The sequence below is a fragment of the Phacochoerus africanus genome, chromosome 9 (assembly GCF_016906955.1).
Source record: "Phacochoerus africanus isolate WHEZ1 chromosome 9, ROS_Pafr_v1, whole genome shotgun sequence".
NCBI classification, from domain to species: Eukaryota; Metazoa; Chordata; class Mammalia; order Artiodactyla; family Suidae; genus Phacochoerus; species Phacochoerus africanus.
Genome location: NC_062552.1, coordinates 81,643,110 through 81,715,198, shown reverse-complemented (window position 1 = coordinate 81,715,198; position 72,089 = coordinate 81,643,110). Strand labels below are relative to the sequence as shown.

At 35.0% G+C, this 72,089-nt stretch overlaps 5 protein-coding genes across 5 annotated transcripts; 1 reads left to right on the top strand and 4 right to left on the bottom strand.

Moving 5' to 3' along the window:
- Positions 1-8,985: 8,985 nt before the first annotated feature.
- LOC125136850 (olfactory receptor 4F4-like) lies at positions 8,986-9,924 on the bottom strand. Its single transcript, XM_047797696.1, has one exon. The coding sequence runs from the start codon at positions 9,922-9,924 to the stop codon at positions 8,986-8,988; it is 939 nt and encodes a 312-aa protein (XP_047653652.1).
- A 20,330-nt stretch (positions 9,925-30,254) lies between these two features.
- LOC125136796 (olfactory receptor 4K3-like) lies at positions 30,255-31,193 on the bottom strand. The gene has a single exon (XM_047797574.1). The coding sequence runs from the start codon at positions 31,191-31,193 to the stop codon at positions 30,255-30,257; it is 939 nt and encodes a 312-aa protein (XP_047653530.1).
- Positions 31,194-36,150: 4,957 nt separating this feature from the next.
- Positions 36,151-53,539, bottom strand: LOC125136721 (olfactory receptor 4F3/4F16/4F29-like). Its single transcript, XM_047797518.1, is given in 4 exon segments — positions 36,151-36,251; positions 37,714-38,128; positions 38,130-38,628; positions 53,487-53,539. Coding segments are annotated over 4 exon segments (1,068 nt in total).
- Positions 53,540-59,111: 5,572 nt separating this feature from the next.
- LOC125136116 (olfactory receptor 4F6-like) lies at positions 59,112-60,044 on the top strand. Its single transcript, XM_047796782.1, has one exon. It carries the CDS (start codon positions 59,112-59,114, stop codon positions 60,033-60,035), a length of 924 nt encoding a protein of 307 aa, XP_047652738.1. The 3' UTR covers positions 60,036-60,044.
- A 3,291-nt stretch (positions 60,045-63,335) lies between these two features.
- LOC125136410 (olfactory receptor 4K15-like) lies at positions 63,336-64,241 on the bottom strand. The gene has a single exon (XM_047797199.1). It carries the CDS (start codon positions 64,239-64,241, stop codon positions 63,336-63,338), a length of 906 nt encoding a protein of 301 aa, XP_047653155.1.
- Positions 64,242-72,089: the final 7,848 nt, after the last annotated feature.

Here is a 72,089-nt window from a genome sequence, read left to right as displayed (position 1 = left end):
GCTAGCATACTTTTTCATGTTATATCACTATATATGAAAGAGTGAAGACATAGACATTTCTAATTTTATCTTCCTAAAGTTCAGAAAAAGGGGGACAGTAATTTAAAATACATATGACTTAAACGAAGATACTAGAGTTTTAAAGGATATTTTATGTTCATCTCATAACATAATACTGACTATGAGATGAAACCCAGATGATGTAAAATAATGAGCAAGAGTCATTCAAATAAAGTGAATTAACCAAGGATAAGGTTGACAGAAAGAGAATTAATTGTGGAGAGCCAAAAAGAAAGTGATAATTATGGAGCCAGATGCTGGAAAACAAAGTACTCCTTACCTGCAAAGACTCACCCTCAGCAGCTTCAAAGGATTGAAAAACACAGAGAGATTAACTCCTTTTTAGGTTTGTCATTATTGTTCAAGACACATAGTTATAAATAGTTCTTATCATCAGGATCAAAACCAATTAGCAGGACTGGGAATTCCTGACCAATATCTCTTCCATTAGAGGCTTTCTATAGAAAATAGGTCTTTCATGAACATGGGCTTTTCTCAAGGGTCAAATATCCTGAGGTGCAGAGCAGAATGATGAGGAAATTGGACAGTTGGTGTTACAAGTAGTCATGTGGTTCAGACAATATTTTTTTTCAAATTTCAGGTTATAGACATTCATCGGATTATTATTATTACTATTTTTGCCGTACCCCAGTCATGTGAAAGTTCCTGAGCCAGGGATCGAATCTGAGCCACAGATGCAAACGTCTCCACATTTGCAGCAACATCATATCCTTAACCCAATGTACCTGGCTGGGGATTGACCTGTGTCACCACAGAGACAATGCTACATCCTTAACCCACTGTGCCACAGTGGGAGCTCCTTATGTTCATCAAATTATTAACATCATCATTATAACTGATTATATATGTTCAGCATCTATATCTTGCTAAAGACCAATACCACAACACATCTTTGATTGCTGACCACTTAGAGAAGTAATGAATTGGTATTTGAACAACATGGGAGTTTCAAGGATGGTGGGACTATAAACTTAATAATTTCTCTTGGAGATTTAATACTGAAAATTATTCTATTTGGAATTTTAGAAAGACAGAAATGTTTGTTTTAGAAAGAAGGTAGCATGTGTTTATGAGTTGAATGTATGTTTAAGTGGTGTTTTTCAGAGTCTTCATAAACCACTTACTAACAGAATATCCTGTCTAGGGATTCATGGCAAGATTACTTTTGATTTCTATTGGCACAGCTGTTGCTTGGGATCCTTCTTGCAAGGAAATGTTTCAGTTCCTGTCTTAAGACAACAGAAACTACTTAATTAAGGTGAATCTATTTTCTAGGTGGATTAGCTCCAGGACAGCAGTCATTTATGGCCAAAACAGCACACAGAACTTTTTATGGCATACGCATATTGACCAATTTATGTAGAACTAGAATAATAGTGGATTACAAAATGATGAGAATGGAATGAGTCTGAGAACAGTGCGATTTCAGTGCAGTGTATGACATGTTAATTGTGTAGAAGTGGAAAAAATAAGACAAGAAAAGAGAGCAGGAACAGCTTAGCTGAGGACTTTTTTCTTTGCAAACTTGAATCCCTAAGTATTTTTTGTTTCTTGCCAGGTCTGATTATAGAGTGGAGAGGCCATAGGTTCAGTGTTAAGGAATTAAGGATACGGGCTCTATTGATTACTTGCTCTCCTCCTCACCTTAGGAGTACAGAGTACAAGGAAAGGTGAGCAATGTGAATATGCAGTTATATGATTTACTGTCTAAACTGACTTGACAAAGTCAAGAGTATTGATCAGTTTTCTATAGCCACTAGTGTAGAAGCATAAACATTTTGATTCATGTATTATTACTAAATAGAAAATCCCATTTACTTTTTGTTTCTAGCGTGATAGTATTATCATTCCGAGGAAAATGAATGACCCACACTTTCACTACGTTCTACCACAATAGCGTTTGTAATGGGGATTGGGGAGGTGATGTGGTGTCTGAGACGGATTTCTTTGCTGCTCGACCACTCAGTTTTGGGGGGGGGGTAATCCTTTAAACTCCAGTACTCTTGTGAAGCATATTGATCCCAGATAGGTTAGTGTTCAAAACCATGTTAGGGGTCAGTTCTGACACTGTGAAGGATCCAGCAAGACAGAATTGTAAGGTGTGTCTTAGGAACATATCCGTGAGGGGAAATATCCATGAAGGAAAGACTTTATGGTGTGGCTCCTGTGGAAGAAGGAGGGGGAAAGAGAGAGGATTGGGTGGAGTAGCCTCAGACTGTGATGCAGCTTGGAGAAAGTCTCAGCTGGGCTGATGAGGGGAGCTTCAGGTCAGGGTTTTCCATTACAGGATTGTCCCGGCTCTGGTACACCCACTCTTTTGATCACTGGCTGGGAGCAACCTGGGTAGAGTGGGCCCCTGAATGTTGTGGTAGAATGTGAAATTGCAATGGATAGAAGCTGTCAGCTAAGTACCTTCCTTGAAGCCAGGTTTTGCTTGAAAGGAGATATGAGTGATGTCCTGCTAAGAATGAGTACAGTGTTAGGTATTCTGTCCCTAGTGTACAGCAGATGCCACACCATTTGATGCTTTTGATCTTTTGTGGATCTGGTACTTTTGCTTTTCTTTTGAAAGTAGCCTATTTTTCTTTTCTAGTGACTGTTTGCTTCTAAAACACTATGAAATCTACTTTTATATTCATCTTTCTTCTCCAGCAGTGCCTCCTTGATGTGCTCATTGAGCTTAAATCTATTGAGGAAAACAAATGAAATAGGCAATATTGTGTATTAAGTGCTATTAGAAGTATGTATCCTCTCCTAGACTTGAGGGGTCTATAGAAGGGTTGAATAACTTTTAAATGAAATATTATCTGTGAAGAATAGCAGTTTATTCCTCTCTTTTTATAGATTTTATTTAGTTATCTTGATTTATTTAACTGAGCAGACTATCCATAGAATGCCAACCATCGATGTTGAGAGGATATATGTTATTCTCATTTACAATCTTAAGGCATGGGAAAGCTTCCAATATTTCATCATAAACCATAACTTGTGCTAGAGATGTGTTGAAATGGTATTTATCAGATTAGTAGTTTTCATTCTAAGCCTAAATCTAAGCATTTTATCTTGACAACTTAAGGGATCTTATCAAATGCTGTTTCTCTGCTTGACGACTCAGTTTGTATGATTTTTCTCTTTTTTCTTAAACTTGTGATTGATTTCTGATTGTTAAAAGCACCTTACACTTCTAGCACTAAAATTGATTTTTTGTAATATATTACTCTTACATATTGTTCCATTTCTTTGCCATTTTTTTTTTTTGGATTTAGCCTCTTTGTTCATAAGGGTGAATTTTCATGTCTTCATGTAGTTTTTGTATCAAATTTATGTTAGCTTCATAAATGAATTGGGAAAAAGAGTTAGCATCTGCTCTGAAGCCCATTCTTTGTATTTTGTGGATGTATTGGAGAATGAAAAAATATATAGAAGGAAAGATAGAAATGACCTGGCCAGCCCTCTTGCAAGGATGTTAATTGAGCTGCTTGATGATAAATACTAAGGGAAGGATAATGGGGAGTCTTCATCCTTTTAGCTCAACAAACTTGAATCTATCTATCTGATTAATGTTAAATCAGCCTAGGATTTATAACTTTTTTGCATAGAGTCATCTAAATAATGTTAGTTAGCTGTGTAATTATCATAGTAAAATCTGAAGCTGTTTCATCACCAAAGTAAACCTCTTTTTTAAATGGTACCACCTCACACAATTAGAATTGCCATCATTAACAAGTCAACAAATAGCAAATGCTGGACAGGATGTGGAAAAAAAGGAACCCGCCTTCACTGCTGGTAGGAATGTCAATTGGTACAATGCCCATGGAAAACAGTATAGAAATACCTCATAAAACTAAATGTAGAGCTACCATACGATCCAGCAATCCCGCTCCTGGGCATATATCCTGACAAGACTTTCAGTGAAACCAGTATGTTCATTGCAGCACCATTCACAATAGCCAAGACATAGAAACAACCTAAATGCCCATCGACAGACGAATGGATTAGGACAATATTGTACATATATAAAATGGGATACTATTCAGCCCTAAGAAGGACAAAATAATGCCATTTACAGCCCCTGGGTGGAACTAGAGATGCTCGTACTGAATGAAGTAAGTCAGAAAGAGAAAGGCAGATACCATATGATATAACTTATATGTTGAGTCTAAAATATGGCACATTATGATCTGTCTACAAAACAGAAAAGGTCATGGACAGGGAGGACAAACTTGTGTTTGCCAGGGGGAAGGGGGAGTAAGTGGGATGGATTGACAGTCTGGGGTCAGTAGATGAAAACTGTTGCATTTGGAGTGGATGGGCAATAAGATCCTGCAGTATAGCACAGGGAACTCTGTATGTAATCACTTGTGATGGAACACAATGGAGGATAACGTGAGAAAAAGAATGTATGTATATGTATAACGGGGTCATTTTGCTATACAGCAGAAATGGACAGAAGAGTGTAAGTCAATTATAATAAAAATTTTTTTAAAATAAAAGAAAGCCATCACCAAAAAAATAAAACTAAAAATAAAATGATGCTATACATGCATTATTAGGTTTGAGTTTTCATTTGTTATATCTGCTTCAGGCTGCAACCTATAAATACTATGAAAAATAGGGGACTTACATTGGTGCTCTCAGAATTCTTTGTGCTTGATATTTTCCTTGCAGCTGCCTTTATCCTTTCAATTATTAATAGTTTTGACAATGGATAATTTTGATAAACCAACTCTTATTTCTTCTCCCCTCCCCCCCAAAGTATGTTTCCACTTTTTTTCTTCTCAACAGAAATTTATATAAAAAATATTTCCTAAAAAAAAAAAAAGTTTCCTTTTCCTTTCTCAAAAGGTTTACAGTATTCACCAGGGAAGCCATTTAGTCCTGCACTTTTCTATGCGGGAGGCTGTATCAGTCGAGGATCAGTCAGAAAAGAGGAAACACATTATTTGAAAAGAGTTTACTATAAAATTACTCAAGCATAATGTTGTTAACAGGCTATCTGAGAGGGTAAAAAGAACACTATTATCAGAAAGGTGACACTGTAGGTAGCAGTTACCACCACCCTTAGGGGTGGAGGAACAAAGATAAGAAATTAGAATCCTTGAAATTTAGTGATTTAGAAGAGGGGTCCTGTGGAGTGAAAATCCCTCCTTGGAGGGCGTTTATCTTGACTCCTGCTTTTTCTCTGAACTCAGAAGAGAGGCCCCATAGACCTTGGGATTCAGATTTTGAAGATGCCAGCTTGAGGTGCCAGCTTGCTGGTGCTCTTACCTCTAAAGGAGCATGACGAGACTAGTTCTGCACCTGTTGGAAAACTGCACCCTGGGTTCAGCTCCTGCCAGAGGAAAGGGCAATTACTGTGGTAGCTGTGGTAATGCTCACACAGGCACAGGTGGCAGAGGGAAAGCCCAGTAAAGAAGAGGGATTCTCTCCCTCCTTCTGTAACATTCCAGTAGCAAGGCCTATCTTCAGAGCATAAAGTTTAGCCAGATGGGAAGAGAGATATGCTGTTTGCAGAGTCCCAGGAGCAGATAGCAGAGAGGAGATGCAGAAAGCAGAGTTGAGAGGCTATAATAAATGGGAGAGAAATGTTTTAATTGCAAGTTCAATTTGTGTAATATGTCTAGGATCATAAAGATGCTCTTGATTTAGTAGCTAGTTTTTTTTTTTTTTGAGGAAAATTCCCATTGCCTGTGAATTTTAGGATTTATTGGTATAAAGTTTTGCATAATAGAATTCTGTACTATTTTTAAAGGTTGTAGTTTCTATAGAAATATCTCCCTTACCATTTCTGGCATTGCTTACTGGTGCCTTTCCTCTTTTTCTTGATCAGTCTTATTAATGCATTGTCAATTTTGTTGCTCTTTTTACATATCCAACTTTGATTTTGTAGATTTTTTTGGATTTTTCACATTATGAAATTTCATTATTATTTGTGAAATTTCTTCCTTCTACTTTCTGTAGCTTAATTTTCTTGATGTGGATACTTGCATCATTGCCATATATCTTTTATTTTCCAAATGTATGTACATGTATAATAAAGTCCTTGCAAGCATGACTGTAACTGCATTCCATATGTTCTTTTGTAGTTATTATATTTTTATTAGTATTAGATTCAGAAAATCTAAAAAAACTTTCCATTGTGAGTATTTTGAAATGTGGATCACTTAGAGTAGACTTGTGTTGAATTGCACATGAATTGAAATTTATATGCTTTAAACCAAATGGACAGTAGGACCTCGTTTTGCAGTCCACCAGAATTAATTATGTAGTCTCTGAGGACTCAATCAGGACACAGTATTGTTATATTCCTTCCATAAAGAAGTGTGAAAGGAAGTTACAGGTAGGCTTCAAGTCACTTTTGAATCAATGGTGGCTTCTAAAACTAAGATTAACATTAATGAGCACAACTAAGATGATATCATTTAAGAAAAATTCAGGAAGCCATTATGTTCCCATGCATGTCTATATACAGATCTGAGTGATGCTTTCATGATCATCTGCTTTGAGGAAATGTAAATTTCTATGAACATGTTCTAATATAGGTCACATTTATTTTTTTATATTTTAGGAATCATAACTATCTGTAATTATTTTTATATATAAAGATTTATATATAAAGATTGATATGTTATGGTTAACTTTTTAGGTATTGGTATAGAAATTTGACCCAAGAAATTCCAACTTTCTACTTCTGTTCACAGGACTAAAATAGAAATTAATATATTCTAAAGGCTTGTCAATACAATTTTATTCAGCAAATGACAAACATCATCCAGGGTTATGAAACATGCCCTATTACACAGATAATTGCATATAAAAAGATCTTAAGATTCTGACATAACAGGTCTTGCCCACTATATCTGTTCTTAAAATAACACCATAGTGCATGCATTTCCATTCTGTGTATGTTGTACTATCTGGGTATGTTATATTATTTGGGTGTGTATGTACATACATACTTTTGAAAGAGAAGCTAATTAGGTACAAAGCCCAGTACCACATTGCCCATCTGAAAGCTGCAGTGAATGAATGAGCAGTTTTATTGCATTGTAGTTTGTTTCTTTTTTTGTTTTGTAGAGGCCAAAAAAATTCTTTCATTTGTTTTTTTTTTCCCCAAAAATATGCATTATAGACTATTTGTTTTTGATTTTTTTTTCTTTAGGGCCACACCTGTGGCATCTGAAGGTTCCCAGGCTAGGGGTCAAATTGAAGCCATAGCTGCCGCCCTATGCCATAGCCACAGCAAGGCAACTTCCTTAACCTACTAAGCGAGGCTAGGGATCGAACCTGCAACCTCATGGTTACTAGTTGGGTTCGTTTCTACTGCGCCAGAACAGTAACTCCTGCATTTTATACTATTTGAAGTGTAGCAAGCAAAATAAATAAGTTTAGAAGAAAAATGCACAAATGAACAATGGTGAGATGTTAAATAGAACATTATCAATACCATTTGAGTTGTCTGGTCTTCTGAAGTCCATTCGTTTCTTGGCTGGAGCACCGGCTCTGCTCCTCTCAAATTGTGGCTTCCATTACTGACTGCAAAGCATCTGCGAAAGGTGTTCTCTATCCACTGAGACAGGGAAAGGATCTGGAGCTGATGACCTTAAAATGATGACTTGAAAGGAACACACATCATTTCTCATATTCTGCCAGAACGTAGTCATTTAGCCAAAATTGCCCACGGAGTTTAGGAAATCTACCCTGTAGGTCAGAGGCGATGTGTCCAGCTAAAATTTGTGGGCTGTTCTTTTGGTAATGGGAAGAATAGGCATATGGACACAGGTGAATGCAGGCAGCCAAGTATTGAGATATAGTTTATTCACATGTTCAGCTTTAAACTCCAAACTGTTTCTCAGTGTAGTTAAAACAATTTATGCCTTCCAGCAGTGCATACAATTTCCATGAATACACATATTCAACAACAATTATTGTAGTTTGATTTCTTTTTAGAAAACCTATTTAAAAGGTGTTAAATACGTTTCACTACAACTTAAGTTGCATTTCTCTGCTTACTCATGAGATCAAATATCTAGTGTCTGTTAGTATTTCTCATCAGTGAAATAAATGCCTGTTTATATCTTTTGCCCATTTCCCCTCCATTGGGTTATTTATCTTTTTTATTCCTTTGTAGGAAGTTTCCATATTTTTGTATAAAAGTATTTTTTCTTTAGTAATGGTTCCTTTGGCTTTTTCCTCATCACTCTAAATTTATTTTGCTTTAAAGCAATGCATTCTTATTATTTCTTTAAGGTAAGGTAAAATAATTATTGTAAAAATTATTAATATAAGAAAAAATGTTTCAAGCAATTGGAAACACTTTTCTGTATATTTAAGGAAAAAGGAAATGTCATTGGAAACATTACCTTTAAATCAATAATTAAGACTTGAAAACTTGAATCACAGAGATTACACTGTGGAGTACAAGTTTTGCAGTTTGATCCATTTATATTTTGTTTTCTAAGTGGATTCAGACCACTTAAGTTGAATAATAAGAATAAATTCCTTATTTTCAAGCTAATTTAAAGTTAGACTGGATAAATCATGTATTTTTAATAATGAGAGTAATGATAATTAAATCAAAATAATTCATTAAGTAATATATAAATCAGGTAAATGATTACCCTGGTGTTGAAAATATTGGTAATAAGTAATAAATGGTAGCAATTATTATTTTTTCACCTAGTAATTTTAGATCATAAAGGAGTTTTTCGCAAATTTTTATTTTTTACAAGGGTTAAAAATCTATTGGATTTTTGGAAATAGTTTCTTAATGGAGTAAACATGAACCATATACCTGAGAATACACATAGCTTATAGATTTGAATATATTTTCAGTTCAGCTAACAGGTCAAAATGTATCCAAATTATGGAGAACTCAGCAAAATTGCTGATTATGTGAAAGATCTAAAAATTACTCTTTGAATGCACATGCTGACTTATCTGTCTCTTCAGGGCATTCTTAATCTCTTTATTTCTCAGTGTATAAATGGCTGGATTCAAGAGAGGCGTGATGACTGTGTAAAACACAGCAAGAAACTTGTCCACCCAACTGATGCTGGGTGGCCACAGATAGATGAAGATGCAGGGTCCAAAGAACAGCACCACCACAGTGATGTGGGACGTACAGGTCGAGAGTGCCTTGGAGGCCCCATCCTTGGAGTGAAGGCAGACAGTTACTAGAAGATAGGTGTAGGAGATCAGCAAGAGAATGAAGCAAGTGGTAGCCAAGACCCCACTGTCAGCATTTATCACTATTCCTAGAGTATGAGTGTCCATACAGGCTAGTTTGATCACCAGAGGGATATCACAGAAAAAGCTGTCCACGACTCTGGGTCCACAGAAAGGAAGATCTAAAATCATAGCTAGTTGGCTCATGGCGTGCAGAAAGCCAATAATCCACGATGTCAAAACTAGCCAGATGCACTTGTGTCTGTCCATGATGTGGGAGTAATGGAGTGGCTTGCAGATGGCCACATAACGGTCATAGGCCATTGTTACAAGCAGTACCATCTCACCACCCCCAAAGAAATGCACACAGAGAATCTGGGTCATACAGCCTCCAAAGGAGATGGTCTTACTGTCCTTTAGGAAGTCCGTGGTCAGTTTAGGGGTGGTTACTGAGGAAAGGCAGAAGTCAACAAACGAGAGATTGGCTAAGAGGAAGTACATGGGGGAATGGAGATGAGAGTCAGCGATGATTAAGAGCACGACAAGAAGGTTTCCCACCACAGTCATCAGGTAGAGAGTGGAAAATGGCAGGAAGAGGAAGGTCTGGAGCTGTCTTGAATTACAAAGTCCATGGAAAATAAACTCAGACACCACAGAGTGGTTTGCATCCTCCATTTAGAACAATGTTAATGTATCCAGGAGTTGAACCAAGATCTTCTAGACGGAAAGAAGAGCTTAATATCCAGGTGACAGCAGGAAAATTCTTCTCATGTGCGTAACTGTGGTTGTCTCTTTGTATTAAGTTCAAAATGAGAAGTTATTTTTTGTATTTACTTGTGGGCATAGTCCTGTGGCAAAGGATTTAAGTAGGTGTAGAAGGGCAGTCAAAAACTTTACCCATTCAGAAGTATAGTTCTATGGTTATTAAAGATGATTTTTCTGATAAAAATATTAGTAGTGATGTATTCCATAGCAGTTTCTCAAATGCTTGAATCTACCCTTTCTACAGGGCAATAATCTAATGCTACATTTCTGCTATAAAACATGCTTCTGGGAAACAAATCTGATACTAAGTGGATATTTTTGAGAAGGCTGAATAATATCAAAGTCATTTACAAACTCTGGGAAAAAGTGTTCATCAAATTACTTGAGAAGAGCTCTTTGTTTTCCAAAAGGCCCCACATGCTGACTCTGTATTTCTATTGAAAAATATTGCCATGCATTTTGAATCTCCCCATAAGAGGAAATCTCCATAATATTATATATTCCTTAGCCTGGACAACTCTGCTTATTGACATACATGGACTGGTCCTTTGCTCTCACTGGTGACAGAGATTTCCTTTTTGAGACTAACTTAAATGATAGACAAATGAAAGAAACTTTTACTCCTGACTATCCTTCATGGCAGAAAGTATAAATTCTAAGTTCATTTGCACTTATATTTTCACTTATATTTAAACTGACCACTGTGGAAAAATAACCTATTTTAAGCTATTCAAATAAAGTTTGATAACTAGCTCTTACTATGCGCTAAATCTATGTTAAGACTTTAAATACCTTTGTTAGAGATTCCTTCCATTGGGCTTAAAACATTTCACATTTCCAACTGTAATGTACAAGTTACCTGTTTTTATAACAGAATGTGTTGTCATTGTGATGATAAATACAACCAAATATAGCCTTAATCTTTTTTGTTGTGAGATTAATATTTTTTCATTTTAAGTACTACTTACTTTTCTGATTTCTATTTTCTTTTTCTTTGAACATCTGGTTCCTCATTTTTTGTACATTTTTGTCTATAGGTTTTGCTCTTCCTTTCCAGTTTTTCCCCTTGGAAAAAGAAGACTATTTTTTAATGAAAATCAACATGCATTTTGTGCTTGTTACTATCATCTCATAAATTCTAATTCTTTTTAAAATTTTGATTAGAATAAACTATGAGATGTAATAAACTATGGGCATGCACACATTATCTATTTTATTAATCATGGTTATTGCCATTTTAAAGATGATAAACTTGACTTTTCCAAGTCTTAAAATCAAAAGTGCTAGAACTGTAAACCAAGGTCTGTCTGACTGCGTAGCTTCCAAGATAACTTCCCTACTAAAAATGGCTTCTAACAGGGGTCTTGATTTTGAGAAGGTTAAGAAAATGAAAAAAAAAAATTATGTGAGGAGACAAAATGACATACTTTGTTCACTGAAGAGATGAGTAAGACACAAACACATGTACATAGCCAATAATAATAGGAAAAGTTTTACATTAATGTCAGTTAGGTTTCATTGTTTGTCTTTAAATTGTATGGTACTTTACCCTATTAATATTTGACCGTGGTTTTTCTCCATTTATTACTTTGATCAGTGGTAGGACAAGTAAAATCTAAAAGGAATTAGAAAATATCAGGATAAAGTGAGAAGTTCTATGAGAACTGATCTCACCAGCTTGGGCATTTGGCAACTTTTAAGGTGGTAGAAAGGCAGTGTTTTTCATAAGTGTGCAGAAATGCTGTTAGGAATTGAAAAGTCCCAGGGATTAGTTGGGAGCAAAAACTTCCATCTTTCCTATTAAAGCACATTAACAAAATACCACATTAATGTAGTTATGGAAAAAAATATCCCGGGGGATAAATATTTAATGCTAAAAGATAGGGGAGTCATTGAAAATGCAAGTTCAAAAATCAGGTAGTTTAGGATATACTTACCGTACACAGTTCACTTCTGAAACCAGTTCCTTGTCCCTGACTGCGAAAGTTTACCATGGATTTTACCTTTAGTCTGAAATAGAATCCAATTAATTTTCTGCCATGACCAGTGCTGCTGGGAGGGCTTCCTCCTCAGTGTGGCAAATATAAATGCTAAAGAGTAGCCTCTGAGTTTGGAAACTTTCTGTGTCTGTGTTTTAAATAGAGCTAAGTAGGTGGAAAGGCTTTATCTATCTTGTTCCTTGGGGATCCCTAACTTTTCAGCTTTCCCTAAGGAATAGTTAGGCTTTGAGAACACAATAATGAATCCTTTTCAAAACTAGCTTAAAGTTAGTTGTGTTAAATTTGACTAAAAATGTAAGAGAAGGAAGTTTAACCTGCTTTATTGTTCTATTTATTAGGAAGATAGAACTTTTTCTTCTGTTCTGTGTCTACTCACTTTGCCATAAAATGAATTAACATGCCAGATCCAGCCAGTCCTAGTAGAAGTTAGATGATTTATGTGGATGGGCGGGTGATAGTCAGCTCATCATTGTCATGTTGCAAGTCTGCTCATGACCTGCTAGAACTTCTGCTTCCTGGGACTGCAGAAGAATGTTAGTTCTTGACATTCTCAGTGTTATCTTGAGCATAGTCTTGAAAATTAATAGAGTAAATGCCATGTTATGAGTATTTCTGTAATTGTTGAAAAGATAATGGTATGTTACTCTTTAATTCAGTGCTTTATTAAGGAAATATTATTGGGTCTAACTTAATAAATTGAAATTAATTGTAGCTGTATGTGGATCAAACATTGAAGGCCCCTTCATGTGCCCTTTTCCAGGCTTGTCTGCCCTTGGAGGTATCAGCTGTCGGTTTAGTCTGTCCTCAATGTCTGTTTTTATCAATAGTAATAGGTGTCCATATCACTATATGTCATTAGTCAATTTTTAAATCTTTTTTTTGTTTTGTTTGTGATTTTTATTTTTAATTAATTAGATCTGAAAAGTTATTATTAAATTCTATTTTATTTCTTTTCTATTGTCTCTTACTTTTCTTGCCTCCTCCTCTGTCTTTACTGTTTAATTTTCTCCTCAGAATTTTACCCCTTTCATATATGGATCTCAAATATCATATTTCAATAAAATTGTTTACTTTACCAGTGATTTTGTGCCCTGAGGTTTAGAGTTTATAAGCATCTTTGAGAACATAAAGACTCAGTGCTTATTTGCTTGCTTTGGTGCACTTTTTAGGCACTGTCTAATATAATCATGATAACATATATATCCATTACAGAGGAGAAATTATATGAAGAGACACTAAGGAACTTTCCCAAGTTTTGATGCTCTTAAATGAAATACCAAGGAGATTTACCATCTTGGAAGTATGTTGGTTTAGAGGAGAGGTTGAAGGAATATATGATTTTTATGAAACTTGAAAAACAACAAAAACCTTTGTAATGTGATCAAATTTTTCTTCATGGATAAAACCAATTTAAAATTTTATTTAGGAGTTCCCGTCGTGGCGCAGTGGTTAACGAATCCGACTAGGAACCATGAGGTTGCGGGTTCGGTCCCTGCCCTTGCTCACGTGGGTTAACAATCCGGCGTTGCCGTGAGCTGTGGTGTAGGTTGCAGACGCGGCTCGGATCCCGCGTTGCTGTGGCTCTGGCATAGGCTGGCAGCTACAGCTCCGATTAGACCCCTAGCCTGGGAACCTCCATATGCCGCAGGAGCAGCACAAGAAATAGCAACAACAACAACAAAAGACAAAAAAAAATTTTATTTAGTGCCTGAAATACAGTCATAACACAACAAAACAATACACATTCTGTTTGGTCAAAAGTTTATGGGATAGTATTATCCTCAGTGTGGAATATATTCAATGTGGAGAATAGCTTCTTGGGTGGGAATTTGTAAGTTCTGTCTGTGGGCAGAGTGAGGCTAATAGACGAAAATAACCATGCTGTGCTTTTTGGAATCGCTTAGTTTGTGAGGTTCCCTAAATCAAGAGCATTATCTGAGTGTGGCTCTTCTTAAATTCTGAGCCAAAAATGTAACTGTATAATTCTAAAGCTGAAAATAAGTTAGATGCAAACTATTGCATTTGTAGTGGATAAGCAATGAGATCCTGCTGTATAGCACAAGGAACTATATCTACTCACTTATGATGGAACAAGATGGAGGATAATGTAAGAATTATATAACATTGTAAACCAACTATCATGGAAAAAATAAAATCATTTAAAAAATTTAAAAAGAAATAATCCCAGGGACAGTGTGAGGGAGAGAGTCTGTAGGAGTAACATGAAACTTTGACTATATGGGAGTTGGTTTACTATATACATTTTTAACTTTGATACATATTTGGCATATTTCATAGTAAAACATATCTAATTTTTTTAAAAAAAGAAAATAAGGTAGAATTTTAGAATGTTCTTTGGTCATTTGGTTTTTTTGGTAGGTGTTATAAAATTCTTACTTTGTGGGTAGTAAGTGCTGGCCAGCTGTGGTTGCTGATCTCAGAGTTTGGTCATGTCTTATAGAACCATGCCCATGGCTGAATGGTCCATTCTTAAAATTAAGGTATATTTGATTTCCAATAAACTTATAGTTGTGGTATAATTGTGCCAATTTCTGCTGTCCAGCAAAGTGACTCAGTCATACATATGTGTGTATATATATATATATATATATATATATATATATATTCATTTTTTATATTATTTTCCATCATGGCGTATGCAAGGAGATTAGATATAGTTCCCTGTACTGTATAGTAGGACCTTGCTGTTTATCCATTCTAAATGTAGTTGTTTGCATCTACTAACCCCTTCTGGTCTTTATATCCTATTCCATTGATCTATGTTTCTGTTTTTATGTCAGTACCATATTATTTTGATGAGTGTAGCTTTGTAGTATAGTCTTAGGTCAGGGTGCCTGAGTCCTCCAGCTCCATTTTTCTTTCTCAGGAGTGCTTTGCCTATACAGAGTCTTTTGTGTTTCCATATAAATGTAAAAATTTTTTGTTCTAGTTCTGTGAAATATATCATTGGTAATTTAATAGGGATTGTGCTGAATCTGTAGATTGCCTTGGGTAGTAGAGTAATTTTGACAATATTGATTCTTTCGATCCAAGAGCATGGTATATCTTTGCATCTGTGTCATTTTTTATTTTTTTCATCAGCATCTTATAGTTTTCACTGTATAAGTCTTTTGTCTCTTTAGTAGGTTCATGCCTAGGTATTTTATTCTTTTTGTCATATAAATGGGATTTTTGACTCTTTCACTATTAGTATATAGAAATGCAACATATTTCTGTATATTATGTGGGTTCCTCTGTGCTTCCTGCATCTGGATATCTGTTTCCTTCTTTATATTTGGGAAATTTTCAGCCATAGTTATATCAAATAGATTTTCAATCCCCTTTTCTCTTTCTTCTCCTTCTGGATCCCTATTATGCATAGATTGGCACACTTTATATTCCATAAATCTCTTATATAGCTTTTTTGTTTTTGTCATTTAGCTTTCTGTCTGCTATCTTGATTGGGTGATTTCCATTATTCTATCTTCCAAATCACTTACTCATTCCTCTGCATTATTCACTCTGCTGTTCAGTGTCTTTAGCTCAGCTTTCATCTCTGCAAATGAATTTTCTAATTTTTCTTAGCTCTTCCTTATAGTTTCTAGTTCCTTTTTGATGTAATCTGTGTTACTGTTGTCTAAGTACTGTGCACTAACTATTGTGCCACTGGAGCTCCAATCTCTGTTACTGCTGATAATCTTAATTCCTTCAGTATTTTCATTTCCTCCTTTTTGAACTCTGTGTATGTTAGACTGAAGAGGTCAGTTTTATTGTTTGTTCTCTTGTTCTTTTAACTGGGAATGGTTCCTGTGTTTTTGCATTTTGCTTATATTTTTTACTCTGTGAGCATAGGGGAAACAATAATCTACTGTAGTCTTGGAGGACTATTTATATGCGGGAGTATCCCTGGGAAGTTTTTGTGGGTTTATTTATTTATTTATTTATTTGGCCTGCAGGCTGCTTTTGGTTTAGTGTTTGCTGTCTCTTTCCTCAGTGTGGTCAGGTCATTATTCCCTCAAAGGGTTGTGTAGTTACATGGTCCACGAGTGCTCCCAAGGAGGTGGGATTGAAGGGTAGTACCTGGTTGCAGGACTTCTGGGCAGTGGCAGTGAGAGTAAGCCATACATTCCCAGGGTGGTGGGGGTGGTGGTTGGCACTTACTCCCAGGGCCCTCTGTAGCAGCATCAATCCCTGGGGTGATGGGGGCATTAGGCAGTGGTGGGTCGTGCCCACCTCTGGAGTCTGAGATGGCTGTGGTGGCTTTGCGCTGCTGCCTGAGAGTCAGCAGACAGAGAGAGAAAGAAGTTCCTGCGGAGGTCACACCCATCCCCTCCTCTCCAATTCCCCAGCAATGGTGCCTTGCTTCTGCGGAAGGCCCAAGCCTCCTCCTGCACTCCCTTGGCTGTGAGGCATCACTCACTCTAGTTACTTCAAGCTATTTATTTCAAAGCAGCCAAATCTAGTCCACTCCCTGAGACTGATTTCCAAAGCTTGAGACTCAGCACTCAGCACCTGCCAGAGTGTTTCAGGCCCCAGGGTGTGCTAGGCACTTGTACTGATATTTTGTTTGGTACTCTCTCAGCTTTGCCCTGCTCAGCTTGGCTGCTGTTCTTTTCTCTGAGGCTCTGAGTCTCCCTCTCCATTCTGGCTGATCTTGCCACCATTCCAGGGGGCCTCCCAGGGTTCAGATTCCTTTTTTCCTTCATAACTTCCTCCCAGGAGTGCTGGTCCTGTCCTGATGCCTTTTTCTCTCCTCTCTCTCTTTCTCTCTTTTTTCCCCTTTGTTTTACTCAGTTATGTGAAGTTTTTCTTGTCCTTTTTTGAAGTGTGAGGTCTTAGGCTAGTGTTCAGTAGATGTTCTGTGAGAATTGTTCTACATGTAAATTGTTTTTTGGTGCATTTGTGGGAGAAGATGAGCTCCATGTCCTGCTCCTCCACCATCTTGTTTTCAGCTATCCCTGCATGGTCCACCTTTAATTCTAGTTTTATGGGATTGTGGAAAGCAGATAAATATTTTGTATCATAAAATTCACTTTATACTCTCTTGCCAGTTTTCTGTCCATTAGAGTAAAAATATTCGGTAAGAACTTTTCTAATGGAAGAAGCAATATTGGAAGGCTGCCTTTACATTTACTTTATGGAGATTATTCTTTACTGTCAACACCAGAAAGTCTATATCACTGTTTATGTCTGTTTTTCCAAAATGGATGCCAATATTTGCTGTGAGATAGGCTGGACATGCCAAATAGTTAACCACCCTCTGCTCATAAAGACATACTCTAAATATTTTATAATTCAAATGGGACAGTTCAAAGTCACAGCATCTACAGAGTCTCCTGGTGGGCCATGAAAAGCTTACACAGTTATGTTACCACTTAAGCATCCTTCTCAGTATCACTTCCTCTTTTTTTTTTTTTTTTTTTTTTTTTTTTAGGGCTCCGTATATGGCATATGAAGTTCCCGGGCTAGAGGTCAAATTGGATCTGCTATGCCACAGCAATGCCAGATCCAAGCCACATCTGCAACCTACACCACAGCTTGTGGCAACACTGGGTCCTTAACCTACTGAGCGAGGCCAGTGATCAAACCCACGTGGTCCTGGACACTATTTCTGGTTCTTAACCCACAGAACTACAATGGGAACCCCCCAATTTTTTCTTCACTGATGCTTTCACAACTGAATTTCCAAATAAACTACCTGCAATTGAATTTGTCTTTGGCTTTTCTGAAGGAAACCAACCTCAACTGAATTTCCAAATAAACTGCCTGTAATTAAATTTGTCTTTGGCTTTTCTGAAGGAAACCAACCTAAGTAACTAAGCAGAGCCAATTGTTCTACATCTATTACCATTTGATGTGATTTTTCCTGACATTCACCAAAGCCAGTTTTGCAATTTATATGCAAACTTTATAGAAACCAAAGGGATTTTTATTATATGTTTTGTTATTGTCAAAATAGTCACAATTTCAATTATAAAGTATTACTTAGTAGACATTGCTGCTGTATACTAAAATAATAAGTAAAGTTTACATGGCAGCTTTCACTAACCTTGGTAACAAAGCTAATGAGCAAATGCTCTACAGAAATAGTAGGATTTTCTTCAGTGAGGAAGATAACAATTCACTTATTTCAATATTTGATATCAAATGTCTAAATGGAGATGTCCAAATGGTAGATGAATGAATAGCTTTAGTGCGCTAAAATCAGATCCAAATCACCAAAATCTGACAGAATATCCCTGTTTGCACCTTCTTTTTGTAGTTATTTTTGTCTTTGATCCTTAATGAACATTTTGTGGGAACTCAGAGGTGTGGTAGCAGAGTCAGCAGTGAACAGGTATATATCTATTGATGATGTGGGGAAAGGCCATATACATAGAAACAAGCATGGGGCAAGAAGAAGAACCACCAGTCATATGAGCTGATGAAGTGACAAATGCCTGGATAAGTCTCCTGAAGAATGTTTCCAGGCAGTGACCAAGATGAAGTTGTAGGAAAGGCTTAGCAGAAAGAAGGTGCCCATGCTCATGAAGCCACTATTTCCAGCAAGCTGAAACTAGGACTAATCACATGCAAGTTTTATGATCCTGGGAAAACCACAGTGAAACCTCTCTGCTTTATTAAGACCACAGAAGGGCAAGTTTATATCAAAACCAAATTGACACATAGCATGGATCACCCCTGCTACCCAGCCAGTGAATACAAATGAAACATATTTTAGGATTCATACCATTCAAGTAGTGCAGAGGCTTGCAGATTTCTAGGTATATATCAAATTCCATGGCTATAAGTAACACCATCCCCATTCCTCCCTCCATGTGGATGAAGAATATTTGTGTCACATAACCTTGGAAAAAAATATCTTGTATTTATTTAGAAAGTCTGTAATCATCTGCAAGACTGTGGTAGAGGAAAGATTTACAGGGACAAGTTTGCTAGTGGGAAGTACATAGGAGAATATGAGAATCAAAAATTACCAATAACAAAATGAAGAGATTTCCCAGGATGATCCCTAAATAGATCAGGAGAATACAAACATGAGAAAAACTAGTTTTCTCAACAACTAGAGAATCCTAGCAACACAAACTTAGAAACCTCAGACTCTCCATCCATTGATTTGGGCACAAGGGATTATTTTCAAATAACCTGAGGAAATAAAATGATGAAAAGTTAGGATAAGTGGTACAGAAGTAGATTTTCTATTTATCTTGGTAGTTTTTTCCTATGGCCTACACATGGTACAGTTAGAAATAATTTAATTGGCTAAGGATCAAAAAAGGTATTTCTGTGATTTATGTCAGAGAGTATTTCATCTAGGAGATTTAGAATATCCAGCCTTACATCTTTAATTAATTGTATGTTTAGTTTTATGCATGGTGTTAGAGAATGTTCTAATTTCATTTTTTAACATTTAGCTGTCCAGTTTTCCCAGCACCAGTTATTGAAGAGACTGTCTTTTATCCATTGTATATTTTTGCCTCCTTTTGTCATGTATTAGTTGACCATAGGTGCATGGGTTTACCTCTGGGCTTTCTATCCTGTCCCACTGATTTATATTTCTGTTTTTATGCCAGTACCATACTGTTTTGTGATTATAACATTGCAGTATAGTCTGAAGTCAAGGAGCCTGATTCTTCCATATCCATTTTTCTTTCACAAGGTTTTTTGGCTATTTGGGATCTTTTGTTTCCATACAAATTAATTATTTTTGTTTTAGTTCTGTGAAAAATGCCATTGATAATTTGTAGATTGCCTTAGGTAGGCATTTTGACAGTATTGATTTTTCCCACCAAAGAGCATGGTATATCTTTCCATCTGTTTTGTCACCTTAAATAAAAGCAAAAATAAACAAATCCTACCTAATTAAGCTCAAAAGCTTCTGCAGAGCAAGGAAAACCATAAAAACCAAAAATAGCCTGCAGAAGTGGAGAAACTCTTTGCAAATGAAGTACCCAACATGGGGTTAATCTCCAAAATATGGAAACATCTCCTGTAGCTTTATATTAAAAAACAGCAAACAACCCAATAAAAAAAAAGTGGTCAGAAAATCTAAGTAGACATTTCTCCAAAAAAGAGACAGATGGGCAAAAATCATATGAAAAGATTCTCAATATTACTATTACTAGAGAAATGCAAATCAAATCTACCATGAGGTATCATCTCACAACTGTCAGAATGGCCATCCATCAAGAAGTCTACAAACTATAAATACTGGAAAGGTTGTGAAGAAAATGGAACCCTCTTTCATGTTGGTTGGAATTTAAATTGGTGCAACCACTGTGGAAAACAGGATGGAGTTTCTAAAAAAAAAATGGGTAACTACCATAAGACCCAGAAATCCACCCCTGGGCATATATATGTCTGGAGATAACCATAATTCAAAAAGATACATGCACCCCAATGTTCATTGCAGCAATATTTACACTGGCCAAGACATGGAAGTAATCTAAATATCCAATGACAGAGAAATGGGTAAAGAAGATGGGGGACATATTTATATTGTGGAATATTACTCAACTATAAAAAAAGAATGAAATAATGTCATTTGCTGCAACACGGATAGACCTAAAGATTATCATACTAAGTGAAGTATGTCAGAGAAATGAAAACAGACATCATGTAATATCATTTATTTCTGTAACATAATAAAAATGATACAAAATAATTTATAAAATAAAACAAACAGACATTTTTAAATCAAACTTAGGGTTTTCATAGGGGAACTTGTGAGGGGAGGGATAGATTAGGAGAGTGGTAATGACATATACACACTACTGAATATAAAATAGATAATTAACAAGTACTTGCTGGATAACCCAGGGATATCTACTCAATAGAATGATAACCTATGTGGTTATAGTCTAATAACCTATATGGGCAAAAAGAATGGATATATGCATATGTATAACTGATTTATTTTGCTGGACACCTAAATTTAATACATAACTGAAAATCAACAGCACTCCAATAAAATATACAATGAAATGTTTTAGTTTAATAAGAAAAAGATAACTTGGAAACATTTGGTGGACAAGAGATTGTGTTTACATAAAGAAAAATTTTAAATATTTTAGTTAGAGGTAAGTGGAGTTCCTTTCTTCTTATTCTATTATCAAGACAATTATTTTGTTGTATTTCTGAAGAAGTTCTTGACATTTTCTCTAACTCACATAATATTTTGCAGTTTCTCTTTATCTGAATTTATTGCACTCTTTGAATAGGTATCTCAAGGCTCAGACTCTTTACTAGTTTCATCATGCCCTGTGTGTGTGTTTTGTTGTTGTTCTTTAATTTACCGTAGAATCAGGTGCTCTGTTTGAAATTTTTATAATATTTTTGCTTAGAACACATTATTATCATAGTGCATGCATGGGCCTCTCTATAAAATAAAATGTTGGATGTAAGAAAGTAAATATCGGTTAGTAAGAAAATGTTTATTAAACAAAGGTAATAAAATTATGAGATAATTTTACTAATTCCTCCATGTAACCTTGAAAACCACTGTACTAAGCACATTATTCATTTTATGTGTATAGGATTCTGTAAAATAGACATTGTTTTATTATGTTCATTTTATATGTGAAAACTGAGTGACAGGAGATCAAACATCAGAGCCAAAACTTGTATTTCCATTCTTAAGACACCATAATCCATGCCCTAAACCATAATACAATGCTCTTCAAGGCCAGCCCCTTGAAGTATAACCTGGAACTTCCTAAAGGATGCATCAGTTGATTTTTTCCACCTTTTATTTTCCTTTGCCTATTAAGGAACACCCTTTTTTAAAAAAATAAAATCTCTAAATTAGGTTCCCTCTTCAGGCTGTTTCTTTCTCTTTCTAGCTCTTCATTGGCAAGCTTATTCTCATCTTTTGTTCACTGGTAAATTAAAATTGGTGTCCACAGATTCCTTATCTGTAGAGAGAAATTCTGGATTCTAGATACTTCATATAGTAATCACTTTTCTTTTTTAATTTTTTTGTTATAGTTGATTTACAATGTTCTGTCAATTTCTCCTGTACAAAAAAGTGACTCAACCATATATATACATATATATTTTTTCTTTTTTTCACGTTATTCTCCATCATGTTCCATCACAAGTGTAGAGTAATCACTTTTCATTCACTACTTGCCTTGATCTCCTGCAATGTTTGACACTGTTTAATCATGCCCTTGTTTCTGTAACTCCCTCTGCACTTGGCTCCATGACTTCTATAAAGCCAGTCCCCGTCTTACTTGTGGCCAATTGAAATTCCATTTGTTCATATAATAAGCTAGTATCTCTCAAATTAGGAGAGTTGTCATATTCCAACTTGAGAGCATGTCTGTGATATAATGGAAAATATATTTCTGACCTGGTTCCTGCCACAGAGCTCCTGAAACACTTGTGATTTCCTAAGTGATAAAATTGTGGTGCATTTCTTATTGTAATATTTGTCTTTGACCCTGTCCCTGATGTGGGTCCCAAGACCCTTGTTTAAGTGAGAGGAACACTAGGAGCATCTTTATTTTAATGGGTAGATTCTGAATGAGCTCTTGGATATCTCCTGATTGGGGAATTATTGGATCATATAGTAGTTGGTGTTTTTAATTTGGGGCAGGGAATATAATACTCTTTTCCTTAATGGCTGAGCCAATTTACATTCTTACCAACAGTCCATGAGGGTTTCCCATTCTCCAAATCCTTGCCGACTCTTGTTATTTTTTTGTCTTTTTGGTAATAGCCTTTCTGGGGTATGAGGTGATTTCTCACTGTGGTTTTGGTTTGTGTTTCTCTGATGATTTGTGATGCTAAACATACTTTCTTGTGTCCATTGGCCATCTGTATGTTCTCTTGGGAACAGTGTCTGTTTAGGGCCTCTGCCTATTTTTAAATCCAATTGTTGTTTATTTGTTTTGCTATTGCATCGTATGAATTCTATGAGTTTTGGGTAATAACTCCTTATCAGGTATATGGTTCAAAAGTATTTTCTCCTGTGCAGTAGTTTGTCTAAAACACTATTAAATCTATCTTAATATTCATCTTTACTCTCTAACAATTCCTGTGTTCATCAAGTTTGCCATTTATTGAAGAAAAAAATGACACAAGTAATATTATGTGTCAGGCTATTGTAATTATATAGATGTAAAGAGTCTACAGAAGTATATGTACCTTTTAAACAAAAATCTTGTCTGTGAAGAATAACAATTTATTTCCATCTTTTTATATAGTTTAGTTTCCCTGTCTTACTTCACTGGAAACTTCTTGCAGTAAAATGGAAACATTAATACTGAGAGGAAGCATGTTTTGTTATTCTCATTCTTAGGGCCATGGGGGTGATTGAAATATTTCAATGCTGGGGATATATTGTACTAATCATTTATCAAAATGAGTTATTTTTATTCCAAGCCTACAACTAACAGTTTTATTATGTAAGAGTATTTAACAAAATGCTCTTTCTGTATCTGTTGGCATGTTTGTATGATTTTTCTCCTTTTTCTTAACCTGATGATTGATTTCCACTTGTTAAACTTGTACTTCAGATACAAAATTAAATTGTTGTAATGTAGTATTCTACTATCTTTACTATTATTGTATTATTGTTTTACAATCTTTACTGTCATTTTGTTTTGGATTTTACATTGATATGAAGGAGAGTGCATGCGATATTTTTTTGTTCTAATGCATTTATCTGGTATTCATGTCAAATTTATACTAGCTTCATAGATAAATTGAGAAATAGGCTTGTTTTGTGGTCTGTAAACCATTCTCTATGCTTTGTATACATCTTGGAGAAAGAGAAAATATAGAAGGAAAGGCAGAAATGGCCTGGTCCATCCCCTTGCATATAGGTTAATTGAACCTCTTGATGATATTTACTATTGGGAAAATAATGGGAAGTCTTCATCTTCATAATCTTTTTAGCAAGATATATTTGCTAGTTTGCTAATGGTAAATCAGCCTAGAATGTATGAATTTATTGGGTAGAATCAGTTGAAGAATGTCAGTGAGCCATGTAAAGATCAGATTAAAAGTGAAACTTGTTTTATGACCAAAATAAGTTCCCTGTTATAAATGATGCCATACATTCATTTTTAAAGTTGATTTCTTCACTTGTTATGTCTCCTTCAGGGGCCAACCTACTGCAGTGTGAAAATGCTTGCGATTTCAATTGGTCAAAAATCTCCAAGCTTGAGCTTTGGCTTTCAGCTGCCAGCATCCTTTGAATTATTATTAATTGTGACACTGGGTTATGTTTTTGACAATCCTATTCTGTTATTTTAGTGCTCCCCCAAAAGTGTTCCTTCTCTTTCTTTTCCCAGGAGTTGTTTATGTAAAAGTGTTTCCTTTTCTTTCTTAAATGCTTTACAGTATTCAGCAGGGAAACCATTTAAACCCTTACTTTCCTAGTTGGAAAGATGTACCAGTCGTAAACCAGTCAGCAAAGAGGAAAACCATTATTTGAACAGAGTTTAATATAAAAATTAACCAGACATAATGTTGCTAAACAGATAACTCAAAGAGTAAAAGGAGAACTCTTTTCATATGAAGGTAACAATTGTAGGTAGCAGCTACCCCTTTTAGGGGTGGAGGAACAAAGTTAAGAAATTAGAATTATTGAAATTGAGTGATTTAGAAGAGGGGTCCTGTGGAATGAAAATCCCTCCTTGGAGGTATGTATATTGGCTCCTACTTTTTCTCTGAACTGAGAGGAGAGATCCTGTAGGCCTGGGACCCAGACTTTGAAGATAGGTGTCAGCTTGCTGGTGCTCCTACCTCTAAAGGAGCATGATGAGACTAGTTCTGCACCTATTGGAAAACTGCACCCTGGGCTCAACTCCTGCCAGAGGAAAGGACTATTTTTATACTGGCTATGGTACTGCTCCCACAGGCACAGGGGGGGCAGAGGGAAAGCCCAGAAAAGCAAACAAGAGGGAGTCCCTCCCTCCTTCTGAAACCTTGCAGTCTTCCTCTAGCAAGGCCTATCTTCAGAGCATAAAGTGGAGCCAGATGGGTAAGGAGAAATGCTGTTTGCAGAGTCCCAGGATCAGAATGCAGAATATAGAAGCAGAAATCAGAGTTGAGAGGCTGTAATAAATGGGACAGAACATGTTTGTTTTAGTTGAAAGTTCAATTTGTTTATTAGGTATAGGACCATAAAGATGTTTGTGCTTTAGTAGCTAGTTTTTTCAAGGAATTTTCCCATTTCATGTGAATTTTAAAATTTATTGGTATGCAGTTTGCATAATGTAATTTTGTAATATTTTTAAAAATTGTAGTATATGCAGAGCTATCTCCCTTTCCATTTCTGGCATTGTTTACTGGTATCTTTTCTCTTTTTCTTCATCAGTCTTACTAATATACTGTCAATTTCATGGTTTTTTTTTTAAAAAACAGCTTTGGTTTTGTTTATTTTTTTGATTTTTCACATTTTAAAATTTCATTAATATTTGTTTTATTGTTTCTTTCTTCTGCTTTCTGTTGTTTAATTTTCTTGATATGGATACTTGGATCATTGGCATACATCTTTTATTTTCTAAAAATATGTACATATATAATAAAGTCCTTGCAAGCATGACTATAGTTGCATTCCATATGTACTTATATAGGTATTTATTCTTATTAATGTTCAGTTTAAAAATTTTCCATTGTGATCTTTTGTGAAATATGGATCACTTGCAATAGACTTGTGTTGAATTGCTCATGAATTAGAGTTTATATGCTCTAAACCAAGGGATACTGGGACCTCACTTTATAGTCCACCAGACCTAATTATATAACTTAGTGAGGAGTCAAACGGGATGCAATGTTGTTATATTCCTTCCATAAAGGGGTGTGAAAGGAAGTTACATGAAGGATTCAAGTCACTTATGAATCAATGGTGGCTTTTAAAACTAAAGATTTATATTAATGATCACAATTAAGATTTTTTTTTTTTTTTTTGCTTTTTAGTATCACACTGGTGGCATAGTTCCCAGGCTAGGGGTTGAATTGGAGCTACAGCTGCCAGCCTGCGCCACAGCTCATGGCAATGCCGGATCTTTGACCGACTGAGCAAGGCCAGAGATCGAACCTGCATCTTCATGGCTTCTAGTTGGGTTCATTAACCGTTGAGCCATGATGGGAACTCCAAGATAATTTCACTTTAAAAATATCTCAAGGGAATTCTCTGGTGGCTCAGTGGGTTAAGTATCTAGCGTTGTTACTGCTGTGGCTTAGGTTGCTGCTATGGTGTGGGTTTGATCCCTTGCCCTGGAACTTCAGCATGCTGTGGGTACGGCCAAAAAAAACCCCAGATAGAAATAAAAAATACTTCAAGAAGACATTATAAATCCCCATGTATATCTGTAGACCTATCTGAGTGATGCTTTCATGTTCATCTGGTTTAGGGTAATGCAGATTTCTGCAAACATCTCTTGATATAGTTTGCAGTTCTTGTTTTCTTATATTTTGGGAAATTAATGACAGTAATTATTTTTACATCTTTTTTAGATAATTTAAATTGTTATCATGAACCTTTTAACTTATTGGCATAAAGATTAATATGTTACTATTAATTTTTTAGATTTTGCTGTAAGAATCTGATGCAAGAAACATGATTTTTTTCTTCTGTCACAGGAATGAAGTAGAAATAAACATGCTATAAAGCTGTGTCAATATAATTTTATTCAGCAAATGATGAACATCATTCGGGGCTATGAAGTATGTCGTATTACATATAAAATTTTGTTTAGAAAGATCATTTGATGCTGACATATTTAATCTTGCCTCAGTTGAACCCTACTAACTATAGGACCAAACTGCATGCATTTTCTTTCTGCATATATTTTACTATGTCTGATATATGTGTCCATATACATATACATTTGGGAGGTGGTAGTGTCAGGTGAAGCCTTCCTTAGCAAACTACAGTGAATGCGCAATTGTGGGGTTTTTTTGTTTGTTTGTTTGTTTTTAAATTTGTAGAAACCAAAGAGAAAGTCTTTAATTTTTCCTTAACTTTGCATTATACAATATCTGAAGTGTACAGAACAGAATAAGTCGTGAAGAAAAAATGCACAAATGAACAGTGGTGTGATGTTAAATAGCATACCAATGACATTCACAGTGTATGGTCTTCTTCTGGAGACCATCAGTCTCCAGGCTGGAGCACTGGCTCTGCTCCTCTCAACTTGTGGCTTCCATTACTGATTGCAAAGCATCTGCTACAGGTATTCTGTATCTCAGCCACTGGGACAGGAGAAAGAATCCAGAACTGATGTCTTTAAAATGATGGCTTGAAAGGTGCTTACATGATTCTGTTGCCCGAATTTAATCATTTAGCCACAAGTGTCAGTAGAGATAGAAAATCTACTCTGTAGGTCAGTAGTTATGTGTCCAGCTAAAACTTGGGTGGTGTTCTGTTTCTTCTAGCAAGAAAAACACATGGACAATGGGAAACACTTAGCAATAGGTTACTGACAAATTGTTTATTCAAATGTTCAACTTTACATGACAATACAAATTGTTATTCAGTGTGGTTAAATCAATTTACACCCCCACAGGGCATACATTTTCAGTAAATGCATATTCTCAAGATTTGTTACTATTGTTATTGTTATAGTTCTCTTTTTTACCCGTTTAACAAGTGAAAAATAGTATTTCATTATGACCTTAAATTGCATTTCTATCCTTACTCATGAGGTTGAAAGTTTAGTCTCTATTAGTATTTCTTTTTTTTTGTCTTTTTTTGCTATTTCTTTGGGCCACTCCCGAGGCATATGGAGGTTCCCAGGCTAGAGGTCGAATCGGAGCTGTAGCCACCGGCCTACACCAGAGCCACAGCAATGTGAGATCCGAGCCGTGTCTGCAACCTACACCACAGCTCATGGCAACGCCGGATCGTTAACCCACTGAGCAAGGGCAGAGACCGAACCCGCAACCTAGTCAGATTCATTAACCACTGCGCCATGATGGGAACTCCTCTATTAGTATTTCTTATCAGTGAAATAAATACCTATTTACATCTTTTGCCCATTTCCCATGCATTGGGTTATTTATCATTTTTATTCATTTTTATTCATTTGTAGGATATTTTAATATTTTTGAACAAAATTATTGTTTCTTTATTGATGGTTCCCTTTGGCTTTTCACTCATCACTCTAATATTTTTGTTTGAAGCCGTATATCCTTATTAGTTTTTTAATGCAAGATAAAACAATAATGATAAAAACCAGTTACCTAGAGAAGAAAAGAAATAATGTTTTAAGGAATTGCAAACACTTTTCCATATGTTATTTAAGAGAAAAATTTTCAGGAAACTCTACCTTTCAATCAAAAATGAAGACTTGAAGACTTGAATTATAGGGATTACACTGTGTAGTATAAGTGCAATAATATTATGTTTTATTTATTTCTAAATTTTTTTAGTTATTACCCCAATACACTTTTTTCCTACTGTACAGCATTGTGACTCAGTTACATGTACATGTACACATTCTTTTTTCTCCCATTGTAATGGTCCATCATAAGTGACGACATAGTTCTCAGTGCTACACAGCAGGATCTCATTGCTAATCCATTCCAAAAGCAATAGTTTTCATCTTTTAACTCCAATCTCCTAATCCATCCCTCTCCCTCCCACTTGACAACCACAAGTCTGTTCTCCGAGTCTATAATTTTCTTTTCTGTGGAAAGGTTCATTTGTGCCCTATATTAGATTCTAGATATAAGGGTATCATATGGTATTTGTCTTTCTCTTTCTGCCTTCCTTCAGTCAGTATAAGAGTCTCTAGTTTCATCCATGTTGCTGCAAATGGCATTATTTTGTTCTTTTTTATGGCTGAGTAGTATTCCATTGTGTATATATACCACATCATCCCTATCTAGTCATCTGTCGATGGACATTTGGGTGTTTTCCATGTCTTGGCTATTGCGAATGGTTCTGCAGTGAACATGAGGGTATATGTGTCTTTTTTAAGGAGAGTTTTGTCCAAATAGATGCCCAAGAGTGGGATTTCTGGGTCATATGGTAGTTCTATGTATAGTTTTCTAAGGTAGCTCCATACTGTTCTTCATAGTGGTTGTACCAGCTTATATTCCCACCTACAGTGCAGGAGGGTTCCCTTTTCTCCACACCCCCTACAGCATTTGTTATTTGTGGACTTATTAATGATGGCCATTCTGACTGGTGTGAGGTGGTACTATATAGGAGTTTTCATTTGCATTTCTCTAATAATCAGAGATATTCAGCATTTTTTCATGTGCTTGTTAGACATCTCCATTTCCTTGGAGAAATGTCTATTCAGGTCTTTTGCCCATTTTTCCATTGGCTTGTTGGCTTTTTTGCTGTTGAGTTGTATAAGTTGCTTGGATAATTTAGAGATTAAGCAGGTCAGTCTCCCAAAGCAACAGAAATAAAAGCAAAGACAAACCAATGGGACCTAATCAAACTGACAAGCTTTTGCCCAACAAAGGAAACCAAAAAGAAAACAAAAAGATAACTTACAGAATGGGAGAAAATAGTATTATATTTTGATTCATTTATCATTCGGTTTTCTATCTGGATGTAGATTTTTTGTTTTCTAACTGTATCTTTCTAGCTGATAATATCTTTAGTAGCTTCTCCAGCTACTTCCCTAGAGTTATGCTGGATAATTGATGTGATTTTAGAAATGAGAATAATGATAATTAACTCAAAGTGATTTAATAAGTGATTTAACAAACTAGTGAAGTTCCTGTTGTGGCGCAGCAGAATCAAATCCAACTAGTATCCATGAGGATGCAGGCTCAATCCCTGGCCTAGTGCAGTGGGTTGGGGACCCGGTGTTGCCATGAGCTGTGTTCTAGGTTGCAGACACTGCTTAGATCCCACATTGCTGTGGCTATAGTGTAGACCACCAGCTGTAGCTCCAATTCAACCCCTAGCCTGGGAACTTACATATGCCGCAGGTACAGTCCTGAAAAAAAAATCTGGTAAAAAAAACCTTTGCATGGTATTAGGAACATGGGTAGTGATTTGAAAATTTTAGAAATTATTACTTTTTAAAAATTATTCTTATCATGTGGTTATTTTTTAACAAATGCAAAGAAACATTTATGCAAAATACTATCCCCTCCAAGAGATATGAATATAAGTGTTGGATTTGAATGAATTTATTTAATGCAGTAAAACAAACCATGTACCGGTGGATACGTATAGCTTATGACACAGCCTACCTCCACATCAGTTAACAGGTCAAAATGTGGCCAAATTAGGGAATTGCTGATTATGTGAAAGATCTAAAAATTACTCTTTGAATGCACATGCTGACTTATCTGTCTCTTTAGGGCATTCTTAATCTCTTTATTTCTCAGTGTATAAATGGCTGGATTCAAGAGAGGCGTGATTACTGTGTAAAACACAGCAAGAAACTTGTCCGCCCAACTGATGCTGGGTGGCCACAGATAGATGAAGATGCAGGGTCCAAAGAACAGCACCACCACAGTGATGTGGGACGTACAGGTCGAGAGTGCCTTGGAGGCCCCATCCTTGGAGTGAAGGCGGACAGTTACTAGAATATAGGTGTAGGAGATCAGCAAGAGAATGAAGCAAGTGGTAGCCAAGACCCCACTGTCAGCATTTATCACTATTCCTAGAGTATGAGTGTCCGTACAGGCTAGTTTGATCACCAGAGGGATATCACAGAAAAAGCTGTCCACGACTCTGGGGCCACAGAAAGGAAGATCTAAAATCATAGCTAGTTGGCTCATGGCGTGCAGAAAGCCAGTAATCCACGATGTCAAAACTAGCCAGATGCACTTGTGTCTGTCCATGATGTGGGAGTAATGGAGTGGCTTGCAGATGGCCACATAACGGTCATAGGCCATTGTTACAAGCAATACCATCTCACCCCCTGCAAATAAATGCACACCGAGGATCTGGGTCATACAGCCTCCAAAGGAGATGGTCTTACTGTCCTTTAGGAAGTCCGTGGTCAGTTTAGGGGTGGTTACTGAGGAAAGGCAGAAGTCAACAAACGAGAGATTGGCTAAGAGGAAGTACATGGGGGAATGGAGATGAGAGTCAGCGATGATTAAGAGCGTGACAAGAAGGTTTCCCACCACAGTCATCAGGTAGAGAGTGGAAAATGGCAGGAAGAGGAAGGTCTGGAGCTGTCTTGAATTACAAAGTCCACGGAAAATAAACTCAGACACCACAGAGTGGTTTGCATCCTCCATTTAGAACAATGTTAATGTATCCAGGAGATGAACCAAGATCTTCTAGACGGAAAGAAGAGCTTAATATCCAGGGGATAGCAGAAAAATTCTTCTCATGTGCAGAACTGCAATTATATCATTGTACCAAGCTCAGAGTTGAAAATAAGTTTTTTGAATTTACATGTGGTCTCGGTCTTGAGGCTAATAGGAGGAGGTACTTAAATATAGAAGGGCAGGTCAAAAACACTACCCTTCAGAATGACAGTTCTTTTGGGTATCAAAAATAAATATTCTGATTAAAAATGTTATCAGTAATATATTCCATAAGCACTTTCTTCACGTCTTGAATCTGTATCTTCTACAAGGAAAATTCATAGGTCTAAATTATATTTAGAGGTTTTTAGTTTTTCAAATTATATTTAGTCTAATAATCTAATGTTTCATTTCTCACACAAAACATGCTTCTTAGAAACAAATCTATTACCAAGTTGATAAAGGGGGAACAGATTGAATCAAACCAATTTCTTTTACAAACTCTGAGAAAAAATGTTCATCAAATGACTTGAGAAAGAAAAGATGTTTAATGTTCCAGAAGAGACCCCAGGTGCTTATTACATATTTCTAGTGTGATATGTTTCCATGCATTTTGAATCTCCCCATAAGAGGACAAAGCACAATATTATATGTTCCTTAGCCTGAGCACTTCCACTTATTAACATACATTGACTGGTCCTTTTCCCTCACTAGTGACAGATTTCCATTTTGAGAGTAACTTAAATGACAGCAGATAAAAGCAACTTTTACTCTTGACTATGCTTCATCAGAGAAAATATAAATTCCACCTTCATTTGTGCTCAAACTCTTCACTTACATTTTTTTTTTAATTTTTTTGCTTTCTCTGGGCCACACCTGCAGCATATGGAAGTTCCCAGGCCATGTGTCGAACCAGAGTGGCAGCTGCAGATCTACACCACAGCCACTGCCACACTGGATCCGAGCCTCGTCTGCAACCTGCACCTTAGCCCACAACAATGCCATATCCTTTAATCCACGCAGTGAGGCCATGGATCAAACCCACATCCTCATGGATACTGGTCAGGTTCGTTACCACAGAGCCACAAAAGGAACTCCACTTAGATTATTTAACTTTATCTCTCCAGACACACACATACACACACAGACACAGACACAGACACACACACACCTTTCTGATTTCCTGTAAGTCAAAAAACAAAGTCTTTTTTCTTTTTCTTGTCCCTCCCTCTTTTCCTTCCTACCTCTCTGTGTTTTTCCTTTCTCTCTTTTTCCCATTCTTTCTTCTTTGGTCTCTCTTCATCTCTCTCTCTGCATATTATTCCATTATTATCTTCAGTCTAGAAACTGAGTAATTTTAAAGTTGTCTATCATTTATTATATACCAAGTCTATGTTAAACACTTTAAAAGCCTTTGTGAACTTTGGTAGTTATTCTTTCCATAAAGCTTAAAATATTCCATATTTCAACAAGGTATGTACAAAAATGCCTGTTTTTCCACTCCCTACCAACAAAATGTTTTGTCATAGTGACAGTGAGAAATGCATCTAAATGTTGATTTAATTTTTTGTCATGAGATTAAGCATTTCCCCTCATTTTAAAGGATTACTTCCCTTTCTTTTTTGTTTGAACTGCCTGCTACCCATTTTGTGTGTGTGTCTGCATTTTTTTTTACATTGGGTTTTACTTTTATTTTCTCAATTTTTTCCCTCAGGAAGAGAAAGACTATTTTTTTAAAAACTGAAAATCAACATGTGGATTATGTCTTTGTGACTTCTCTCAGTACTGAATTTAATTATTTTACTTTGTTACTTTTTAAGAAAACCATGGGATCAAATAAACTGTACACAGAGATGTTATTTTAATAACCATGTTTCATGCCCTTTTGTAGATTAGAAACATGATTTTTCCCAAGTCAATTTCAAAAGTACTTGAAGTAGAATATAAACTTAAGTTTGTCTGAATCCAAAGCTTTCAATATAGCTTCCCTACCAATAAGGGCTTATGATTGGAATCTTGACTTTGAGAATACTAGGAAAAGTAAAACAGATTTCTAAAATAGGACATTTTGTTCTAAAAAAAGTTGACTAAGGCGAAAAACAAATGTAAATAGCCAGTAACAATATAAAATAAGGAATAGGGAGCTCCCTGGTGGTCTCGTGGTTAGGACTCAGTGCTTTCAGCCAGTGTGGCCTGAGATCATCCCTGGTCTGGGAACTGAGATTCCACATCAAGCCACTGCATGCCAGAATCAAAAATAAATAAATAATAAATAATAAATATTTCTAAAAACAGAAAAATGACAGAGACATAGAGGTTTACATTAATATCAATTCAGTTTCACTGTCTGTCTTTTGATTATATGGTAATTTGTCTCATTAATGTTTGACTGAGGCTTTTTTCCATTTACTACTTTGTTTAATCGTAAAATAAGTAAATACAAAAGGAATTTGAAAATATCAGGACAAGTAGGAGACTGTGAGAACTGACCTCACCAACTCACCCATCTGGGAACATTTATGATTCTTGAAAGGCCGTGTTTTTTTGTTAGTGTGTGAAAGTGCTATTAGGAATACAAAAATCTCAGGGATTATTTGGGGCAGAAAACCCATAATCTTTCCTATAAGCACATTAACAAAATAACATATTTGGAACTATAAGCTCTGTAGATAAGTATGGAAAAAATGCTGTTGAGGAAAATTAAATCTTAAAATAAGGGGAAATGTTGAAACTGAAAGCTCAAAAATCAGATAGTTTGGGATATACTTACACAGTTCAGCTCTGAAACCAGATGCTCATCCCTGACTGAAAAGGCTTACCCTAGTCTTTACCTGTACTTTAAAATAAAGTCCAGTGAATTTTCTGCCATGACCAGTGTTGCTGGGAGTGTGTCCTTCTCATTGTGGCAAATATGCACTCTAAAGTATACCCCCTGAGTTTGGAAACCTCCATATCTGTGTTTTAAATAAAGTCAAGTATGTGGAAAGCCTTTCCCTGTCACACTCCTTGGGGATCCTTAGTTTTCAGCTTTCCCTAAGGAAAAGTTGGGTTTTGAGAGCAAAAGGCAACAATGTATGCTTTTCAAAGCTGGATTAAATCCAGTTAATTACAACTAAAAATGTAAGAGAAGGAAGTTTTACATATTTTATTCTGTTTATTTTGGGGATATAACTTTCTTCCTTTTGCTGTGTGTCTATCATGTCATAAAGTGAACTAAGATGTCCAGTCCAGCTAGTCCCAGCAGAACTTCGATGATTTACTTGGATGGGCAAGTGACAGGCAGCTCAGCCTTGTCACTTTGGAGCTATGCTTGTGACTTAGGGGCCAACTTGAACTTCTGCTTCCTGGGACATAAGAGGAATATTCAGTGTCAATATTCTCAATGCTACCTTGAACAGAGTTCTGAATGTTACTTGTTTGGGTGTTAAAAATATTATAGGTGTTTCTCTGTGTGGTGAAAAGATAGCAGATAGATTGTTTTTAATTTAGTACTTTATTAGAGAAATAATACATGGATATAATATTAATTAATGTTTCCAAGAATCAGTAAGATATATTTCAAGCATATATTGAAACCTTGCTTCATTTGCTCTTTTCCCATCTCATCCATTCTTGAAGGTAACAACTGTCAATCTTGTGGTGCATGCTTCTGTTAACATTCCTACCAAAAGTGGTGAGTGTACATATCAACGTATTACCACTGGAGAGAGTTGTTCTTTTTTTTTTAACTTTTTTTTGTTTGCAGTTTTGATTAAATAAATATGAAAGACTATTATTATTAAATCTTCATTTCCTTTTTTTCTCTTGTCTCTTGCTGTTCCTGCCCTCTCTCCTCCCTCTTTAGTATCTCATTTTCTCCCTCTCAAAGTTTTGTTTATCACTTTGATTTATAGATCTCAAAACATTTAAATGAATTTATTTTGTTTATCAGCCATTTTGTGCCCTGATGTCTAGAGTCCAAAACCATCTCGGTTTTTGAGAACATAAAGATTCCATGCTTATTCATTGCTTGGTTGCTACAACACACTTTTCAGGTCTCACCTCACAAAATCATGATGATACTTAGCTTTATTACAAAGCCAAAAACAGACAAAAGAGACTAAGCAACATCCATAAATCTTATAGTTATTAAATGAAAGGACAATGAGAGTTTTGTGTGTATGTATATACATATATATATTTCATAATTTATTTTCAGGTACCATTGGACCAGGCTACACTACTCTCTTCCTTCACAGCAGATTCTCCTATGGTCTTTTTCCTCAACCACACACAATACCCATGTCGTAAGAAACCACTGGTCTCTTTTCTGTCTCTGTAGTTTCTTTTTCCAAAACTACTATAAAAATGGAATCATACTGTTTGTTGCCTTTTGCATTTGACTTTTCTCACTCTGCGCTTGAGATTCATCCATTTTGAAACATGAATTAGTAATTTCCTTTTATTGGTAGGTAGTGTTCCATTGCATGGATATCTCCACTTTTGAAAATTTGAGTTATTTTCCCAATTTTTAGTGATTGAGAATAAATCTGTGTGAATATCCTTGTACAGATTTATGTGTTAAACTTTTCATTTCACTTTAATAAATATCAGAGTGAGATTTGGGGATCATATGATTAATTGTCCATTTAATAATGCAATTCTTCATAAGAAGCCTATTCAAAAAGATGAAATACATGGTGTGCAATATGAAAAGAGTTGTATGAATGTATTGATCATTAATGTTGCTACAAGCTGTTGAAAGTTTTGTTCTAATTTAGACTGCATTCACCCTTAATGTGTGCATAAGTAAAGTTTGGAAAATGATACTGGAATTTGAAAATATCATAATTTGAAGGATCTGATTTTCTCTAGAGAGGTCAAAAGGGTATATTAAATACTGCCATAGATCATAGTCTGTTCACTCCTGGACATTTCAGCTGAAAGGAATCCTGAGCAATGTTGATTATACCAAAGACCATGCCCGATTTATACCCTCAACACTTTCCATGAAAGATGTTACTAGTATTGTGTGTTGATACACAGATGATAGAGTATTAATAATATTATAAAATTAATTGATAAAATTAATATTAAATTAATTATTTAAAATCAATTTATATTAGATCCAGTGAAAGAATGCTGTAGAAATAATTTTTAAAAAGAATAGAATATTTAAGGTTGGAGAGGTAGATCTTTAAGTTTCAAGAGTTTATATTTTTATCTTCAAATATTTGAGGCAGAACTTTCCATGTAGAGGGTGTAAAAATATATGAAAATCGAAAGGAAAATCAGAGAAACTGGATATATTTCACATGTCAGGAGCTCACATTGACACCTTAGAACCTAATCTTCCATGAAATGGGTCTGATGTTGAAAGTCTGTTTCTCAGCATATCTTACAAGTTTCAGAGCTGGGAAGCCCCTGTCTAGGGTGTGCGTCTGAGCTCCTCTGAGTGCAACTTCGGTGTTGGCATTCTGGTTTTATAAAACTCTCAAATCTTAATTCTGTTTTCATGACAAATAATTATTTTTGATAACATTCTGAATCTTTCTTCCATATGGTTCTTCACGTTCTTGCTGCAGAAAGTCTTAGCAAACTATGTCATTATTAACCAATTCCCTGTTTGGAAAGTTCTAGTAATTAACATCATAGATCTCTGTCCAGGGCCAACTCTTAATATATAACTGTGGATCATGAAGTGAGAACAGACATTTCTGAATCTCAATATATAGGGAGATCTTGGACTATGCAGAAAACATCCCTTTTGGTGCAAGAAGGTGTTTTGCTCTTGAGAATCCAAAAGTTCCAGGAAATAGCTGAGAAGCATCTCTTAATGTTTCTGGAAAGTTATCAAAACTTCCAGAAAATCCCATTTGGTATAAATGGAAAGGTGATATGGAAATACTGATAATTTTAGTTTAAATGTGAGGGAGGAAGAGAAGTAAGGAAGAAGGTAAGGGATTGTTATAGATTATAAGATATATAACATTTGAAAACATCACTATCTGTGATCAGATTTTTCTTCATGGCTAAAACTGATTAAAATTCTAATTAGGGCCTGAAATACAGTAAGACGACAATGAAACAAACAGTGCATTTTCTGCTTTGACAATTGCCTATGGGATATTTTTACCTTCAGTGTGGAATATATTTCCTATGAAGAATAGTTTCTTGGGTAGGAAACTGTAGGCCTAATTTTATGGCAAGCTGAAGGGATATTATTACAGGTTTTATTATTAATAAAATAGTCACAATTTCAGTTTCAACTATTATTTTGTAGATATGCTGCTGCCTGCTAAAATAATAAAATAATAACATGGTAGATTCATGTATACCATGTTAGCAGAAGTAACAAATATATTCTCTACAGAAGTAGTAGAATATTGTCCAGTGAGGTAGATGATTTAATCAATTTTGTCTGTTATTAATCTCAGCTGCCTAAGTGGAGATATCCACAAGGCAGTTGGATATAGAGTTTTTGAGCTCCAAAATATATCCAATCAGCAAAATTTGACTTAATGTCCTTGTTTGCTCAATCGTTTTATGGCTACCTTTATATCTTTGTTCCTTAATGTATATATGATGGGATTTAAGGCAGGGGTGATGGCAAAGTCAGCAATGAACAGGTATTTATCAACTGATGATCTGGGAAAAGGCCATACATAGAGAAACATGCATGGAGTGAAAAACAGGACCACCACAGTGATGTGAGCTGACAGAGTGACAAATGCCTTGGATAAGTCTCCTGAAGAACGGTTCCAGACAGTGACCAAAATGAAGATGTAGGAAAGGATTAGCAGAAAGAAGGTGCCCATACTCATGAAGCCACTGTTGGCAGCAACAATAAACTCAAACTTGGCTCTGTCTGTGCATGCAAGTTTTATGATCCTGGGAAAATCACAATAAAAGCTGTCAACTTTGTTAGGACCACAGAAGGGTAAAGTTTATAATGAAAGCAAATTGAGACATAGCATGAATCACGCCAATCACCCAGCCAGTGATGACAAAGGAAACACATATTTTAGGACTCATTATGTTCAAGTAGTGAAGAGGCTTACAGATTGCTGTGTATCTGTCAAATGCCATGGCCATGAGTAATACCATCTCCACTCCTCCCATGATGTGGATGAAGCATATTTGTGTCATACAGCCTTTGAAAGAGATTATCTTGTATTCCTTTAATAGATCAGTAATCATCTTGGGGACTGTGGTAGAGGCAACCCCCACATCAATGAGTGACAGGTTTGCAAGCAGGAAGTACATAGGAGAATGTAAGTGAGAATCAAAAATTACCAGAAACAAAATGGAGAGATTTCCCAGGATGATCCCTAAGTAGATCAAGGAGAATATCATCATGAGAAAAACTTTAGTTTCCCAAGAACCTGAGAGTCCCAGCAATACAAACTCGGAAGCCAGAGAATCATTTGGTTCCCTCCATTGGCTTGGGCAGAAGAGCTGATTTTCATATCACCTGAGGGTAGAAAATGATGAAAAGTCAGAATCAGTGGTACAGAGGTAGATTTATTTTCATCCTGCTAGCTTGTCTTTTGATAGATCATTTAGTTGGGAAAGGAAAAGAAAGAATATAGAAACATTATGGTTGTCAGAAGAATGATTGCACTGAAAATTCTGAAAATTTGGATGCAGATAAATGTCGTTACTTCCCGTCCTATTCCATTTTCAGACTTTTAAATTTTATTTTGCATCTCAAGGTGCTAGACATTTTCTTAGTCATTTTTGTCACACTCTCATTAATGTTTTCACATGAGATTGCACATTCCCCTTAGGTGAATTTCTTCTTTCACTGGTCAAATAGAAATCTTCAAGCTGAAACTGTTTAATGTGTTTCACCTTGCTTTACCTGTGCATGTTCTGTTTCTGTATAATCTACCAGGGAATTAAGGTGCCCAGATTGTGCAATGTTTCATGCAGGAAACATTAGCAAAATGCTCATAGAACTCTATATACAATAAAGTATTGACTACAAAGACTGAATAAAAATGTTAGACAAATATTAACAGATGATATTTATTGATGCATCCTCTATGCAAAGCTTTGTATTAAGCACATTATCTCATGTAAATCTGAGGTTTCCATATAGAAATGCTGTTTTCTTAGAGTAATTTTATTAATGAAGATATTGAGTCCTGAGTGGACCAAGTGTCAGAGCCTGAATTTTTAACCAGAGTATTAGGACATCATAATTCACACTCCTAACCATGGCAGTATGCATTTCAAGGCCAGCAGCCTCAAGTGCACCTGGATCTTCCTCAAAAATCCAGCAATTAAACTTGTTTAAACATGTTGCTTACTTTTATGAATTATCATAGTTAATTTGTTTAAAATAAATCAGATCTCTAATCTTGTATCCTTTTTTTTTGGGGGGGGGGCTTTTTAGGGCCACACCCACAGCATATGGAAATTTCCAGGCTAGGGGTCGAATCAGAGCTACAGCTGCCATCCAACACCACAGCCACAGCAATGCCAGATCCAAGCCCTATCTCACAGCCTACACCACAGCCTAGTGCAATGCCAGATCCCCGACTCACTGAGTGAGGCCAGGGATGGAACCCATATCCTTATGGACACTAGTTGGATTTGTTTCCACTGTGCCATGACAGGAACTCTCTCCTTTTCTAATTTTCCTTTTCTCTTCTTTGGCAACCCTCACATTTGGTTTATAAGTAAGTCAAAACAATTCCATTTCCAAGATTCATTGTCTATGGGAAAACCCTTGGATTATAAATCCATTATATAATAATCAATTTTCAATCATCATTTTCCTTAACCTCCCTGCAGAATGATACTGTTTATTGTTATCTTGATTCTATAATTTCCTATGCGGTCAGGTTCTTGGCTTTTATAAAGCCAATTGTCTTCTCACTTATGCCAACTGAAATTCTATTTTCTCAAGTAGTGGGCTGAAATCTCTGAGTTTTAATTAATTAATTAATTTATTTATTTATTTTTGTCTTGTAGAGCCACACCAGCAGCATATGGAGGGTCCCAGGATAGGGGTTGAATATGAACTGTAGCCGCCGGCCTTACGCCAGAGCCACAGCAATTCGAAATCTGAGCCATGTCTGCGACCTATACTACAGCTCATGGAAATGCCAGATCCTTAACCCACTGAGGGAGGCCAGGGATCAAACCCATGTCTCATGGATTCTAGTCGGGTTCTTTAACCACTGAGCCACAACAGGAACTCTGAAATCTCTGAATTTTAGAGTAGCCCTATGCCAAGTTGAGAGCATGATATAGGATTTTTCTAAGTCATTTACTATAGTCCCATTTTCCTTGGCCATAGATTAGTCTAAGATGGTGCATGTGACCTAGATGTTCAATGAGATGTAAACAAATGTTGTGTCTGAAGGGCTTTTTTCCTCAATGAAAAGACAAAGCTTCATGTAGAAAAGGTCCTTTATATGGTCATTTTTTTCCCCTGCATTTAATTCTAACAGTATGACTAAAGGTGCAGCAATTAAAAAGTTCTAAAATCTGTATATTATAAGTAACACAATGAAAATTTAGGAAGGAGCTAGTAACCAAAGGATGTATTAAGTCACATAACCAAAGCCAGGAATACTCTTTCAGATTTTTAATGCGATAAAAATAAACTCTAACTTATTTGATCCGCTGTAAACTAAGTTTTCTGTTAATCTGTCGAATGCAGTCAGACCATTTCCATGACAGACCTCCCATAATTATTCTCCTAACCTTCTGACTTCTGAATACCTCTCATTAACTCAGTGCCCATTTCTCCTCTGCTTATGCTTAATTTGTCATGCAACTCAGAGTTTTGTGACAGGTATTTATTTTTATTCAATATCAATTCACTCATTTTAACCAGTACCTGCATTTTGAATTCTGAATCTATAGCTTCATCCCTCCAGAGTAATATATCCAAAGCTGTATCCACAAATGAAAGCCATCTTCAATTAACATGTCTAAATTGAATTCATAGTGTCCTAATTGATTCCAACCCCCTAGTAATATCGTTACCATTCTTCCAGGTGCTCAGTTTAACCACTTGTGTGGCACTCTTTTCTGTCCTTTAATTTCCATCTCTGATTGCACAGTTTTTATTCTCAAATATTTCTCAGTTCAGTTCCTTACTTTTATTTCCATTGTCATTTTGTCTTTTGTTTTCCTAATTTGACTTTTGAAAATGCTACTGAATGGCCTCTCTGATCCATTTGTCCCCACGTCTATTTCATTATATAGTCTATTTCCAAAGCTGTCTGTCTAGAGAGCAAATATAATCACATGGAGTTTCTACTTAAAGCCTTTGGTGAGACGATCAAGAGAAAATCCTTGATCCTACAGAATAATGCCCTGAGAGATGAACAATATTTTGTTTCAGAGGGTATTTTTATAAATATTCTAGGGAATGAATGTACTAGATAATCACAGGATAAATTTCATAATTGATTTCTATAAAAACTTAGTAAAATAGGAAGAATTAATAATTATGTTGAATATAATGCTTTTAATATAATGTTTAAACCAACAGTCAACATCTGATTATAGATGAAACATTAAACTCAAGAACTACAATGAAGAAAGCCTGAAACACGATGTTTCAAACATGTACTATAGACAAGAAGGTTAAATCAAGTAATACGATCGAAAGGAAGGTGTGAAAACTATAATTATTTACAAGTCATGTGATTAACCATCTCAAAAATTTAAGACAGTTTAGTGGATATTATTAGATGTAGTAAAATCATTCTAATAAATATAATGAAGTCAGTAGTAACATGGAAAACTATGGTAAAAAGATCTCATTTATGAATGAAACAAACAGGCGATGTATGCATTTTATTGAAAAACAAACTTTTCTGGGATATTTGAAATCCTGATCTAAATGGAAGTTAAAACCATGATAATTGATTTTAAAAAAAGACTGAATGTTATAAAAAATCAGTTCTCACTAAATTATTCTAATCAATAACTGCAGTTCTCAATAAAAGTCAAGTGGATGTAGAACATTATAAAGTGAGCCAAACTCCATTCAAAAGTCTACAGAAATTTTGAGCAAGAACCAAAATGGGAGTTAAGAGAGAAAGAGACTGCTTTCTGTAAAAGATATTGGAATATATTACACACACATACTAATTAAGCAATGATCAATTTGAGTAAAGTTGAATGGATAAATTAACAGAGCACAGCTAAAAATGAGACATAAATTAGGGAAATTAGTATATAATGAAGAAGGCATCACTGTTGTGCAGGATGATGAAAGGTTATCCAATAAGTTCAGAGTATTCATGTATATGAACACTGGAAACATAAAAGTTAGTCTTACAGTGTATCTTACATAAAGTAAGTTCTAGATGATAGAAGGCTCAAGGTAATAGTAAAATGATAATATTTTAATGAAATATGTCATAGTTAATTTTTAAAACTTGAGGTCGAATAGGTCTTTATATATTTCCTACAAATTCAGAAAGCAGATACTATTTCTGTATTTTTTCCTCAGCAGAATGAATAAATGTGTTGCTGTGGGATTGGGGAAGCAGTGCATCTCAATCTAAGCTGAGGGGCATGAGAAGTGGTACAAACATTCCAGGGGGCATAAAGTATTAGAGTAAAAAAAAAAATTTAATTGTGACTCAGTAATCCTGTCTTGGAATGAATTGAAAGGAAATGAATAGACAAATGAACAAAATGTATATTATTTTAACAATCAGCATTTTTTGTAATACAAAATGTTTTAGAATAAGGGATGAAGTGAATACATTTATACAACGCTGGTTTTTAAAAAGATTAAGAATACATTAACTAGCATGTAAAGATATTTATAAGTCAGGAGAACGTTTACGGGGAAAAATATTTTTATTTGGGGGGTGGTGTGAGTGGCATTTTGCATTAGCAAATGTTAAGAATTTGTCCCAAATTTCTACTGGTTTGTGATTTTCATTTAATTTGTGCTTGTTTCTTTATCCCCAACTTGTTTTTAGAGGTAATATTTGTTTTTTTTTCTAATTTAAAAACAAATGTATCAAAATAAATTGAAGAAGTAGGAATGCTTATATAGGAGCCATTTCCAATTCGCAGTATAATGCAGGGTTTAGGAGCACAGACACAATCATCAAACTGTCTGTATCCCTAGATCTTTAATTTACCAGCTGTGTGTTCTAGGGTGAGTAACTGAACTGCCAGGTGTGTCAGATTCCACTTCTGTTACAAATACTCAGAGTCACTAACTCTTATTTTTCAGGATTATATGAATTGAAAGAAAACAAAACAAAAATCAGAAAGCACTATGGTATATAGTCTGTGCTAAGTAAGCATTATCTGTTATAGTGTATAGTAAGTGCTAAATTTGATAATTTTCAGGAAACTATAAGAATAGTGGTTGAATCCCTCTGATGAAACTAAAGGTAGCACTCTTCTTGTATTGCATCAGTAAGAATAGACTAGCCAAAACATAGACATTACATTTTATTTTTGTGATCCTAATGTTCAAAGAGAAAAGGGGATGGAAAATTTAAGATATTTCACATATACCACTTCAACAAGTATCCTAGCATTTTAAACAATATTTTATGTTCATCTCATAATATAATTATAACTAAGAGAATATTTCCAGAAGGATGCAAACAACATGAATGAAAATTACTGAAATGAAATGAGTTAACATAGGAAAAGGAAGAGAGAGGGAGAGACAGATTGTGGAGAGTAAAGGAAAAGGTAGGTAATTATAGACCCAGCTGCTGAAGATTTAAAATGTGAGTCCGCATACCTGCACAGGCTCAGGTTTTCACCCTCAGCAGCTTCAAGGGATTGAGAAACACAGAGATTGATTCCTTTTTAGATTCACCCTCACTGCTTAAGATAAATAGCTATAAATAATCCTTACCATTAATAATAAAACCATTCAGCAGGACTGGGAATTAATTACCAATATCTGATCCACACACTACTGCCCCTTGCCCTTCATTGGCAAGAGGGATTTCTTTTTTGAGATTGTTTTATACAACAGACTTACCAAACTCTTTCACTCCTGACTTCCTTTGTTGGGAGAAAATGTGAACTCTTAGTTCATTTGGTCATAAACTATTCAAATATTCTCTACAATAGAAAGCTAGACTTCCTTCCCCTCTCCCTCCCTTCCTCCCTTTCTTCGTTCCCTTTCTCTTAATATCTCCCTCTCTTTATTTTTACTTTGCTCTTTTCAGGCTTGAAACTAATATGTTGACTAAAACTTATTAAGTACCAGTTGCTGCAATAAACACTTCACAAACATTATCCTTTTCCATAAGCACTATGCTTATTGCAGTTTTATAGATGAGAAAGCTTGATTTTTCCAAGTCATAAGCTAGAAAATAATGGAACTGGAGTATAAAGGGAGGTCTGCCTGACTCCTAAGCCTCCAGTATAACTTTAAAAAGTTAGCCATTTAGTAGAAATGGCTTCCTGTTTTTCAAGATGAAGAGTATATTAAAAAAAAAAGATTTCCGAAATAAAATATTTTGTCCTATGAATAAATGACCAAGGCACAAACAATGTAAAAAGTCAATAACATAGGAAAAGATGTTTGCATTTATAGTAAAATCATTTTAATTGTATTATTTGTCCTCATTGGATTTTACTTAGGCCTACTAATGTTAATAACTGAGATTTTTCTGCATTTACCACTTTGATCAAATGATCAAACAAGCAAAATCCAAAAGCAGTTAGAAAACATCAGGATATGTTGGAGGGTCTGTGAAAACTGATCTCCACTTTGGGCATCTGGGAATGCGAAGATTGTAAATTGCAGAGCTGTTTTTCATCTGTGTTAGTTACTAACTGCTGTTAGTAATCCAGAAATCCCAGGGATTCATTAAGAGAAAACACACAAAATTCCTGTAAGTGCATTAACTATATAACATATTTAGAACATTCAGTTCTATAGGGAAGTGTGAAAATAAACAAACGATTTAGTCTTAAAATAGGGGAGAGCCATTGAAAATGAGGGTCCAAAAATCAGTTACCTGGGATCTACTTATTCCATAGATATCACCTCAGATCCTTGTCCCTGACTGAGAAGGCTTAACTCTAGATTTTAGCTTTAGTCTGAAATGAAGTCCCATTAATTTTCTACCATGACCAGTGATGGTGGGAGAGCATCTTTCTCAGTGTGGCAGATGTACACTGTAAAGTGTGGCCTCCGGGCTTAGAAACTTTCCATCTCTGTAATTAAATAGAGCTAAGTATTTGGGAAGACTGCTTATCATGCTCTTCAGGGATCTTTAGCTTCCTACTTTCCCAGATTAAGTGCATCATGTAATAATGCACCACCCTTTTCTAAGTTGTATCAGTGAACTAAAGAAGGTTATTAATTGTAAGAAAAGGACATTTAAAAATGTATGTCTATTCTGTTTATTAGGATGATGTAACTTTTTTCTTTTGCTCTATTTCTACCATGTCATAACGTGGAGTAAGATACAAGTTTCAGTTCCAGCAGAAGTTAGATGAGTCATGTAGATGGGCAGGTGACAAGGAGTTCATCCCTGGCATGTTGCAGCTGTGCTTGTGACTTAAGGACCTATATGAACTTCTGCTTCTTGCTACTTCAAAATACTGTGTCTCGACATTCTCAGGGCTTCCTTCACACTAAAAATTCAGTTTGCATGTAGGCCATATCATAGATGTTTCTCTAAGTGATGAAAAGATAATGAAAGAGTACTTTCAATTCACTACTTTATTAAATACTAAATGGATACAATCTAATTTAATAGAATCAAATAATTAATTAGATATATTTGGAGCAAATGCTGAAGTATCTGTCCCCTCCCAATATTATTGTTACCTGGAGGTAAGAACTAAAGGCATTTTAGTGCATAATCCTTCTGCTGCTTTTCCTACCAAAGCAATGTGTACATAACAATATATGCCACTGGAGAGGCATTTTTCTTTATCATTTTCTTTATCTTTGTACTTTTAATGTGAATAAATTATATGTGAAAGGCTATTGTTTTTAAATCCCATTTTTTTTTGTTTGTCCCTTACTATTTGTCCCTTTTTGCTTGTCTCTTACTGTCCCTGGCCCTCTTCTCCTTCTTTACTGTTTCATTTTTCTCACCTCAGAGTTTTATCTCTTTCATTACTACATCTCAAAAATATAAATATATATATTTGCTATACCAACCATTTTGTGCCCTGATGTCTGACCATCTGAGAACAAAAATCAGTGCTTAATCACTTGCTTAAGTGTTTTAATACACTTTTCAAGTGTCATCTCCTATAAACAGGAGGACACTTAGACTCTCTGAGATTGGATATTGGTTTAGAGGACAGTTTGAAGGAGCATATCTCTGAAATTAAAAAAAAAAAAAAACAAAAAAAAACACTTTGTACTGCAATAAGGTATTTCTGAAGAGCTGGTAATGTTTTATTTCTTTTCTTAGGTGGTGATTGCCTGACCATTTTCATTTTTGACAGTTCACGTAACTGCAGTTATGATTTCCTTACTTTTTGCTTTTCCAGCTCATCCTCGCCCACTATTTCTCGCACTCTCTGGCTCAGAAATAATGTACCTCTTCAAGTATGAATAGCAATCAGCAAGGAGCCAGTTTGAGACTATGCAAGACATATAAATTCATAAAGCAGAAGGAAGGTTGAGCTTGTAATTAGTCACTAGACAAGTTTGAAATTATAGCAGAAACGCTATAAGATACTTCTGGTTTCACTTTGACAGAAGGAATTTGTAATTTATCACTCACATTTTTACAATAGGAAAAATAGTAGTACTGGACACTGAAAAATCAGTGGCTTTTTTGTGCCTCTAAGATAACTGAGGTCATGAGGGAAACTGTGCCCACCCCTGCCCCAGCCACCTACAGAGAGAGACAGAGAAGCCACATTTCTCATAATAATTCTTGATATCTTTTTAGTTCATTAGGCAATAGAATTTTGAACAGGCAAATTGTCAAGACTTAAAATTAAGAAAGCACAGGTTTGGCCTCCAAAGAGAGTATTCTTCTAAAGTCAGACATGAGGTTTTAACATTTAAAAACATTTCATATTTGTTAACAAATAGAAGGTAGTCAATAAACTTTGACAAAAAGAATGAACCAATGCTACCTACTCCCACACTAATCATGTTTTGTTGTACATATCCCTTAGACATTTCTCACTCTGAAAGGCATAGGCATGCATCATGCATTATGTTTAGGGCTGTTTTCATAATCCAATACTAACTGATTCCTTAAAAAAATCTGTTTAATGTCATGGATATCCAATTATTGATATATTTGTTAGCTTCTTTGAATTTCCTTTATTTCTTGAATTATGAAGGGTGGATTATCAGACTGTTCCAATTTAGTTAATTTGACAATTAAAATTGTTTAAATCAGTGATTATTAAATGTATTGCTCAACAGCAGTGGATAATGAGTAAATTATTTTACTTTCCAAGTACTGTTCTACCATTAAATGTGTATTCCAAATTAAAGTTCACAAGGAAAAGCTACATTAATTACGCACAGACACTTTTATAAGAAGAGACTTTAGAAATTATCTTAATATTATTTTACGATATGGCAATTCTATTCCATGGTTATTCATTTCTGCTTTAATGCTTCCAGTGACAGAAAGCTCATTCCTTAACCATAATGATTTTTGAAAGATAGATATATGAACACTTTGTTCTTCTATTAACTAAAATTTAATTAGTTAATTTTTTAGACTTCACTTTAAGGGACTAATTTCTATCATTGCTTACTCATTTAATCATTCACTTTGGATAAATATGATTTTAAAAATAACACTTGCATTCCTATACACTGAAAATGAAAGATCAGAAAAGAAATTAAGGAAATAATCCCATTTACCATTGCATCAAAGAAAACAAAATACCTAAGAATAAACCTACTTAATGAGGCAAAAGACCTGTACTCTGAAAACTATAAGACACTGATGAAGGAAACAGACAATGACAAAAACAGATGAAAGATATACTGTGTTCTTGGATTGAAAGACTCAGTATCATTAAAATGACTATACTATCCAAGGCAATCTACAGATTTAGTGCAATTCCTATTAAATTACTGACATTTTTCCCAGAACTAGAACAAGAAATTTTAAGATGTTTAAGGAAACATAAAAGACTCAGAATAGCCAAAGCAATCTTTAGAAAGAAAAAGAGCTGAAGGAATCAGGGTCCCAGACTTTAGTCTATATTAGAAAGCTGCAGTCATCAAAACAATATGGTATTGGCACAAAAATAGAAATACAGATGAATGGAATAGCATATAAAGCCCAGAAATAAATCCACATACATACAGTCAATTAATCTCTGACAAAGGAGGCAGAAATATACAATGGAGGAAACACAGTCTCTTCATAAGTAGTGCTGCGAAAACTGGACAAGTATATGTAAAAAGGTTGAAATTAGAACATTCTCTAACATTACACAAAAATGAACTCAAAATGGATAAAGGGCCTAAATATGATGCCAGATACTATACTATAAAACTCCTAAAGGAAAGCACAGGCAGAAACTCTTTGACGTAAATTGTAGCAATGTCTTTTTTGATCCACCTTCTAATGTAATGAAACTAAAAACAAAAATAAATTAATGAAACTCAATTAAACTTAAAAGTTTTTGCACAGTAAAGGAAAACATTAAAACAACAGCAATGAAAAGACAACCCACACAATGGGAGAAGATATTTGGAAATGAATGACCAAAAAGGGACTAATCTCCAAAATATACAAACAGCTCATAAGCTTTATATATGTATATACATATATATATAACCAATGTATATATATAACCTATATGTGTGTGTGTATATGAAACCAATCCAATTGAAAATGATCAGAAGATCTAAATAGACGTTTCTCTAAAGAAGACAAGCAGATGGCAAAAAAGCACATGAAAAGATGTTGAACATCACTAATTAATAGAGAAATGCAAATCAAAACTACAATGAGGTATCACCTCACACCAGTTAGAATGGCCATCATCAAAAAGTCTACAAATAATAAATCCTAGAGAGGGTATGGAGGAAAGGGAAGCCCTCCTCTGTTGGTGGGAATGTAAATTGGTACAACCACTGTGGAGAACAATATGGAGATTCCTTAAAAATAACTAAATATAGAACTACTATGTTATCCTTCAATCCCAATCCTGGGCATATACCTAGAGAAAACCATAATTCCAAAAGTTACTTGCACCCCAGTATTCATTTCAGCACTATTTCCAATAGCCAAGACATGGAAGCAACCTAAATTTCCATCAACAGAAGAATGAATAAAGAAGATGTGGTACATATATATAAAATGGAATATTGGAGTTCCCATTGTGGCTCAGCAGTAATGAACCTGACTAGTATCCATGAGAATGTGGATTTGATCCTTGGCCCTGCTCAGTGGCTGAAGGGTCTAGCATTGCCATGGCTGTGGCACAGACTGGCAGCTGCAGCTCTAATTCGACACCTAGTATGGGAATTACCATATGCTTCACCAGCAGACCTAAAAAGAAAAAAGAAAAAAAAAGGCATATTACAGAGTCATAAAAAATAAATAATGTCATTTGAAGCAACATGAATGGACCTAGAAATTATCTACTAAGTGAACTGAGTCCGATAAAGACAAATATCATATGAGATCACTAATATGTGGATTCTAATAAAATGGCACAAATAAACTTATTCACAAAACAGGAACAGACACAAAGATTTTGAAACCAAACTTAGGGTTACCAAAGAGGAAACAGTAGGGTGAGGGGTAAATTAGGAGGTTTGGATTAAAATATACACACTACTATATATAAAATAGACTAACAACAATTTCCCTACTGTATAGCAGTACAGTGTAATACTCAGTACTGTGTAATAACCTCTATGGGAAAGGAATCTGAAAAGGAATGGATGTATGTATATGTATAACTGATTCACTTTGCTATACTCCTAAAACTAACATAACATTTTAAGTCAACTATATTCCAATACAATTTAAAATTTTAAAAAGTAAAAAAATATATGCTAAGTTATAGGTTTAAGGCTATGAGATTTTAAAAGACCATTAGAAAATGCAACAAACCCAAATAGTCATCAGTGGATTAATGGTTAGTAAAAATGAACTGAAATTGATGAATATAGATCTGTTATTTTCAATATGCAAAGATACTATTAATATATTAGAATAAAAACCTCAAGCTGCAAAATTATATATACATAAAATCCTATATTTGTAAAGAAAAATATGAAAATACAAATAATGCAAAATAGAATGATAGGCATTTCAATATTCCTCTTCATGCTTTTCAGAATTTCTATAAAGTCTTAAACATTTATTACTTATAAAAAATAACACTTAACTTTTTGTGTTCTCTGGGCCTGAGAGATTTTTAAACAATTAACTCACAAAATTTCTCAGCTACTTTTCAGCTCTCCAGATTAGACTTTATAAAAAATGGCATACTACTTAGTAAACAGGAAATAATTTATTGCAGTTTCATTAGCATCAATTAATTTTGCATATTTCTTTCAGCTGAAACCATGTGTTGAAAAGGGATTCTTATTATCACTTTGAATGCCTACGATGAAGGTGTGTGAGACTGAATTTATATTGGCCAGATTTCTTTTCTGAGAAGCATTGCAGACACTTAGTATGTCTGGCATTAGGGCAGAATCTCATGGTTAGGTTATATGGGTTCTTTTCTCTGTCCTGCTACCAGTCTTAAGTGAATCATGTGCTGTTAAGTTCTCATTTTTAATCTATTAAGTCAGAAAATATTACTCTTTAACCTCATAACCTTGCTATAAATGTGAGGAATTGTCATATTTTCATATAAACCTATGATCCCCTGTTGATATGCTGTCACAATGACAGACAAAATAGTACAGTAAAATGGTTAATTGCATTATCTTTGAAATCAGATGGATCTGGATTTGAGTCTTGGCTCCACAGTCAGAGAGGGTGACATTGACCAAGTTACTTATTTCATGTGATACTTAACTTCGCTAACATAGGAATGCATGTACAGAATTTCCCAATTAAGCTTTTTCATTGTATATATGCTTTTATAATTGAATTTTAAACTAGGCTTACTAAATGGATTAAGAGCTATTCCCTGTTCACTGCAATTGGTTTCAAAGTTTATAGACATTCCATTACCTGGAAACATTGATTCTCCTTTAAGGAACACTCAGGTGTACTTGGTTGCACAAATCTTTGTTTTGCTTTAATTGAACTCTGCAGCAGACTTCTCATACTTCATCTTTCTTCAGACCATGGGGATTCTAAGGCAGAATTCCCATGTTGAATGACCTGAGGACTCTTAGGTCACCAAAGTATCAAGTGGTCACTAGGAACTGATGCTTGTGCTGGAGCAGCTCTAACTTACTCTAACTGTCCCAATAATAACCACCGGGCATCAATATGGAAATATCTTTTAAATGAATCAAGCATATCTGAAGATATTGCTTTCTTCTAACTTATTTTCTTCATTTTTTGTTTGGTCTGGTGAGTGAGAAAGATAAAATTAAAGATGGTAGTCCACTAAAATTCAGAATTTTAAACTTCTCAATTTTCAGTTCCACAAACATGTATTGAATACCTTCTAGATGGCCAGCTTTTAGAAGGGAAAGTTAGAACTTAATTCACACTGTATGTGTTGTTTTCTATGTTTGGATTATACTATTGAAAGGTTTTTTGTGTGTCTAGATCATAGCATATTCCAAGAGGGACTTGAACAACTTGTACAGTTTATTTTTAGGTACACTGCTTTGGACTGTGTCTGGAAGTTTTTTGAAAATTCATTAAGGCTAGAGCTGTTTTTTTCCTTCCGTTTCCCATACTTCTTGGGTCATATGATTTCTGCTGGTTGTTTCTTTTTTTTTTTCCCAAGTGTATTTCACAGAGAACTGAATTTTCTACTCCAGGCTTGATATTATACCATTCTTGAAACTGTAAGAAAATCTAAGTGTGACTCTAGAAGTATTCTAGTTTATACGCATGTGGATAAGCTGGTGTAGGAGTGGTAAAGGAGTGAACAGGTAATGTTCTACCAACCATGTCAGGTTTATAAACACTCCTCTGGAAATAAAAAATATGTTGTGGACATGTCTCACTTGATAGAAATATATTTTAGGTCAGTTAATTATATACTTCAGTACCTTGGAAACATCATTATTTATTTATGCATAGATAAATTCATTTGAGGGTCACAAATCACTAGATTCAAAATTATTAGAATATATACTTTTACAGAAAAGTTGGTTTGTAGAAAGCATCAAAATTTCTCTGGTTGGTCAAAGAATCTTGTTGGATACAAGTCAGGGCCAGTGAGATTGGAGTCAGTAGGAGAATGAAGAGGAAACAGAAATGAGAGATACTTGCAGTGATTCTGCTTTCTCATTGCCGGGATTACACTGTATATCTTTGTAATACTGTATTTTATTCCTTCTTATTATCAAAGAATTAATTGAAGAAAGAAACAGAAACTTTGGTTCCTCTGATCAAAAATATAAATTCAGCATGCAAATTTGTTACAGAACTTTCAGAGTTTGATTTTTTTGCATCGGACAGACATTAAAGATGTTGATAAATGTTTGTTTATTACACACTTGTAACATTTCTTCAAGGGCATGAGCAATATATTTGGATATTATGAGTAGATCATAGACTTTTTAGTTACAGAGATTGTATTTAGAAGACAGCTCTTTACAAAGGCTTCTACAAATATGCAAATAAAGTCATCAGATTAAAAACCACTAGGTATATAATCTATAATGACTTCAAATTTTTGGATAAATAAGTAAATCAAGCAGAATAAAAAATGATTTTCAATGAGACTGTTTCAATTGGTCATATACCATTTCTGTCAGTTAATATAAGCATGACAAAATTATTTTTAGAAATTTTGGGGTGAGGGGAGAGTAGGAAGATATCATATTTGTTTAAATTATTTCTCACCTGTATTAAAAAGATAAAGGAGTAATAATATCAGGGGAAGACTCATTCAAGGAATTAAAGACAAAAGGCTGGGTATACCTTTATAAACAATTTGATTATTTTGAACTACTCGAGATAAATAGAAAAAAAAGTGATGAATAGTGTAAAACAGCTGGATAGTGACAATTTTCTATTTATTTTTGATCATTTCATTTTTTATTGAGGAAGACACAATTTTCATATATAGCAATAGCTAACACTATACATTTGCATGAGAAGTGTGCATTGAGATAAGTATGAGTATTAATAGAAGGAAGTGGAAGATAATTCCATAGTTCAGGTCAGAGATGGTTTTAAGAGATGAAGAAAAGTACTTAGTGTGCTGATGGTGACTGAGCAATATTACCAGGTCATTGCTTGTACATTGCCAGCAATACTCACAACTTCTGCTGCCGTCATTTCTAGCTCCCGCTTCATTTAATGAGAATAAAATGATTCATTAGAAGCAAGCAGTGTGGCTCTAAGCTGCAGTGAGAAGTGCTTTAGGATATGAGGTCTAAAAATTCCATGAATTGATATGCTTCAGAGGTGAATGGATAAATAGGAATTAAGGTTGTTATAGAGGTAGCTGCAGCATAATGTAGTGTACTTCCTAAGAAAAAAAATATAGGACATAAATATTTAGTCAGACTAAATATTTAGCTAGTAAATAAGAAAGTAGAACTCACCTGGAAAATGAGGTGCATAGAGGGAGTGTCAACTCAACACCAGTGTTCAGGACTCAGCCCCACTGTCGGTGTATCCCAACCTCTCAATGATGTGGATTTAGACAGTAGACCCTGAGGGCAGCCTCCTTAGCACAACAGGTTCCAACAGGGCTGCTCACTTGTTAGGTCCCTCTCTTTTCTGACTTGCTGCTGTAAGTTATTCTGTGGGAAATAATGTTAGCAGTACTCCCTCCTATCAATTATTTTTATTAAAATTAATTTAAATAAGATACACATGTATACTTCAAAAGTCAACTTGGATTTAGACTATTTCTTTGAATGAACCTCCCTCAAACTTGGATTTAGTTTCTTGGCTTAGGATAAAGTGATGGGTAAATTGTGAAGGATTAATTTACCCTGAAAGATGCTTAAGACAATTTGGGGATTAATAAAATCAAAATTCTTCTATGAGCAGGGATCAAAACTATAAAGCAAAATATTACAAACCAAGAAAATATTACCATCAGATCATACCTCCATTTATCCCTCTATCCATACACTCATAAATATTTATTGAACACTTAGTACAGGCCAGAATTTGTTAATAGGATACTGTCTGTCCTTTGGGAACTCATAGATGTGGTGAGTGATGTACAAGATAGTCAAATGTCAATTACGAAGTAGTATCTTAAACATTATACTTGCATAACATGATATGACAGCATAAAGGAATAGGGTCAGTTGCAGCTGGAAGAAAGAAGTGTTGCATGAATTATACTTACAGCTGAGAGGCAGTCAGAGCATAAAAATACATATGTCACTGTAGTCATAGCAAGCAACAAAGCAAACTAGCATGAACAAATAAAAACAGGATTATCCGAGTAGTTCAACAAGAAAATCGGCATGTACTTTGTAGAGTAAGGAAGAATCAAGGTGTGAAGCTGGGGATAGACAGAGGATACAGATCGCTTATAAGAAGGAATCTGAAATTTTGTGAAGGAGTAAAAATTACTGAAGGAGTTGAGGCAGAACTGTAAATAATCAGGTGACCGTCGTAGAGACTGCCTTCTTTCTTTTTCTTTTACTCTCTCAATAGCTTACCTATTTATTTTTTCTCCTGTTTTTCCTCTTTTAATAAAAAGTCATTTCTATTCTTAATCAGTCAAGAAATATATCAGTTCTCTCTCTCTCTCTCTCTCTCACACACACACCTCCAGAAAAAGATGGTGTTTAAAACATAAAAATGCTAAAGGTTGGACATCAAATGGGCCCCTTGCTGAGAATTTTTGTTGTACTGGTAATTTTGATTTGTGATGAATTGATTACCTACTAGGAAAGCTTCAATTTTTTTTTCATTATTTGTGCTATGTTTCTTTATTTAATAGGCTTAACATCCTGAATTTTTATTTTTGTGTTTTGGGTAATTTATGATTTTTATTAACAAATGTTAATTCCTTGTAAAAAGTATCTAAAATGCATAAGTAATGATTTTAGGAATTTAAAGTCACATACATTCATTCTCATTTTACTGTATTAATAATTATTAAAGCTAGACATTTGTTCATTAAGACGTTTTTATGTACATACACACAGAATCATATTATGGATTTTATTCTGCAAAATTTTTCACTTTAGGCCTCTGTTATATAGGACTATGTTATTGTATTTAATAGCTATATAGTATTTCATTATATTGATGAATTATAATTTGATTTTAAATTCTCTATTAATGTATATTTTGGTTGTTTACAATTCATTGCTATTGCTTTTGAATATATGGATATATATGTATATTTGTGTGTGTGGAAGCAGAGCTATGGCATTTCCTGTGGTTATAATATATCCTCCATAAATTTAACCTTCAGTTCAAGGTTAGGAGCCTCAGGAAACTCTGTTATTGTCTAGATTTGGACATCTTAAATCCTAATAAATAGTACTAGTTCTGGCTATCTTCAACCATGTATAAGAATTCTTATTGTAAGGACCCCTTTGAATACACTGGGATTGATATATATATATATATATATATATATATATATATATATATAGTCTTTGTTAATGTTAGAAAAACAAAACAAAGCTATTTTTATTTTTTTGTTGTTGTTGCTGCTATTTCTTGGGCCGCTCCCGCGGCATATGGAGGTTCCCAGGCTAGAGGTCGAATCGGAGCTGTAGCCACCGGCCTACGCCAGAGCCACAGCAACGCGGGATCCGAGCCGCGTCTGCAACCTACACCACAGCTCACGACAACGCCGGATTGTTAACCCACTGAGCAAGGGCAGGGACCGAACCCGCAACCTCATGGTTCCTAGTCGGATTCGTTAACCACTGCGCCACGACGGGAACTCCACAAAGCTATTTTTAAAAATTGCATTTCCTTAATGATTGGTTAGCTTATCTTTGAATGAGTTTAATTGTCATTTGTAGTTTTTCTATCATAGTTTACTTTGTTGTGTATTTTTCTTTTTAATTGAAACTCCCCTTTATGGAGTCTTGAGTCTCTGAGTCTTTTAAGACAGTTCTTTCCTCATCATCTATACTGCGATCATACTGAATATACACTCTACATTTCACCATATGTATCTTTAAAAATCCATGCACTCATGATCAAGCTATAAAAACAGCTGGCAGTGCCTTGTACGTTATATCCATTGTCATTCACCTCAGTGACTGTCCCATTTTCTCTGATTCATTTCTGCTCTAATTTCCCCAGTTATAATCTATAAAACTCTCTATTCAGTGCCCTTTTATCAGGGCCTCTAGCATCACCCATAATGTTTGGTTTTGCCTGTAATCTTTGCTCTGTCTCCACAACCCTCACAGTGCCCATTCCTGCCTGGTCTAGTTGCCCTCACCTAGTCTTGGCTGTAGTGCTTCCATGGTTCTCCCACTTTCTTATGTGCCACAGGGTTGTGCCCAAACTGGACCCTGAGTATGATGTAGAGTGGCAAAGAGGGACATGAAGTCATGAGAAAGAATGATTGTTGGTGGTGAAGGCCTGTAGGAAAGCTTGACGGTGGTAGCTTGGAGAACCCAAGCTGCTTAATTCAGGTGCAGAATAAGCATTGGTAATGTTTGTTTGTGAAAAAGAAAAGTAGTTTAGAAAATCTAATAAAGGGGAAAAATATAATTAATTAATTAGTTATAACCATTTAAAATTGATATTTGACTTTTTTTTTCTCTTTTTTTGGCCATGCTTGTGACATGCAGAAGTTCCAGGGCCAAGGTTTGAATCTGTGCCAGAGCTGCAACCTGAGCCATGGCAGTGACAACACTGGATCCTTAACCCATGGCACCACCAGGGAACTCCAGTTATTTGATTTTTTTTAATCTAATGAAATACCAATTTCATATGATTCCAACTGATAATTTATATATATTTATACACACACACACTCAGCAATATGTTGCTTATCTTTATTTCACTTTTCTAGGCTTAAGTTTTTAAAATTTCGATTTCTATACATTTTCTTTTGTAAGCTGCTTTTTTAAATTAAAGGTTCATTATAAACATGTTTTATGATTTTTACTACAAACAAGGTTGAGCACATTTCCAAGTTGGATGAACTGTTGTAATTTAATTCCTTATTGTTTGGATTTAGGTTATTTCCAATTTTCAGTTTTTCATAAATAATTATATAACATTTACCACTGTAATAGCTAAGTGTTTTAGCTCATCTGTTGTTATCACCTTAATTTTTTTTCTTGTAACGAGGGTCTTAGGTATAAGGTAATTTAAAAATATTTGACATATATTTTGAAATTGGTGTTCTGGAGAAGGTGTAAAAATGTGTACTCTGAGTTACAGAATATGAGAAAACGTGTTTCCGCACAGCCTCACTAAGTTACTCATTTTTTTAACTTTGATAGTTTTCTACAAACGTAATAATATCTCCTCATTTTTTATTTACAGGTCCTTAATCATTAGTGAATTTGACTAGTTTTCATATATTGACTACATGGATTTCATATTTGCCACAATCTTTTTGTGTTTGTTCATTTTAAATTCGATTTATTATTACCTTTGATGACTATTTTCTCACATTAAAAATTTGATATGGAAGGGGGAATTCCCGTCATGGCTCAGTGGTTAGCGAAACCAACTAGGAACCATGAGGTTGCGGCTTTGATCCCTGGCCTTGCTCAGTGGGTTAAGGCTTGTCATGAGCTGTGGTATAGGTCGCAGACGTGGCTTGGATCCCGTGTTGCTGTGGCTCTGGCGTAGACCAGCAGCTACAGCTCCTATTAGCCTGGGAACCTCCATATGCTGTGGGATAGGCTCAAGAAATGACAAAAAGACAAAAAAAATTGATATGGAAGATTTAGATTTTTGAACCTGAAAGTGTCATTTTTTTCCTGCATGATTTGCACATATGTGAATATGCTTAGAAGGATATTTTTTCACACAAAGGATTATCTAAAAATAAGCCTCTGTTTCTTGTATGTTTCTATTTCTTTTATTTTTACTTAAATAACCAATAAAAACTCATTTTAGTTACTGTATTAAGGTAAGGAATTCAATTTATTTTTGCCAACTTTGGTAAGCTGTGTCAACACCATTTACTGACAAATTTATTCTTTTCTATACTGATTTGATATGATCTTTTGATACACTCCTAATTTGTCTCCCCCCCCAAATTCATCTATTACATTCTTCACTTTGAAGCTACTATAAACTTTTTAAGCACAAATATAATATGTCATTTTTCTGCCTCACTTTCTATCATTTCTAAAATATGAACTAAATTCTTTTCACACCATAGAATTTTACCTGATGAATCCCTTACTGGTTTTCTTTGATTAATTACAAACCGTTCTGTTTCTTCATACTTCACAGTATTTCCCATGCCTTCTGTATATGTAGATCACACTTCCTATTCTTCCTCACTTTATTCCTCATTTAGATCTTATCACAAAGGTCTTCTTCTAGAGAAGATGGCACTGCTGTGAGCTCTTTTATTTCCCCTAACACTTTGTTCTTTTCTTCAAATATATTACCACCATTGTAATCATCTAGTTATGTGATTAGTTATTTAATGCGTAGCTTCATGACTAGTCTATAATCTGCATTATGACAGGCTATGCATCTTAATACCAGAATGCAGTACATTGTCAAAAACATGGGAAGTCTTCATGTGAGCTGTTCAATGAGTGTGTGTAAATTAATAAACAATTGTATGACTTTTGCAGAGAACTCTGTGAACAGGCTGAAGACTTTTCTTTACCATAAGAACTTGAAATGTAATGAAGTCTACTTCTATCAGTAGTTTTGGTACTTTCTTTATAATTATTTTTAATTGTTCCTTTCAGGTAACACAAAGTCAATGAGAAAAGCAAATTACTCTTCAGTGTCTGAATTCTTGTTCCTGGGACTTTCTCCCTCTACACCAGTACAGGATTTCCTCCTCGCCTTCTCTACAGTGTGTTATGGAACAATTGTTCTAGGGAACCTCCTTGTTGTGTTTGCAGTGATCTTTGACCCTCATCTACATTCCCCCATGTACTTCCTTTTAGCCAACCTCTCCTTTATTGATTTGTGTCTCTCTACCTTAACAGTTCCTAAGATGATTTCTGATCTGTGCTCTGGGTGCAAAACCATATCCTTTCAGGGGTGTGTCTTCCAGATATTTGTCCTTCACATCCTGGGTGGATCTGAGATGGTGCTGCTTACTGCCATGGCCCTAGACCGATATGTGGCCATATGTAAGCCCCTGCATTACCTGACCATCATGAGCCCCCAGATGTGCCTTTTGCTTCTGTGTGGCGCTTGGGCTATTGGCCTCCTTCACGCAGTGGTCCAGGTAGCTTTTGTGGTCCATCTGCCATTTTGTGGTCCTAATGAAATAGATAGATTTTACTGTGATCTTCCTCAGTTTATCAAACTTGCCTGCATAGACACCTACAGAATGGAATTCATGGTTACTGCCAACAGTGGGTTCATTTCTATGGGTGCCTTCTTCTTACTGATTGTCTCCTATGTTTTCATCCTGGTGACGGTATGGAAACGCTCCTCAGGCGGTTTGTGCAAGGCTCTCTCTCCTCTGTCGGCTCACATCAGTGTGGTGATTTTGTTCTTTGGGCCATGCATCTTTGTTTACATGTGGCCATTTCCCACGGTGCCGGTGGAGAAGTTCCTTGCCATTTTGGACTTTATGATTACGCCCCTCCTGAATCCTGCCATTTACACATTGAGAAACAAGGACATGAAGATGGCAGTGAGGAGACTGAGTAGTCAGCTCCTGAGCTGACAGAAGATCTCCTAAATAACTCCTGACAGCACAAGTTACTTTAAGAAAATGTTAATACAAATTTCTGATATAATTACACAAAATTTGGGGCTTTTTTTCCTGAAGTCACCATTTTATTATATTCAGACTAGATCACTGATTATGAGGTTACATTGAATCATCCAAATAACCTTCTTGTTGGCAAGTTGTTTGACAGTTGAATTAAAGTCTCAGGAAATGTTTGGGGGAAGTTTTTGAAAAAGCCTAGGTATTACAGACTTGGCATCTGCTGAAATTATGGCTTTAGACACAACTGCCTGGATTCAATTAACTAACTGAATTTGATTAATACAATTAACTTAGAAATAATATACTCAAACTTTTGAAGGAACTATGAAATATTTAACATTCCTTTGATTTAAATCCCAGATATGATTTATTAAATTTATAATTTTTTGAAATTTAAAAATTTCATGAGAGAGGATTTAAAGCCTGGAGAAAAAAAAAAAACAAGTGTAACAAATGGAGTTGACAGAGGATGGATCATGTCTTTTAATAAGAGGAGATTGACAGATGGTGGGAGGGAAAACATAATGAAAGCCTCATGTTTCTAGTATGTTTCATGTGTTTGGCCTGTGGCTACTCCTCTCACCCTGGCTTATCTCAATTATCATGGGCTTAAGTCATCTCCACTTGGCCTAGGGAAGGATAATTTATGTATATGTTTCTATTTCATACTTTTTGAAATAGTGACTTAATCTGTTCAGTAAATAGTCCTCAAATGTCAGAAGATGTTGATCTGATATATCATGACTGGTATTATTATCCAACAACTGCCCTGTCCAAATTTTTGCTGGCTATTTTTCTCTAGCAACTTAAATAGCTCTTTTGTTGCTTAAAACATGGGTTCCAAGTATGTTTGTGTATATGATCTGTAGATATTGTGAAACTAATTTAATTTATAGTTTGCTTTGGTAACTAGAAGATTGAGCCAAATTTACTGTCAAACTATGAAAGGAGCCTATATCCTGAGTATTTGTGACCCAAAGTTTTTTCAGGATTATTCAATGTATTTATATTTTTCCTTCTCATGATTATTTTGTTGCTTTCATTTGTATTTTTAATAAATTCTTCTTAGATACATTATAGGGTAAAAGGAACAAATATAAAGCCATATTTCTGCTTGTGGAAATTGCCATACTTTTGAAAATAGCAGGATAAAGGAGAATAAGACTAAGGTTCTAAGCTAGAAGTTCTAGGACAAGACTGAACCACATGCAATCTTTCAGACTAAGGAGAAGGAGATTTATTAGAATCATAATTAAACCTTGGAATTAATAAAGCCAAGAAATAAGAACAAACCAGAAGTGTACTGAATCTTATCAAAACTACGATCCACATTCAAATAGGCTCAGCACTTGATTGGATTGAAATGATCACACCTTTACCTTTTAGGCCTCATAGGGGAAAAGAGTAAATCGTTTCTGGAGGAATAATAAAGTCAAAGCTATATGATCTTTTATACACAATGTGTGAAACACAAAAAATTTTGGAACATGCAAAAAAGCAGGGATATGTAACTCAATTAATATAAAATAGTTGATAGAAGCAAACCACAGATAGTTCAATTGTTGAAATTAGCAGAGGGTGTAAAATAAATCATACAATTAAAAATATTTAAAAATTGAAAAAAATGAAGAATTTATGTAGAGAAATAAAATATCTAAGAAAGAATCAAGTGAGATTTTAGAACTGAAAAATAAGTATTTGACATCATGAATTTAAGTAGGTTTAAAACCAGACGGGACACAATAGAAAAAAGGATCAGTGGATTCAAAGACAAGTCAATATCCAAACTGGTGTACAGAGATATAAAATAGTTAAAAAATCAGAACAGATATGGATATATTCACACACCAATAAATAATTATTTTATTTGAGGGTTTATGCCTCAGACTCTCTGTGGGGAATGTTACAAAATACACAGAACCATGTCATCTTTAAAAAGCAGTATGAAATATGAAGTATATCTCGATTAATGGATTTTGGATAAGAGAATATAAACTTTTTGTATACATTGTTTAATGTATACAATGTATATTTTTATACAATGTATAATTTTGTATACAATGTATAATTTTTGAGGCCTGGAGTGGGAAGATTTCTTAAGAAAGTTGTATTATTTGTAATAATGAATAATTCACAAACTGCATACATAATATAGTTTCTTACAAGCTATTTGAACACTGCAGTGAATTAAATGGATAGTTTATTCTAAAACTAGACTTTTTGGAGTTCTCTGTGACACAGTGGGTTAAGGATCTGGCATTGTCCCTGCAGCAACTTGAGTTGCTGCTGTGGTGCGGTTTTGATCCCTGTCCTAGGAACTTCCAAATGCTTTGGACCAGCCAAAAAAAAAGAAAAAGAAATAAATAAAATTTGACTTTTTGACCTACCTTAATAACACTTTCCCCATGTTCTTTTCTGATAGAGATAAGGAACTGCCTAACCCATTTATATGTAGGCAAAATCTCCAAAGGTTGTTAATACATTCATCTTTGTCTTTAATGTATATATTCTGAAGACAGTTACACTGTTTCAGAAATGACTGAAACATGACATTGAGGTAACAACACTCTCTCCACATTATGATTCGATTTTTTTTTTCTGAATGTGAGGGAGAATACTTAATGATTACCTTTACAGATGTCTTTCCAGATAATGTAGCTAGAATGTAAATTAATACACTATCAGTCTGTAAAAATAAAGATAACAATATTCATTGCTCTGACTTATTAAAAAAAGTTTTAGAGAGGATCTTGGTAAAATGCTTTGCTAAAAGAAATGCTTAGCAGGGAGTTCCTTGGTGGCCTAGCAGTTAAGGGTCCAGTGTTGTCTCTTCTGTGGCTTAGTTTCAATCTCTGACCCTGGGAGCTTTTGCTGCTAAAGGCATGGCCAAAAACAAAAGGTTAGCAAAATAGAAAATTTAAAGATGTGGTATTCAGTGTTGAAGTAACATTAACAATAATCATAATTAAAATTAACATTATTATTAATTTCAGTTGTCCTGAGAACAACCACCAAAATTATAAAGATGGGCCAGATTTCCCAAATGGGAAATCATTTTGCATTTAATGGTCAATAAAGGATTGTAGTATATTGTAGAATTGACACAAAACTTACATCTGGAGATACACATGATTTCCATATGTGAACTGAGGAACTCTTCCTAGTCCCAAGTAATTGAACAGGTGTGGCTAATTTAGGGAGCTCACAGTAGACATTCTGCTAATGTGAAATCCTGACTTTCATAGGCAAACATCATAGTCTCTTAATGGCAATTTTAATCTCTTTGTTTCTTAAAGTGTAAATGGCAGGGTTTAGGAGAGGTGTGATGACTGCATAAAAGACAGCAAGAAACTTGTCCACCCAGGTAATGCCCAGTGGACACAGATAGATGAAGATGCAGGGCCCAAAGAAGAGCACCACCACTGTGATGTGGGCAGTGCAAGTGGAGAGAGCCTTGGATGCCCCATCCTTAGACTGATGGCAGACAGTAAGCAGGATATAAGTGTAAGAGATCAGTAAGAGAATGAAGCAGGTGGTTGCCAGTACCCCACTGTCAGCATTTATCAACTTTTCTAGAATATAAGTGTCCATGCAGGCTAGCTTGATCACCAATGGAATATCACAGAAAAAGCTATCCAATTCTCTGGGTCCACAGAAGGGCAGTTTTACAATTATAGCTAGTTGGCTTATTGAATGCACAAAGCCAGTGATCCATGATGTCATCACTAGCCAAATACACATTTGTTTGTTCATAATGCTAGAGTAGTGGAGTGGCTTGCAGATGGCCACATAACGGTCGTAGGCCATTAGCACAAGCAGCACCATCTCAGACCCTCCAAAGAAATGTCCAAAAAAAATCTGACACATGCAACCCCCAAAAGAGATGGTCTTGTGTTCTTTGAGAAAGTCTGTGATCATTTTAGGGGTGATTACTGAGGAAAGGCAGAAGTCAATGAAGGAAAGATTGGCTAACAGGAAGTACATAGGGGAGTGGAGATGGAGGTCAGAAATAATTAGGAGCACAGTAAAGTTGTTGCCTAAAATGGTGATTAAATAAAGTAGAGGAAATACCAGTAGGAGGAAGGCCTGTAGCTCCCATGCATCACACAGCCCAAGAAGAATAAATTCGGACACCACTGTCTGGTTTACTTCTTCCATTTAGTTCAGTCTAAGTTTACCTAAAGAAAATATATTAAGAAATAGATTTTCTGAATAAACAGTCTGTGCATCAAGTGTTTTTCATATATTTCTAATGGATGTATGTATGTTTACATAATCACTCTGTAAAAAAAAAAAAAATGGTATTTTCCTATAAAGCCAACATTCACACACTCACTCCATGGTCCAAAAATTTCACTCCCATTTGCATGCCCAGGATAAACACATGCCCAGGATAAACACTTGCATAGGTATACAGGGAGAAATTTACAATAATCAGGACAATAGAACTGTAACAAATAAAGTAAGACTATATAAAATGACATCACATGAGATCGGGCATGTTCAGATTGGTTTGGCCGTATTCAGGGAACTATACCCAGTCACTTGTGATGGAGCATGATGAAGGATAATGTGAGAAAAAGAATATGTATATGTATATACATGTGCATATACGTACATATATATGTGACTGGGTCACTTTTCTGTACTGTACAAGTTGACAGAACACTAAATCAACTGTAATGGACAACATAAAAATCATAAAGTAAAAAATAAAATGACGTCAATGTATTTTAGTAAAATATAGTAATGAAGGGAAAAAAAGTTCCAAAATGGATCCATATGGCATAATTTGTATAAAATTAAGAGCAAAAGAAAAATAACTATATTTTGCAGAAATATAAGTCATAAAACTGTATACAAAAAAATGAGGTGCTTGACCTCAGTTTTACAGAAGCTAAGTATTAGTGTGAGGATGAGCACATAAGCAGTTGTATATTTTTTTCACCTATTTGTGTTTTGTATTAGGTTGTGTTTTCATATATATCATTTTGTTATTAAATAAGCAAACAAAAAATGGGCATGGAAAATACTGTGAGGATATGCTATGAGTCAAGAATTATGGAGTTCCCATCATGGCACAGTGGTTAACGTATCTGACTAGGAACCATGAGGTTGAGGGTTCGATCCCTGCCCTTGCTCAGTGGGTTAATGATCCGGCGTTGCTGTGAGCTGTGGTGTAGGTCGCAGACGCAGCTCGGATCCTGCGTTGCTGTGACTACAGCTCTGATTAGACCCCTAGCCTGGGAAACCTCCATATGCCACTGGAGCAGCCCAAGAAATGGCAAAAAGACAAAAAAAAAATTATGATAGGAATAATATATATACATTACTGGATAAAATAGATAATTAACAATGACCGACTGTATAGCGGAGGGAAATCTACTCAATAGGTTGAATAATCCATATGGGGAAAAAATATATATATATATATTTCCCATATAGATTATATCTGATTCACTTTGCCATACACATGAAACTAATACAAATTTGTAAGTCAACCATACATCAATAAAATTTTTTTAAAAAGAAATTATGATCAATTCAGTACAGTGAATCTGAGGTAAAATAGCATTTTACAAAAAATGACATTTTTCTCCTGACGAATAGTCGATTTGCAAAAATTTCTGCCATTTGCAGCAATGTGGTTGGACCTAGAGAATATTACACTTAGTGAGATAAGAGAAAGACAGATACTGTTTGATATCACTTATGTGTGGAATCTAAAACATTAAAAATGACATTTTATTGTTTGAAGCTGATCAAAAGATAGTTATTATACATAAATTTGAAAAACTCAAACTATATCACATTATTGAAGGGTAATAATATTTTGTTAGTGAATAAATAGGTTAGTAAGTGGATCCATTAAAAGAAAGATATTAATGCTAGTTTTGACAAAAGGACAAAACATTTTCACAACATAGGTAACTAAGTATAAGAGCAAATAAACTGATCAAGAAGAAAGTGGATAATAGTCAGTGGAAGCATGAATGTTCCAGGCATACAGAATAAATAATGATCATCAGGAAGAAATGTGTTCTGTTCATAAAAGTCAAAGCTGTGTAAACTTCTGTGGACATAGATAAGATATATGTTGCCCATGGCTGTATGAAAAATAATCTTTGTATATGCAGTAGTTCTGTTTTTGCTCTTGGCAGTCATTGCTTCAGGTACTGCTCTCCTTTAGTCTTGGTTTACCCTCAGTAAATTTATTTTATTAAATTTACCCTCTACAATTTATTTATTTATTTATTTATTTAAAGATTTTTAATATTTTCCATTATAGTTGGTTTACAGTGCTCTGTCAATTTCTACTGTACAGCTGTTGTTGATTATATTGTTCTTGTTTTAAGTCCATACATTTATCAGATGCCAGGGATGCAAATAAGAAACAGAATTAGAAAATGCTACACATAAGAGGGTATTTTACTTTTTGCTAGTATGGTAAAATAAGAATTTATTGAATGTTTTCTTACTGCGTACTGTGATCACTTTTAAACATTTCAATGAAAAAGAAATAAACTATAGTTGTTATACGTTAAACCAAAGAAGGCCATGCCTGATTTCTCACCTAATATTTGCTTTAAAAGTTGTTAATATATTTTAGTTGTTTTACAAAAGACAATAATTTAGTACTACTAAATTAACAATATCAATAGGTATATTAAGCTTTTGTTACAATTAATCATATATAATTAAAAATAATTTTCTATTATATCCTGAGTGGGAGAAGGAGATCTAAGATTCTAAGACTGTAATTGTAGAAATCAAATGAACACTGTAAACCAGCTATATGGAAATAAATAAAAATCATTATATCAAAAAAATGAAGTTATGGTACACACACACACAAGGAATATTATTTAGCCATAAAAAATGAAGAAATCCTACCATCTGTGACAACATCATGAGTGAACCTTATAGACATTATGCTAAGTGAAGTGTCAGACAGAGACAAATACTGTACAATCTCACTTATCTGAGGAATATTTTTTTTAAATCATAGAAAAAGAGATCTTGTGTTTATCAGAGGTGGAGGGTGGAAGGAGGGGGAATTGGAGGAAAAGGATCAAAAGGTAGAAAGTTCATTTCCACAGAAAAGAAAATAATAGACTTGGAGAATAGACTTGTGGTTGCCTGGGGGGAGAGGAGGGAGTGGGAGGGATTAGGGGATGCAAACTATTGCTCTTGGAATGGATTTACAATGAGATCTTGCTGTGTAGCATTGAGAACTATGTCTAGATATTTACATCGCAACACAACAATGGGAGGAAAAAGTATGTATACATGTATGTGTAACTTGGTCCCCATTCAGTACAGCAGAAAAAAAAAAAGGTAGAAATTTCTAGTTTTAAGATAAGTAAATTCTAGTGATGTAAGTACAACGTGGTGACTCAGCTAAAACTGATGTATGACACATAGGAAAGTTGTTAAGATGGTAAATCCTAAGAGTTTTCATCACAAGGAGAAATTATTTCCCTTTCTTCTTTTCTTCTTTCTTTTCTATTTATTACATCTACATGAGCAAATGAATATTAGCTGAACCAATAATGATAATATTTTTCACAATATATGTAAATCAAACCTCTGTATGCCCTAAACTTATATAGTGATGTGTGTCAATTATTTCTCAATAAACTGGAAAAAAGACTCTAACAACAACAACAAAAAAAAATCAAATGACTTAAAGCAGAGCTTATTTAGAAAAGAATCAAAACTTAGCAAAAGAAAAAAAAAAGAAAAATAGTTCTGTTATTGTTCTTAGCACTCATTGCTTCGGGTTTTGCTCTCTTTTAGTCTGAATTTACCCTCACTGCTGTCTGTAATTGAAATTGTTGATTATATTTTCCCATTAAATCCATAATTACCATATACCAGGGATGAAAATTAGAATAGAATTAGAAAGTTCTAGATGTAGGAGGAGCTTTTAATTTTTCCTGGTATCGTAAGCAAGAATTTGTTGAATATTTTCTATGAATTGTGATCACTTTTGAGCATTTCAATATATTATTGAAAGAAATAGTCTGTAGTTGTTGTAGATTATACCAAAGAGTAAAAGGCCATGCCTGCTTTCTCTCTTTTTTTTTAATCACATCTGTAGTTGTATAATGATCCCTGCTTTCTCAATTAATACTTGCTTTAAAATTTGTTATTATTATTTCAGTTGAACTTTGTATTTTTGTTACAAAGGAAAAATATTACTACCAAAATAAGTATATTAAATAGCTATATAAATGAGGGTTATACTTGTTAAGCAATCATAGTTGGGATAGGGAAGTCTAAAGATTTTAAGATTTAAATAGTACAATCAAATGACTTAGAACTTATTAAAACAGAATCAAAAGAGAAAGGGAAAAGAAAAAAGAAAATGAGATCATTTCCATTTTCTTTTTTGAGCTTTTAATTTCAGGATCATGGGTAAACTAAGTGTCTCCCTCTATCTCTGAATACCTCCCATGTGCCAGAAATTTCCACTCACATTGTCTACTGGTAATCATCACAATACCCCATGAAATAGGTCTTATTCTGAGTTTCGCCATTAGACATCTCAGAGCTGCCAAATAGTGTGACTGAGTGCACACCCAGAGCTCTCTGACTCCAGTCCTTTCTCTGTGCTATCATTCTGGGTCTCCCTCTGTTCAGTTCCTAGAGCATATTCCATTTCCATGGTAACTATTGATGCTTATGCCCTTTGAGATACTTCTCTATCTCTGATCTCTATCAGGTTTCTTGCTGAGCTAAATTAGTAACAATTCATTCTTCTCGGTGTTTGAAAATTTCTGTTAGTTACATATCTGTGCTAGAACTCAGTTTTCCTTAATTCAGGAAGCCTATAGACCCTGATGGTTGTGGCTTTGGGGATCTCTGACACTGTGTAGAAGGCATTCCTTCTGATGCTTACCTAGGGAGTCCAGAAGCCCCAAAATGTAGCTGGAAGAAGAACTCCTTGATATTCCTGGAGGCTGGCAGCAAATTCCAAACCATTCTAATTAGTATGCATAAAAATGGTATTAAAACTTTATGAAATTGCCTTAAATGTGATCGAGGATGGGAACTAGAGAAGTTAAGAAATTTACAGTTTAGACTATCCATCTTCTTACCAGAGAGACACCATATTTGATCATATTGTTTCCCAAGGGTGAAGCATTGTCCACATGCTACCTAGAATCAGAAATAAAATCATATTACATCAAAAGAAAACTCCACTTTCTGTTGTGATCAGTGTTCATGGGAGGGTGTGAGCAGGTATTTATGGTAGAGAATGGCCTCTCGGGTAGGAAACTTTCAAGCTACCCATGCTGTATTCCTTTGGGACCTCTTCATTTCTGATTTTCTAAAGTGAAATGAGAGTATCAGTGGGAAGGGGTGCCTTTTGTCAAGGTCAGAAAGAAACCTGGTGAGTGCAATTATAAAAATTCTAATGGTGGAAGTTAAGCACATTTTATCATAAAACATTTGGTTAACTTTTGTCCTTTTTAAAAAAGAAAAACCTTATTTCATAACTAAGTTGCAATTTCTAGTCCCAGATGACTTGGGTGAGTGGGCAGGGGATGACCAGCAGAGAGAAGTGGGCTAGTGACTGCTGTATACCAACTATGCACGTGATAAATCATCCAGACTTGAACTGCTGTCTAGTGGGGTTTAAGGAGGGGGTAGGGAAACTTTGTGAAGTATCAAAAATTTCTGTGGTTATTTGAGCAATGATCTAGATTTCACCTTGAGTAAAAGGCAATATTATTAATACCCTTCAAAATAATGAAATAATGGAAGCCTACCTTTTATTTTCATTTACAGAGTATCATATGAATTCATTATTATTGACAAGACACCAACATTTTAGAGGTTGAGAAGGAACTATGAAAATCTGTCTCTATCCATTCCTGTTACTTTTTCACTAGGAAAAAAAAAAAAAAAAACAACAAACACCTATTCACATTGGTGGTTATGGTTTCAATTTCCTTTCCATGTAATTACATAATTATATGTACACATGTCAACTATACATTTGCAGGAGACTTTTTTATTTTTTAGAAGACATATGAACTGAAAGGGTATTTTAAATTTCAATTTACTTGAAATCAATTTAGAGTTAAATATCTTTTGATTCAATATAAATGGTTGCTTTTAGAGAAATAGGGAGAAATTCAGAGAAAATGTTTATGTGGTGACATTTTTAGTGTTCTCTTCACATTTTGGAAATTGATACTTGGGCTTTGGAAAGCAGATGTGGAAAATTATGAGATACAAGCATAAGAGGTAGGTTTAATATGAACTACGTGGGTAGTGTCAATGAGTTCAATCCACCACTGGTCAGCTTGGCTGAAGATCAGGCATAGGAAGGTCCTCTGTCTTGAGACATAGGCTACAAACATGTCTACCTTGAAGTGTGGTTGGTTATGTTTAAGAAACAGAAACCAAAGCTAAACGAGTAAACTGTTTATTCAAGTTCCATCATGTGAATATTTTGGCAATAGGGGAATACAAATATATTTAAATAGGGCAACTCCGTTAAAATAAACTTGAATATAGAGGAGGGCAGAGTGACATACCTTCTCTCAACTCCACATAAGCTTGGCAGGTAGGATGGCTATGATGCAGTGTATCTGCAAGGTGATTTTCTGTTCATTTCCCTCCCTTGTAATTGTTAAAGAGTTTTTGCCGGGCAGACATTTTGCTGGTCTTGGTTGATGGAGCACTCTGGGAAAGTTCCAAGTGTTTGCTGAAACTTCATAGTCCCTCTATCTGAACAATCTAGGAAGTAAATGAATCTTGTGTTTCTACTTCACCAGTAAGGAAAGACAGTAGTGTAGGAGGGGCACAGTCTGTTCAACTGATGAAGGTGTTAATATTTGTATTCTTATACTGATGCAGCTTCTAGGAAATGGGGCCTCTTAACCAAAGAAACCAAAGGGGGCAACCAACCAAAAGAAATATATGTAGAAAACCCCAGCCTGATTAATACATTTCTAAATATGGACATACATTTAGAAGGCGCTATGTTAGTTTCTTATAAAACTGAAGATGATATTGCCATGTGATAAGATAATTGTACTCCTAGGTATCTATCAACGTGAGTTTAAAAATTTTGTGCATACAAAAATCTGCATAGTAGTGTTTATGGCTACTTTATTCTTAATTATCAAAAATGAGAGACAACCAAGATGTCTTTCAATACATGAATAGATAAGCAAATCATTTTACATCCATACAATGGAAAATTACTCATCAATAAAAAGAAATAATCTATCAAGTCATGAAGAGACGTAGAGGATCCTTAAGTGTATATTGCTACATTGAAGAAGCGAATTGGTGACATTCTGGAAAATGCAAAACGGTGGAGACAGTGAAAAGATAATTGGATGTCAGGGGTTCAGGTGGATGGATGAATAGGTGAAGCACAGGAGACTTTAATGCAATGATTTTTTTTTATGACACTGTAATTTTGAAACCTGGGCTTATGCATTTGTCATCTCTGTGCACCTAAAAGGAATAAACCCATAGTAACATCAACATATGTTTGTTTCTAATACCATTTTCCAGCAAAAGGAAACAGAGATGTCTGGAGAAATGGCTGATTTTGGGAATAAGGGTTGAAAGGTACAAGTTAATGCCTGGAGCATTCTTTTGTGTCAGAACATAAGTTCTCAAATACACATATTCTCACACACATTGATGGGGTATATCATAGAGGCACACAAATCAAATGAAAAAGCTCCAGTAGCAATGGTACATTGTAATCCAAATTATAAATAAATATTCATGAATTCAATACTGATGAAAATTATTGAGTAAATTAGTAATTGAGGTAGAAAAGAAATCTCCCATGTGGAAGAATTGCAAAGAAATTATGTAGATATGTACCCTAAACCTAGGGGACAATAACTCCCCATTCCTGAAGTATGGGCTAAATACAATGACTTTTACCAAAAGGTACAATGTGGAAATGAAGAAAAGTAACTTTACACTGAGGAAACCTGGCAATCGCTATTCCAGCCAGATCAT

Excerpts from the sequence above, each read along its gene's own strand:
- LOC125136116 (XM_047796782.1), top strand. The coding sequence starts at position 59,112 with ATGAGAAAAGCAAATTACTCTTCAGTGTCTGAATTCTTGTTCCTGGGA.
- LOC125136410 (XM_047797199.1), bottom strand. The coding sequence starts at position 64,241 with ATGGAAGAAGTAAACCAGACAGTGGTGTCCGAATTTATTCTTCTTGGG.
- LOC125136850 (XM_047797696.1), bottom strand. The coding sequence starts at position 9,924 with ATGGAGGATGCAAACCACTCTGTGGTGTCTGAGTTTATTTTCCATGGA.
- LOC125136796 (XM_047797574.1), bottom strand. The coding sequence starts at position 31,193 with ATGGAGGATGCAAACCACTCTGTGGTGTCTGAGTTTATTTTCCGTGGA.